This window comes from Vigna unguiculata, chromosome 3 (genome assembly GCF_004118075.2).
Source record: "Vigna unguiculata cultivar IT97K-499-35 chromosome 3, ASM411807v1, whole genome shotgun sequence".
Lineage (NCBI taxonomy): Eukaryota > Viridiplantae > Streptophyta > Magnoliopsida > Fabales > Fabaceae > Vigna > Vigna unguiculata.
In genome coordinates this window covers 39335893-39407981 of record NC_040281.1, presented here as the reverse complement: position 1 = coordinate 39407981, position 72089 = coordinate 39335893, and the positions used below count along the sequence as shown (strand labels likewise).

Below are 72089 nucleotides of genomic sequence, written 5' to 3'. Positions count from 1 at the left end.
ACTTCAAGATTTTAGAAAATTAGAGAAGCAACTTAAAATTTTTAAACAAAAAAATGATACAATCAAAATTTTGGCACCCCAACATTTTGACTGAAGATCCGCCACCGAATATGTACTTCATCTTTTAAAAGATATCTCAAAAGATAAAAGAAAGAAGAAATATTTAAATTATCTTAAACTGATTATTAAATGTGGTAAAAATGATAGTCATTCATGAAAAGTTTTGGTGAGCAGGACATGATGATGGAAAGGGTGTGGGTTTGTTGAGCTAAGTTGAAAGTCATATAATGGAGCCCCATGGAACATGATAATGAAGAAGATGCATGGTATGTACTTTGTTTGGGTGGTGGACCTCACATTTTGATTGATGAGCTGGTTTTAGTGGTTGAAAACTTGAATTCCACTACGAACAAGTTTATCAATTATCAATTATGGCTTCTCGACAACATCAACAAACTCTATCCTTCATTAAAACCAACTCATTCATCACATTCCATAATGTACATACTTTACTCTTATACAATGGATATTTTTTTGGTTCATTTGTAGAATGATTTAGATTCTCTAAGTAACTAGATATGATCATGTACTAGGGGTGGGCATGGATTGGATATTTAATGATCCAATCCACATTTATTTTAGATCCAAATAATTGGATTAGATTTTTGACCCAAATCCATTTTTTTAGCAAAAGTAGTTTGGATTTTTTTTAAATCCAGATCCAAATATTTGGATCAAGTTTAAAATCCAAAATCCATTTTTAATAAAAGAAATTTAAATTGAATTTCTTAAAACTTGTGTCATTAAGGCCCGAATGACTCGGATGGGATCGACGACCCGGACGGACCCGACGACCCAGACGGCCCAACGCCCGAACGACCCAGACGGGCCCGATGACCCGAACGGCTCGACAACTTGAACGGGCCCGAAAACACAAACAGGCTCGACGACGCGAACGGGCCCAACGACCCGAATGGGCCCAACGACCCGGACGGGCCAGACGACCTGGACAGACCAGTCCAAATAGTCAGACCCAATCGGGTAGTCGAGCGCGTTCGAATCATGGGGCCAGTCTGGGTCGTCAGGTACGTCAAGGTCATCAGGCCCGTCTGAGTCGTCGGGCCCATCCGGGTCGTAGGGCCCGTCTGGGACGTCGAGCCCATCTAGGTCGTAGGGCTTGTCCAGGTCGTAGGGCTCGTTCGTGTCATCGTGCCATCCGGGTCGTAAGGCCCGTGTAGGTCGTCAGGCTCGTCCGGGTCGCCAGGCCCGTCAGGGTCGTCCAAGTCGTCCGGCCCATTCGGGTCGTCCGGCCCGTTCGTGTCATCGTGCCCATCCGGGTCGTAAGGCCCATGTAGGTCGTCAAACCCGTCCGGGTCGTCGGGCACGTCCGGGTCGCTGGGCCCGTCCGGGTCGTCGAGCCCTGTCCGGGTCGTCGGGCCCGTTCGGGTCTTCGGGCCCGTTTGGCCCGTTTGGGTCTTCAGGCCCACCCGGCTCATCAAGTCATTGGGCCTGATCGACTCGTTCGATTTGTCGGGCCCGCCTATCTCATTCATATCTTTAGGCCCGCCCAACCTCTTATGGTTGTCGGGCTTGTCCGATCTGTATAGGTCGTCGAGCAAGGCCCATCCAAGTTTGAATTTAGCATAGTTCATCTCAACCTTTAGTCTAACCCAACTAAAAATTTAAATTGAAAATTTGGATTGGATTTTTTGGATTATCCATATTTAAAAATCTTTATTTATAAAATGGATATCCAATCCATAAGATATATAAAATGTAAATTAGATTGGAATCCATATCCATTAAATGAATTTTAAATGGATTAGATTTTTAATAAAATGGATTATAAATGGAGTGGATTGGAGCAAAAGTGGATTGGATAAAAAAATTAAATTTTTTGTCCACCCCTATCATGTACTATGAAATGTAACATTTATTCTCTAAAACTCTTCTTTCTTTTGATCGTTGCTCACTAAGTTTTGTCTGATCTGTGTCATTGGCCTATAACTCTTACGTTTTCCAGCAAACCTCTATAAGTTTACAAAGTTTTTCTTCACCGATTCTTATTTGCTCTACCTTTTCTTTTAACTTACAAACTCGTATCTTCTCTTATTTATACTTGTTAAAAATTAATTGTGAAGTTAAGTTTCAAGTTGCATATTGAAATAAAAAAAGGTGAATATTATATTTTAAAATATATATAAATTTATTATCTTAAAATTTTGAATTAAAGATATTATTAAATTTATATAAATTAAGTTTATGTTTATTAATATTATTATTTTTTTATATTTTTTTCAAAATATCCATAAATATATGAATATTTTTATTATTTTTCTACGCTTATGATTTTTTTAAATAACAAATATACATAAATCAACATAAATGATTTTTTTCTCCAACTTCGTATGAAAAAACATAAAATATATACAAAAATAATAAATTTCGAGACAAATTAGAAGAGAATGTAATCTTCAACTTTACTAAAAACAAATAAAATACAATCGTCCTTTCCAAAATATCTTGGAGTAGAATATAATGTGCATGTTTCATGTTTTCCCAAACCCTAGGTCTACTAGTTTTCCCTAAATTGATTCATTATATATTTTGAATGTTACTAATAAAAGATGCACTAAGGTGTGAGTCAATCATTACCAAAATAAAATATAAAATGAAAGGACGTACGGGTCAATAAATCAAACATATAACGAACTTGATTAAATTCTTGAATTATTTCAGAATTAAAAATTAATTAAAGTCTATATATTTCTTATCAAAAGTACTATATCTCTGTCTATCTGTTTCTTTCTATTGTCTTTTAAACCAATAATTATCTTTTTAACAGTAAAAGAGAACATTAATTGCAATAAAATAAGTTCATCTTAAAAAAAAGTTAAATATAACATCAATTATTACTTTATAAATAATGAAAGAGATTGTTGCTAATGTGGAAAACAGATACAATAAATCGATAATATAAAAAGATATATATATATATATATATATATATATATATATATATATATATATATATATATATATATATATATATATATATATATATATATATATATATATATATATATAATACATTTCAACACTATAAACTGTCTACGTTCAGTTCAACTTTCTCCTTCTAATTAATGAATAATGCCATTCGTTGTTTGGAAACGAAATTTTGAGTTGTTTGATTTTGCAAATGGGTTTGTCATAAGATTTCACTGCTAGAATTTTCCATATTTAATGGGATTTTTTTTACAAATTTATTATAAAATTTTATAAAAAATGACTTTTTTTTTTATTTTTCTTACGAATTTTATTTGACAGATAATTTCTTCATGAGTAATTATTCTCTATAAAATTATAAAATTCGTAAGTATCTCTTATAAAATTTTTTGAAAAAAAAAATTGTGCAAAATATTTTGAAAAAGAAAATGGTAGCAAATTGTTGCAAATATTTATCCATAACAAAATTTGCAAGTGTTTCCTAAAAAAATTAGAAGAAAATATGTGTTTTTTTAGTAGTTAAAAATCATAATTAGTCGTTAAATTTGTTACTAATTGTTTAAAGACTAATTTAGAAATAAATTACTTTGGTACCAAAAATCAATGTAATTAATGTTTAATGACTAATTTTCTTTGATAGCTAAATCCTTAATAGCTAAATTTTAGAAATTAATTTAGAGACTAATTATAATTTTCCATTCATAATAATGACTATTTTAGTAACCAATAATTTCTTATTTTGTAAATTGATAGTTAAATCAATCACTATAATGACTAATAACTTTTGATCACTAAAATTGATTTTTAATGAAGTATTTTCTGATTGCTTAAGATATTTCCATCATTTAATTTAAAGTTCTAAATGTTGGAAAAAATGAATATATATATATATATATATATATATATATATATATATATATATATATATATATATATATATATATATATATATATATTAGTAAATTGTATTATCAGAGTACATAGAACTCGACATAATATATACTATAATTTATCTCCACGCCGCCATGGTTAACCACCAATTATGTAAGTGTCTAAGTCTTACCTTAATGGTTTGAAGCATGAAAGAATGTTATAGATATATCTTTTACGTTTGTTTTCTACTACTCTTTCACTATAGTCTAAATCCGAAATTGTTATTTTTTTAACAGACCCGTCTCTAAATTAGAAAAAGAAATAAATATAATTCATAATAAAAAGAGTGTTAGAAAGAAAAGTGATTCCAAAAAATGGCAAAGAATTATTTTTTCTGATATTAATGGGTGCTGAAAAAAAGGCCATTCCATGTACTGTGGAGATATGTGAAAATGTGGGAACACTATTAAAAAAACTCATATTTCCTGTCAATTTTGTTTTAAAATTTTTTTTCGTAGGAAATAACTACAAATTTTTGTTGTGAAAAAGAATTTGCAAGTAATTGCTACCAATTTTCTTGCAAAATATTTTGTATAAAACACTTTTCGCAACAAATTTTGTAGGAAATACTTGCAAATTTTATAATTTTGTAGGAAATGATTACCCACGAAGAAATTACCTACCAATTAAAATTCTTAGAAAAAAGGGTAGAAAACAGTTTTTTCTTGCAAATTTTTTTAACAAATTTACAAGAAAAATCCAATATAATATGAAAATTTCTAGTAGTAGAATCAGCAATGCCAAACTGCATATTGAGGCCACATAAAGTTGATAATATCATAACCAAGTCCACAGTGCACACAAAACATAAATTTCAAGTAGTGCACTTGAGAATAATAATTTGGTTTTCTCTTTTCAGTGGAACCATCAGGGGCCAATAGGTCTGCATTATTATGTACGGCATTACATAAAATATGCAAATTCATATAAAATCATAAAAAATATTTGAAAATAAGAGAAAGATAGAAAAACTTTGAGCAATTTGCATGAACTGAATCTAACTTGATCCGTTCACAAAGTAGGGTAACTTGGTATGCTCTTACTTTTGGTTAATCAACCCTTTTCTCTATTCTGAAAAAGGAAAGTTGTCCTTCCACAAGATATAATAAATCACTTTTCATGTTTATATTGTAAGAAAGTAATAAATCACAGCTCCTATTTCTGAATTGAATGTAACTAAAGCAGAAATTATCTGTTGTAGTAAAGCAAAAGCAAAGAGTGTGATAAAAGAGAGAAAAGGAAGGCACGTAAAGTTTCAATAACTCAACCTTTTTATCACTCTGTTCATGTAAAAATGCTTTCACACTCAAGTTTGTGTGAATTTTTCTTTGGTTTGATGACAAAATTTATACAACTACATTCTTAATTACACACGTAGAAATTACATTCTATCGTGTAATGTAACCAAGAGAGTCCTAGGTCAAAAACTTCATAACTACACGACATTGAAGTCTTTATTTTACTTTAACATGAAACTCATAAAACTGTGGTCCTATTCATGAAGAGTTGAAGTTCACAGCTGTTTCATTAATTCCATTTTCATTGATGTTATGACAGTGTACTTCGTCCTTTTAGAGCCTCCATTCACCTGTTTGTGGTTTATTGATATTGTTATATATTTTGGTAGTGGAATTCATGTTTTCAACCAAAACCAGCTCAATGACAATGAAAATGCGAGGTCCACACCACGAGGAATAACATACGATAACACATGGCTCCTTTCATAATGGCTTTATGTGTTTTTAGCAAGTGTATAGTTGTCGGTCTCCATTATAACAGGCTTCCCACTTCCTTTAGCCGTAGGTTATGGAATTCAATAAATACCCTTTCAACTTCTGTTCAATTCCAAACCAATCATGTGCCCTCTCCTATGTAAGTTTGATGTTCAATTTGAAGGTGATTGAGATTTCAAAGTAATATTTTCTTTTTTTTACTCAATGTTAAGTATTAAAAAGTAGGTTAAAATGTGTTCTTAGTCTTCATTCTTTGAAAATCTTAAGATGGCTCATATTTTGATAGGTATCAATTGGGTATCTAATTGTTAGAATGTGATACAATTTAGTCGTTTTCGTTAATATGTTTTAACGACGTTAATTTTTGTGTTACATGTTAATTCATGTCTTTTTTTTTCTGTAATTTGTAATTTTTTCTATTTTTTTTTAAATTGTAATTTGTTAAATAAGGATTCCGCCACATGACAGAAACAATGTGACGTGGTGATGATATTGTCACGTGTCAATATTGTGACAAATGTCATGTGAAAAATATCTATTTAGTGTATGTATTTATTATTTTGATTCAATTTAGTCTTTTTTTTTCTTTTTAAATTGAGTAATCTTGTCCCTTTCTAGATTGAGATTGAATTTAACTTTAATATAAATGTTAGGCTTAATTATGTTTTGACTCCCAGATCAATTTGAAAATTTTCTTAATAGATTTTTGTTGTCTATTTAGTGCTTAAAATTTTAAAACTTATCAATTGAGTCTCTACACTTAAAATTGTTGTTGTTAAGTTTGTGATGTGAGAGTTATCTTGCACGGTCATCCAGTGACGGATCTTGACTAAAAATGTTGAAGGGACCAAAATAATATAATTTTGAGATCATTATATTTCATCATTAGTATAATGCTTTAAAAAATTGTTTCTCTACTAAACAATTTGATTATAATGTTTCAAAATATGTGAAGAAGTATAATCTATCCTGTTTTCATCAATAGTTTCCTTTTTTTTATCACTTTTTAATAATGAATTTATTCTTTTATTCTTTATCAATATATATTTTTTGTACATAATATTAAAAAAAAATTATCATAATTTAATAAAAAATTGAGACACATAATTATTAAAAGAAAAATATATTATAGTTAAGTTACAATTAAAAATCAATTATGAAAAAATACATGATACATTTTTTTTCTATATTCATAACAAATGAATAAACAAAAAGCTAATGAGATAAAAAATAATGTTTTCATTATCAAGTGAGACAAGAGACAAGAAAAGAAGAGGATAAATAAGAAATGAAAGCAAAAATAATTTTGTGTCTAACTTTTTTCTTTCTTAAAATACAAAAAGAAAATATATGAGATGAGAAATTATTTCAATTTGTGAAAAAACTAAAAAGAAAATAAGAAGGAAAATAAAAATTATATTAATAAATATTTGGTTTAAGTACTCTTTTGATTTATATTTCCGTTTAAAAATGTTAAGTTGGCCCTCCAATCTTTTTAATCTCAATTTGGTCCTAAATTTTTGAAAAACTAATGCAATTTATTCTTTTACTTAAATTTCTTGAAACAGATAGATGATTCTTTCATTAAAATTGAAACTCTTAATATGAATGATTTGCTTTGTTGATGTGATTAATATAATCCTAGTGTCAATTTTTTGACAAAAATAAAAATCAAACAAGAAATTAAGCCTAAATATTTTTATTTTTTATTATCTATTAACATTAAATACACCATTTAATTTTCATCAATTCTTAAAATATATTACCTATGATTTAAAAAATTTAATACAATTTTAATATTATATATATATATATATATATATATATATATATATATATATATATATATAATTAAAAAAAGAAAATCAAAATTTGGAGGGGGGGCCATGGCCCCTCCCTGCCCCAATAAACATCCGCTTTTGCGGTCATCCTCCTTGAATGTTATCACATAATATTTTGTTACAAAAGAACCTAATGACGAGATATTTCTCAAATATTTAATGTATTTTATGAAAATTATTTTTAAATTTAATTAAAATTATAAAATTAAAATATATATATAATAAAAAAAATTTATAAAAATATAAAATATGTAATTATAGGATTATCAAATAAAAATTAAAAAACTACAAAATATAAAATATAAAACTACAAAAGTTGACAAATTGAAAATTATAAAAATATATAATTTCATAACTACAAAATTATAAAAATATATATTTCATAATTAAGAAATTATAAAATATATAATTATATAATTATAAACCTATAAAATTATGAAATTAGGAAAATAAAAAATTATCAAATTGTAATTTTTTTAATTTGAATTTGTTGTAATTTTATAAATCAGAATTTTATACTTATATATTTAATATTTTTATGATTTATATTTTTTATTTTAAAATTTATAATTTTAATTAAAGTTAAAAACATATTTTGTTAAATACAATCAATATTTGGAAAAGATCTCGTCATCAAGGTATCTTGTAACAAAAATTATGTGACGACATGTCACGACAAAGAAGGAGGGTGATAGTGCAAGATAACTACTACATCACAAAACTAAAGATTAACGGAAACATCTAATTGCAAGGACTCAATTGAAAATTTTAAAATATCGAGGATTCAACATATATCACAAAAATTTATCAAAGACTCAATCGAAAATTCCTAAATTTATCAATGACTCACAACATAATTAAGCCTAAATGTTATAATGATATTTTTATTAAAATGAATATTTTTCTTAATATTTTTAACAACATTAAGTTTATTTAAATTTATATATAATTCTTTAAAATATAAATTTAAACAAAAAACACTATTAAAGTTTTATGTAATAAAATATCAACACAGATACATCTAAAATTAAAAAAAAACATTTAAATAAAATTACATTTTTTTATCAACAATTATTAGTTGTTAATTTTTGGTAGCAATGGATTTAAACACACGACCTTCCTCTCCTTTCTCTTCCTTCTAACTACTAGGTCACGTTATCACCTCTTAAATAAAATTACATGTAAAATTTAAATTTAAATAAACTTAATCTTGTTAAAAGTATTTAAAAAACATATCATTATAACATTATATAAAAATTAAATTTAATCTCAATTTGGAAATGAATGAAATTGCTCCATTTAAAAAAATGTAACTAAATTGAATCAAAATAATAAATATAAAGACTAAATTAAAGTTTTTCACATCACACTTGGTGCAACAATGGCAGGTGGCTCTATCACTGCCACATCTCATTACCTTTGTCATGTGGTAGGACCCATATTTGACATGTGAATTTTTTCTAAATTAAAAAAAAAAACACGAATTGACACATGAAATATGAGTTAACGACATTAGGAACTACTTAAAATTTTCGAACAAATATGAGGATAACGAAATATTTTAATCTAAAAAATAATATAAACTCTTTATGTTTTGTCATATCATTTCCTAATGAAGGACTACTACAATGTTTGATAAGTTAAAACGTGAGAAAATATGTCTTTAAAATTTCCAATTATTTCTAAATTTTGTAATCAATGGAAAGGTGAACAAACAATATTTGAGAGAAAAAAAACAATAAAAGTTATTGTAGATAGTTCAATCTTCATGATTAAAATGTTTGTTGGTAATTTTACTAGCAGATAAAAAATTTGTTGGTAATTACCAATAGTCACAAATTCATCGGTAAGTATCCGTTGATAGTTATTCATCAATAATTATTGACAAATTTTGGATCTTCTATATCATTCTCTTCTTCATGTTTTTTTTCCTCTTCTTCTTCTTCTTCTTCTTCCTCTTCTTCTACCACCTCTCCTCTTCCTATTTTCCTCCTCCTCCTTATCGATTGTTGTTGACATGGTCGCCTCTATGATCATTGACTCCTCATCCTCCTCATCTTCCTCCTTTGTCATCTTTTCTTCCTTCTTTTTCTTCTTCTCCTCCTTCTCTTTCTCATCCTCCTCACCTTAGCCTCCACCTCCACCAATGTTGTCATGACCTCCATTGTTGCACCACTATTTTGCTATCTCCACATAGTTGCCACCCCTCCACCACCACAATCGCCATTGCCTTTGGCTTCTCCTCTTCTCTTTTTTATTCTTCTTCTTCTTTTTATTTCACCCATCTCCAGTTAATTTATAAAAAAAATTGTCAAATTTGACACCCACTTTACCAATGCATCTATAAAAAGAAAAATTCATTCGTAATAAAATTTCTAGATTATAAATAAATTTATCGACGAATTTGTCACGATACCACATATAACACTATGTTAAACATTTTGTGATTGTTATTTAAAAATGAATTATTTAACTATGTATTCTATTATTAATGGTTATATTTTTATATAAATGCGTTAATTGTCATATTGAATTGAAATTATATTTTAAATTGTTCTAAAATAAACTAAATATTAAATAAATACTATATTTCATTATGTTATTATTAAAATAACTAAAATATATGTTAATTAATAAAATAATTAATATATATATATATATATATATATATATATAAATATATCATTTTTCCGTATAAATATATTGAAGTTTAATGTCAAGAAATAATAAAATAAATATATGTCAAAAGTAATAAAATAAATATAAATAATATAATAGTCAAAACAAAACATACTTAGTTTGAGACATGACATGCTCACATTTGGATTTCTAACTTACCTGATAAATTTTATGCATAATATTAGATTGAGGCACCAGTTCAAATAGATAAATTTGCATTTGGAAATTTGTATCCTTTACCATTTAATTCCAATAAACTAATTTGGTAGTGTTCCTTTGTAGATTGCATTGAGCTGTACTAATTTCTACTGACTTATTACACATATTCCACACATGTCCTACCCCTAACGTTACAACCTAATGAAGAGCTTTCTCAAACATAACCAAATTTGAGTAACATATAATTGGAAAATTTTAAGTTTTAGATTCCTTGTGTATGTATATTGTTAACACAATATATTATACTGCAAGTGCTTTAAGATTTAACATACTACTATGAAGTCTTTCCAGCATCATCAAAATTACGCAAAAACACCTAAAGTTCGACATTTCATAACGGAGGTTATTACCACCATCAAAATTATTTTAATACTTCCTATTCAAAACATTAAAATAAGGTTTCCTGTTTTTTTTTTTTTATATATCTTGTTCAAATTTTTTATCTTTTATAAAATTTTAATTCACATTTAAATTTATAATCCGTGTTTATACGTTTAGGAAGAATGTTGCCCTGGGATAAGATTACATACAACTTTGCCAATAGATTTTATGATTCCATCAAGGCGTCAAGTTGAAATAAAACAAAAAAAAAAAACAAAAGTCAAAGACAAAGTTTGGAAGATTGTTGGGCCAACACTGCCACATGGTGCATTTAGTAAAATGTGAATGAATTTTGTTTTAGAAAAACCTGAGAGGATAAATAAACCCGTCGTATTGTCCGTCCGAATCCGTCCTATTTTGATGGGAAATACTCTCTTTGATTGGGTATGGGTATGTGATGGGGAATTCCTGACTTTTTGTCTCCGTCCCCATACCCGCCATATTTAAATTATTAAAATATTCATAATCAATTAAGTATTTTTTATTTCTTCTAATTGTTTGGTTTGTCATAAAATTCATTTGCATCTCCAATATATTTTTTATCTAATCATAACCTTTATGCAATTATGTTCAAGTGATGTATGTCAATTAAATATTTTTTATGTCTCACATTTGAATATTTTTATTTTTTTAATATTTTTATTTATTGTATATATTTTTTTCACATGAGAATGTTTAACGGTCTCAATTTAAATGTTTAATAACATAAATCTTTTATTTACCAGGTAATATAACAAATTTATCTTCTTTGCTCCATTATTATTAATTTTTGTTTTATTTGAATAACTCTTTTGTTTCACTAAAACAATTTTCGTTATTTCTTAACCATTGACTATGTTCATATTTTAAAAAGTTTTATTAGATCTCTAAGGTATTTTTCATATATCATACCATTAGTTATATATTTGTTTTCCTTTGTGCGATTTCATTCAATAGTCTCTCAAATGGTTTATAAGACACACATTTGATAATTTTTTAACATTTTTATTTCTTGTTTATTTTTATAATATAGAATGTTATTTTTATATATTTTATATAATTAGTTTTATTTTCTAACTCATTGTCATATTGTAATTTTGTTACTATAATTATATAAATAAATTTTATTTACTATAATATAAAAATTTAATGTAATTGCCATGATTTTTTTTTATCACCATCCAACATATATTGAAACTCAAAAGATACATGATCTATGCTAAGATATTTGTTCTTTGCATGATTTTAATCAAGTGATATATTATAACTTTTATCAGTGTATTAAAAATAAATTTCTTTAAAGTTTTAAAATTGAAGAAAACAAACATTCAAAATATATTTTAATTTGAATATTTGTTTTTGTTTTATATATATTTTTAAATATTTTTAAATTTTTGACATTTTTAAATTTTATTTGGTATTTTTTCAAATATATATAATTATATTTCTTTCTAAATGTATTTGGTTTCTTTTACTGTAATTTTTTATTATTTTATAATAATTAATTAATTAAGATTGAAACAGTAAGTAAACAGGTACAAGTATGGGTACGAGAATATACTCGTTATTCGGTAGGAATGAGAATGAGATAAAAGTTTGATATCGGTTAAATTTAAATATGGGAATGAGGATGATTTTTTTTTTTTGGAGATAAATATGTGATAGCGAAACACGTTTCCATTCCCGTCCCCGCCCCATTGCCATTCCTGTACAAAGAATCTTTTAGAAACTTATATTTTAGGTATGATTGTAGTTATTGGAATTTAAGAAGAAATTTAAACTTAATTAAATATACAAAAGTAACTTTGTAAGGTGAATATGAAACTAAATATTAATAATGGTCCGATGGCGGACGACACAATAAGTTTAATAAATAACAAATCTTACTAAAAATGGTTGTGAGGATTTTTGTTTTATTTGGAGAACTTTAATCTAATTTAATTTTACAAGGACAATACAATAAGTTTAATAAATAACAAATCTTATTAAAAATGGTTGCGAGGATTTTTGTTTTATTTCGAGAACTTTAATCTAATTTAATTTTACAAAATCAGCTTATGAAATTAGATTTATTTATATATTATAAATTTGTTTTGTTTACACATTTTTTTAATAGTATTACAATGTTGTTTATATAAATAACATAATGCTATGAATTGGGTGAAGAGACCGAAACTGATTACAGATTAATGGTTGCCTAAAATAACTGGTATTTTTCTGAGAAAAAGGAAATCAGAGTTCTAAGATGTCTTCATACCTTGTAGATTTAACCATGAGTGGCTTCGGTGTACGGAAAAAACCATCACAAATTGGTAGAATGCAGAATGCAGAAGGCAAAGGTAGACCCACCCATATGCAAAACCACCATCTAATGTCTTTGTTTCAGATACATATTCAAGATCCATAATCATGAGCTAGGGCATGGCTTTTATAACAAGTATACTATGAATTAAACATAACAAAAATCCTTTTCTTTTCCTTTTTTATTAGATGCTCACTCATCAATCATGTTTATCGTGCAGGACTTAGTGCGGCCAAGATCATGATGCACCAACTTCACCTGTGGTGGATGAAAATTTCTTTTCTTTTCATCATTATCCTTATAAAATGTTGGACTGCATAAACAACAATGCCAGACACCAGTCAAGTTTCAAATTCTGTCAATTAACTTTAACCTTTCTTTTTCTAAAAGCCCAAAATCATTCCAAGATTTTTAATGAAGCTCTAATATATAGTTTTATTAGTTTAATTTTCTTATATTCTCATTATATATTTTTACCTTAATTAGAAATCACTTAAAATATACTCATAACCCTACCCTACACACTAAGAATTATTCAAGAAAGCTAATAAAGTAATTATGTTGGCTTCTACTGTGATTATTCCAAAAAAATTTCAAAACTTTAACAAGTCTCTTCATTTTTAAATTTGGTCTTATAGCTGTAAACCTACAAAATCGAGATAAAAAAAGAGCCTTTTTTTGTCCATGCTTATCTAAACTCAGTTTACGGGCAATTTCAACTTCATTTTGAATATTCGTTGTAAAATAAATGGAATAATCAATTTGAAGAATAAAAGCATTGAAATACTTAATTAATTGTCACCAGAAGTGATTATTAATTTTCCTAAATACGCACTTTAAAAAAACAAAATCTTCAACCTGATTTTACTATATTTGTTTCCCACGAAACAAACGAAAAACAGTTAAAAACAAATAGAATATATGTCAATAAAATTTTCATATTATATAGCAAACACTACAAAAAAAAATATGTTTTAGTGACCATCCATTTTGGTTGCTAAATGATCAAAAAATCGGTCGCAAATCGTTTAACGACCGAAATAATAAACAGAATTAGTGGCGAAAACCCTAGTCACAAACCACTTAGCGACCGAATTGAAATTTGGTCGCTACATAGTCATCGAAATTATAGTCGTTAATCGGTCGCTAAAAGGATTAGTCGTGTTTAACTCTTAGAGACCTTTAGTCACCAAACAGTTCGTAGCTAATTCGGTGGCTAGTATTAAAAATTTAGCGACCCTTTTTTTTTGTCGCTAACAACAAAAAAAGAACATACGATTTTAAAATAGTTTGGTCACTAATTCAATCACAAATATGATAAAATAGCGACCATTTTTTGTTCGTCACTAATAATGAACGGTGTTTTTTCTAATTAAATTTCTTGTTGGTCGCTAAATCGGTGACAAAAACTAGAAATATATAGCTACACATATATTGCTGTAGCTAAATCAATGACAAAAAAACTCATCAACAATATCTTTTATGGCTACATTTGAATACATAATTTTACCTGCTTATATACAATATAACATTTAATTATGCTAAATAACAATCAAGTCGGATATCTAATGTATTAAAGACTAATATAAAAATTAAAAGTATATCTATTACATGATCCAACATATTCTAGTCACAAGAATCATTTCCAAAAAGAAAAATGGATATAGTTGTAAGCAAATTTGAAGTCATAATATATTTTACAAAATAATATTTCTTTCGGTTGCTAAATCGGTGACTAAAACACTACATATTAAATATTATTTTAGCGACCAAAAATATTTGGTGGCTAATTAGCATATTAAATATATTTTATAAAAATAAAATGTATTTTGGTTGCTAAATCAATGGCTAAAATATTAGATATTAAATAATATTTTAGCGAGCAAAAATATTCGGTGACTAATTATCATATTAAATATATTTTACAAAATAAAATTTATTTCGGTCGTTAGATCGGTGACTAAAACATTACATATTAAATAATGTTTAGCGATCGAAATATTCGATGACTAATTACCATATTAAATATATTTTGCAAAATAATATTTATTTTGGTCACTAAATTGGTGACCAAAATATAATATTTAGATACTAAAAGTTTTCGGTGGTTATTTCAGTCGCTATAGTAATGAATATTAATGTATATGTATTCAATCGCTAGATCGATGACTATTTACGACTACTATGAATCGGTAGCTATTTCAGTCACAATTTGTGATTAAATTATTTCGGTGACTAAATTAAATTTTTCTAATAGTGAAAAAATCATAAAGAAAATATGCATAACTAATTGTATTGAAAAAATAATCCATAAGTAAATAATACTACAATATTTATATACATTAATTAACATGATAATCATGTTTTTCAGAATATATATATATATATATATATATATAGAAATATTATTTAATTACTTACGTCTAATATTGAGAGTAATGATATTATTAATATACTAATATATTACGCACTAATATTATTAAATGTTTTTATATTAAATTACTTTTAAAAAATTATTTTACAAAATACTTTTAAATGTATAAAAAAAAATTCTATTAAATCAATCAAATTGTCTATAAATTTTTCACTTATTTTTCTTCAAAACAAAACATTAAAAATAGAAATGTTTAGTTTTATTTAGTATCTTCTTGGTAGCCTGAGCTGCAATTTCCATTTATGGAGAATTCACTTTCCCGACATAACTTACGTTATTATTTCTATAATCAGGGAATAACGATGGTAAACTATGAAAATTTATACCTCAACATAATAATTTCAGCAGAGTGTAAAGTGATACGCCTAAAATAAAACAGAAATCATAATATCCTAGGGATGATAAATATTGTAGATCCCATGTGGATAAAAAATTTAAAATAAATTTATTGTATTTAAGTGCATGCAAATTTTATTATATATATTATTTTGAGGGATTCAACTAAATTTAAAATTCACTTGTTATACTAAAAATAATTGGATTTGTCAAACATTGATAAACACAAAAAAATTATTGGTAAAACAAAGTTATCAATAGCTTATGTACAATACAAAATTTGTTAGTAAAATGTTCGAAGAATTCAAACAAAAAATTCATTATCAATTAATTTTACTCCAACATAATTAAAGTTGAAGCAGAAATTTTGACGTTTATTTTACCCACATTCATATTTTTGTTATTACTAAAAATTCTACATTGTCAACTGATTTCCTTAACTAAAATATTCATCGATAATTTAAAATTATAAAATTCGTCAAATAATGTAAAATTTTATTAACAAATTTTTTTTCATGTTGACAAATCTTATTTACTGAATTTTTATTCATCGCTTAAATTTGGTCAATAATATAGTATTTTCTCATAGTATTAAGATTAAAAAAATTGTTCCTTTAGAAATTAAGGTTGGGAGGAGTTATAAAGTGGCTCAAGTTGGAAGGAAGGACGTTATTAATTCAATTTTTCCCACAAATTCTTAAGAATTATAAGGTTGGTTTGATAAATTTGAAAAAAAAAAGAAAAAGATGCGTAAGTTCAACTTTCCCATTATCAAAAAAATGTTAACAATTCAAATTTGAAAACAAAAAATGTAATTAAGATTGGGAGGTCAGGGTGTATTTGTTGCAAAGAGTTCTCATATTTAAAGGATCATTTGAATCGAAGAGATTTTAACTATATGTTGTAATAGAAGTGTCTCTAATAAGGGTGTCTGTGATTTTGAAATCACATTGGGTTTAAGTTGTACTAGGTGCTAAATGTTTGGTTTAATGGGGGCTTCCTCCTTCACCCCAATCATTTCTTCGGGCTTTTTCTCACAATGGTGTAATTTAGTTTTGCATTTACCAAACTGGTACAAATTTTTTTAAAATTCTAGCGAAGGGTAAGTCGTGTCAAAATGGCACGATTTCACAACGAAGAAGTCATATCAAGATAATCCGATTTTAATTAAAATGAGCTGAAGTCGTGCCAACATGGAGAGACTTTTTTGTTGTTGAGAAGTTGTGCCAAGTCGAAACGACTTTAATTAAGTTCTAAGCAAAGTCGTGCCAAGATGAGAAGACTTCAGTATTAAATTGTAATGAAGAAGTCGTACCATATTGGGACGACTTCAATTAATTTTCTAAGCAAAGTCGTGCCAATATGGAAACACTTCAACATTAAATTGTTAATGAATAAGTCATAACATATTAGAGAGACTTCAATGTTATATTGATAATGAAGAAGTCGTATCATATTCGGACGACTTTAGTTTGGCTAAATAAAAATTAAATATTTTTGTAGTGATATTAATTAGTTAAATAATAATGCATATAAGTAGTTAAAAATTTCATGATGATTTTGGTTTCTTATAATAGGGCGTGAAAGTTATCTATGAGAGCCTATGCCACAAGGAAGTCTTTTTCGTTGTCGTCTAAGTCTTATTTGATGGCTTTGAACTGGATCGTCATATCTTTATGTTGTTGTCTTTGGTTTATATCTTCCATCATTGTCTTCTTTTTGCAGAAGTATTAGTCATAGTAGAAGCAACTGCCCAAATAAATAGTAAAATTTTATTTTATGTAACTCTCGTAACTTCGGTTTACCGACTTTGTTGTTCACTTTTATTTTAATATATATCAACCAAAAAATTATTGGATCTCATATATTTGTTATTAAAAAACTCTTTTCTTTTTCTGTACCTTTGTATATCTTGTATAATTTATATATATACAATAAAAATTTTAACTTCTTTATATTTAATATTATCACAACCAAATATTTTTTTCTTTTTCTTTTTAACTTTTCTTTTTTTTCTTTATTCGCTTTTATTTTACGTATGTGTTTTCAATATTAACAATGAAGACGTACCATTATGGCAAAACTTTCTTACTAATATGGTACGACTTATTCATTAATAATTTAATACCGAAGTCTTCCTAGACACGACTTTGCTTAGAAACTTAATTGAAGTCGTCTCAATATAGTACGACTTCTTCATTACAATTTAATACTGAAGTCTTTCCATATTCGCACGACTTTGCTTAGAAACTTAATTAAAGTGGTCTCAACTTGGCACGACTTCTCAACAACAAAGAAGTCTCTTCATGTTAGTACGACTTCCGTTCATTTTAATTAAAATCGACTTATCTTGACACGACTTTTTTATTATGAAATTATACCATTTTAGCATGACTTACCCTTCCTGGAATTTTAAAAATATTTGCACTACTTTGGTAAATGCAAAAGTAAATTACACCTTTGTGGGAAAAGAACCCATTTCTTCAACCCTACCAAACTTTTTAAAACTTCTCAATGACCTTTTGACTTTTATACCCTCTCAATTTAACACCTCACCAACCTGCACACATCAAACGGAATTAAAAAAAACACTTTTTTGAAGCTACCAAGTTTTGAAATTTGGTTGAAATTATCGGAATTAGAAATCCAAAAATGACCAGATTTTGAAATTCAAATAAAAAAATTACTGAATTTTTAAATCCGATATAAATAGTTACCCGGATTTCGATATATATATATATATATATATATATATATATATATATATATATATATATATTATTTTGAAATCCGATACTTATATATTATTATTTTTTTATTTTTTATATAATGCATTAAAAAATAAAGAAAATTGAAAAAATAACTTTTAAATAAAATTAAAATTAATATATATATATATATATATATAATTTTATTTTCTCATATTTATTTTACACATAATACATTAAGAAAAATAAATAAAACTAAAAAATAAATAAATTAAAATTAACATTGTTTTTAATTTTTTAATTTATTTCTCTTAATAAATTATTTGAAAATAAAATTATATATATATATATATATATATATATATATATATATATATATATATATTGAAATTTGTTAATTATATTAATTGGATTTCGAAATCTGATAATTTTCTTAATTGAATTTGGAAATTTAATAATTTTCTTAATTAAATTTGGAAATCTAATCATTTTCTTAATTGAATTTGGAAATTCGATACTAATTAACCGAACTGGATTTCAATATCCAGTATTTATGTGTGAGGGGATGCTAGTCAAAAAGTTAAGGATCATTTAAGGTATTTTGAAAAAGTTTTAAGGTGCACAAGAAAAGTTAGAAGTTACAAGAAAAAACCCCTGATAAAAGTTGGTTTAGGAATTCCTGGGCCAACCAAAGTAAGTACATTGCAATGTATGGATGCTACTTTACTTTTATGTGAAGCTTTGATACAAAATATTGTGCTACTACTAGAAAGTATCTTAAGGTGCTTTGGATTAGTCTGCGAATTGAAGGTTAACGTTTTTCAAGAATAAAATAGGTAAAAGTGTGATGAAAGGACTTCTAGTGATCTAGAATTGTAAGAAAATGAAGTTAATCTTTTGAATGCTTGGGGTTGTCACTAAAGGAGAAATCTAAGGAAATCTCAATCCTAAGAACTGGTCGTGATGAAAATCAAAAAGAGGATATCAAAATCGAAGACATTTATCCTCTACAAGCTAGGTTCTTTTTTTTTTCGTTTGGACCAACTGAATTTGTTTCCGCTTCAAACTTCAATCACTGTCATTCATTTCATTGTCTAAATTCAATTTTCAAGTTCCGTTACTTCTAAATTCTTCTTCTTGTTTTGCATGGCAACAAGTGTCTTACCATGTTCCCTAGCACATCAATTATTTTTTAACACCGAAAAGCTATTTCACACTTCACTGCACAAATCTCTTCATCTTCTCCTTCGCATTCGTCTTTCTCTCCTCTTCCACGTTCTCCTTTTTCTCTTCTTCTTCGTTCTTTCCTTCTTCTTTTTCACGTTCTTCTTCACATGTTGCACCCACACTACAAATGATGGTTGAAGCATACACTACTCTGTCACGAGAAAATTAATATCACCTGCAATAATCTTTTCTTCAACAATTATCTTACTAGGAATCTCACCCTTAGAGTGTGACTTGGCTCACTCGGATTCGGCCAAGAAACTATTGTATAACTCACAACAGGTAGGTGGTGGCATAACCCACGTGAAAGGATACCAAATTTCCCTTTTTTCTTAAAAAAAATTGAAACAACACCAATTAGATATTGTACCATCCAGGGAATGGCCTGTTGGGAATAGTCCAAGTGTGAGTCAAAGTCCCACATTGGATATAATAGACAAAGTTAAACACTATATAAGAATAAAGACCCATAACAACATTGCCTTAAGGTTTTGGTGTAAAAGTGGTGTCTAAGATCTTATATGTGTAAGACTAATGTCATATAACCATTTGGAACCACAATCTCTCAATGACCATATCTTATATGTGTAAGACTAATGTCATATAATAACCATATGGAACCACAATCTCTCAATGACCATAACTATAATCATAACCATATATGAAAAAATATATAACCTATCATGGCCGACCTCAATATGCTCATTTTAGGAAAGATAATTTGTTCTTGATTTTCATTTTCTTGAATTTCGAGACCGGAACATACATGTATACTTTAAAATGGTATTTTTGGAAAGATAACAAGTATAAAAACAAATTAATCGATATAAGTATTGACGCACACACCGAGTTCTTTGAACTCTCCGGTTTCTTGGGACTTGTTCTGTTTTAAAGTTTGATATGTTAGAATTTATATTTTCTTAGTTTGATTATTATTTATTTTGTGACTATATGAGTTTTCACTTAATCTTCTTATGTTTTAATCTTTTCTATTTTTGTTATTTAACTAGCTTTCGAATTAAACAGCCAAAGATGAAATTTAAAAAAAAAAATTAATGAATTATTGTGTTGCATGATGTACTTATACTTAATATCTAACATTTATATTCTCATGAGAATATATAGTAGAGTTGAAATGTGTAAAATATTCATGGTCATGTCTGGTGGGCGACTAATTGTGACTCCATACTTCATTCATCATAAAAAGTAAAGTTGATGACAGGGAATTGAAAATAAAACAAATCAAAAGATAACGCTATCAATCTAGGAAACTGAGGCTCTCTATCTCTAGCTAATAATAATTGTTCGTGTTTAAAAAATGAGACATATCATGCACCACAATAATTCATTAAAATTTGCTAGAAACGTCATAGACATGACAGTCAAATAAACTAAAAACGCTTGAAGGAAAGTTGTTTTTTAAATGTTATTTCACAGGAAAAAAAAAATAGAGGATTCTACTACACTTGATCTTAGACAAAGAAAAACAAGTGAGTTTCTATGAGATGGATGGATTCTTCTCCTTGTTCCCATTATTCATTAATGCTAACTGGATGGGCATCAGGGGCTGCGATAAAAAAAATATTCATGGATATGGAAGCATTGACGAAAATTATTGGGGTGTGAATGTGATAGCATTAATCTCCACATCATTCTTCCTTCCTCATTCAATTGTTGCCTGTAAATTGCAGCAACGATTCTGAAGAAGAAGCAGAGGGAAGAAATGAGTACCCTCATTCTCTTCATCCTCCTTTCAACGCTCACTGTAAGAATATATACTTCTCCTTCACTCTCACTGCTTCATCGTCATCACCATCTTTAACATCTAACATCGCAAATGCAGGTTGCTTACGGTGGGGGGAACTCAGCAGATCAAAACCCCTTCACGCCAAAGGCTTACGTCTCACGTTATTGGGACAGACACGTTCGCAACACCCTCTCAAAACCATCCTTCCTTCTCTCCAAAGCCTCTCCACTCACCGCCGCCGACACTGCCTCCTTCACCAACCTCGCCGCCACCAACACCCTCTCCACTCGCTTGCCGGACTTCTGCTCCGCCGCGCACCTTCTCTGCTTCCCGGATGTCCGTCCAAGCCTCGAAAAACACACCAAAGACGTGAATTTTCAATTCTACCAAGACGCCCAGAACTTCACCAACTATGGCACCAGTCGACCCAGCGGAACCGACTCCTTCAAAAACTACGCCACCACCTTCTTCAGTCGACCCATGAACGATTTCCGGCGGTACAGCCGCCGCTCCGCCGGCCACGTTGACCGCTTCCACAACTACGGTAACGACACCAACGACATCTACGAAAACTTCAACACCTACGGAACTTCCGCTGCCGGCGGCAGTGGCGAGTTCAAACACTACGCTACTCGAGCAAACTTCCCCGAACTGCAATTCACTGCCTACTCCGACAGAAGCGGAGGGAGGACGCAGTCGTTCTCCAGCTACAGCGAGGACGGCAACTCTGGTGGCCAGAATTTCACCAGCTACGGCAAGGACTCCGCCGGCGCCGGTAACGAGTTTTTAAGCTATGGGACAAAGGCCAACGTTGCCGCGTCTAGTTTCGCGAACTACGGGTCGAAAGGCACCGGTTCCAACGATACGTTCACGAACTATGGCGTGCTGATGAACGTTCCTGAAGAGACTTTCCAAAGCTACGCAGACGGAACTGTTGGTGGGTCGGAGAGTTTTTCAAACTATAGGGTACAGGCTAACGTGGGTGACGACTCCTTCCAATCCTATGCTAAGAACACCAAAGAAGGGACCCAAGTTAACTTCAATAACTACGCCATTTCTGCCAACCCAAGTTCCGACACTTTCAAAGGCTACGCTGAAGGAGCCGAAGGGGATTATAAAGTTGGCTTCACCGGCTACGGCGTTAACACCAACGCTACCTTTAAGGATTACGCCAAAGAGGGTGTTTCTTTCGCTTCTTACAACACCTCTTCCTCTTCTTCAAGTATTGGTGGCAGTTTGGTGAAAAGGTGGGTTGAACCGGGTAAGTTCTTTCGCGAGAGCATGCTGAAGGAAGGAAGCGTGATGGCCATGCCAGACATAAGAGATAAAATGCCCCAAAGATCATTTCTACCTCGCTCTATTCTGCTGAAATTGCCCTTCTCTTCTTCAAAGATTGAGGAGCTGAAGAGCGTGTTCAAGGTGTCTGATAACTCCTCCATGGAGAAGATGATGATGGATTCTTTGGGTGAGTGCGAGAGAGCACCCAGCGTCGGAGAGATCAAACGTTGTGTGGGCTCTGTCGAGGATATGATTGATTTTGCAACCTCTGTTTTGGGCCATAATGTCGGGGTTTGGACCACTCAGAACGTAAACGGGTTCAGTAAGAATGTAATGGTGGGTCGGGTCAAAGGAATGAACGGTGGCAAGGTAACCAAATCCGTCTCCTGTCACCAGAGCTTGTTCCCTTATCTACTTTACTACTGTCACTCCGTTCCTAAGGTTCGGGTCTACGAAGCGGATCTATTGGATCCAGAATCCAAGGCGAAGATTAACCAGGGTGTTGCTATATGTCACTTGGACACCACTGCATGGAGCCCCACCCACGGTGCATTTGTGGCTCTTGGATCGGGTCCGGGTAAAATTGAAGTATGTCACTGGATCTTTGAGAATGATATGACTTGGACCATTGCTGACTGATTGAGGAAAGTAGTATTGGTTCGCAACGGTGGCTAATTTTAAAGTGAAAGCAAGAATTTGTTTTTATCGGATTTGAAATTAGAGAAAATCCGTCTTTAATAAAAACAGTGATTTATATGACGAATGGTTAGACAGAAAAGAATTTTGGTTCTTATCAACCAAAGATATAGAGATAATTGATGTAATTTACCATGAGTAATGTTACATGTAAACTACAATTTTTGTTCTGCGTCTACTTAACGCCACTCAAATTATATTATTAATTTTAAATATAAAATAGCTTAAAGGAATTAAATAGAAAAGTAAATATAATAGGTTCTTTTAAGGGTTGAATAGGTGTAGAAAAATTAAAAGGTGTTCATCTATCATTTTCCGTTTACCATTTTGTAATATATTAAGTATTATATTTAGAAATAGAATGATAATTGTTTTTCCTCTTGCTTTCTTTTCTTTTTACGTAACTATAAACAAAACATATCAATGTTTTGCATGGATGGCATTGAGTAGAGAAGATATCTATGAAGGGAGAATTTGCTTTTGTGGCTAATACCAAAGGAAAACCTGAAGGTAATAGTAGTTATTAAAAAAGTCTTTTGATGGAAAGAGAAGAAAAGAAGAAAGGCAAGGATAAAAATTAAGACAAAGGAAAAAAAGAAGGAAGAAGATAAAAACAAAATAGGAGGTAGGAAAGAAAAGTTTCCATCTTGAAATCATTAGAAAAATACAAGTCTTATAGAAAATTACTATTGTGTTAAGCTAAAGTCTAGTTTAGGATTTGCAACCAACTCGGTAACAGAGAAAAATTTTTAATAAACAAGACAAAGAAACAAGGATAACAAACCCAAATCGTTAACCATTAAGAACAAATTGAGAAACATTCAATTCAAAATACTAAAAAAAATCTGGGCTTTTTTATTCTTGTTTTATTTTTCTATAACTTTTTTAAAATTAAAAATGGAAGTTAAATTTATTATGGAGAATGTTTCGGGATAGGGGCCAAGAACCTACTAAAAGAATTCCTTCACTTCACGATCTCTTCCTCTTCTCGAATGACTTCCGCAAAATCCACTCTTCAGCTCGATCGGGGTACCTGTCTAAAATACTCCGATGCTTAAGTTAGAAGGGACCGATCGGTGTGTCGGATTATCCGTCGTAATAAATGCGCAATTAAGATCCTTACCAACCTACCTTTGGGCCCTATTTATAGCTTTTGACATGGGCCCGTGATTAGGGTTCCTTAATCACGGCCCAATGATCCCTTAATGACGATTATTGACTCGTTTAACCGATAATCATTGGCTTAAGTTATATGAACGTGCGACCGATGGTCGTTTGACTGGGTTGATGACGATACGTTTCCCGCAAGTTAGTAATGTATCTTACCGATCGACCGGTAGGTGTTCTTGCAAGGTCCATTGCTGCTGTTATACCGATGGGCCGATGGGCCCTAGAGGTAAGGATTTCCACTGCTGTTGCCTTACCGATGGACCGATGGGCGCTCGAGATTAAACAGATCCATCGCTGTTGCCTTACCGATGGACCGATGGGGATGGTATAATTAAATCCTTACGTTTAACCGTTTTACCGGTGGTCCGATATTTCATGCAATTCGTTCGACCGATGATCCTTAAATGATGTGACATGGTTGTTCATTTACCCGTCAGACCGATGATCCACTAAGGGTTAGTAACGACTGACCGACTGGGCATACTGTACAGAGAAGGATCGTTTATAATTTTTATTTTTATTTTTTGAAAAAGGGAATCTGCATAAAGTGTGGAAGAAGAATAGAGAGGCAGGAATACATGCACGATGATGCATGATGATGGATGTACAGTATGCCCAGTCGGTCAGTCGTTACTAACCCTTAGTGGATCATCGGTCTGACGGGTAAATGAACAACCATGTCACATCATTTAAGGATCATCGGTCGAACGAATTGCATGAAATATCGGACCACCGGTAAAACGGTTAAACGTAAGGATTTAATTATACCATCCCCATCGGTCCATCGGTAAGGCAACAGCGATGGATCTGTTTAATCTCGAGCGCCCATCGGTCCATCGGTAAGGCAACAGCAGTGGAAATCCTTACCTCTAGGGCCCATCGGCCCATCGGTATAACAGCAGCAATGGACCTTGCAAGAACACCTACCGGTCGATCGGTAAGATACATTACTAACTTGCGGGAAACGTATCGTCATCAACCCAGTCAAACGACCATCGGTCGCACGTTCATATAACTTAAGCCAATGATTATCGGTTAAACGAGTCAATAATCGTCATTAAGGGATCATTGGGCCGTGATTAAGGAACCCTAATCACGGGCCCATGTCAAAAGCTATAAATAGGGCCCAAAGGTAGGTTGGTAAGGATCTTAATTGCGCATTTATTACGACGGATAATCCGACACACCGATCGGTCCCTTCTAACTTAAGCATCGGAGTATTTTAGACAGGTACCCCGATCGAGCTGAAGAGTGGATTTTGCGGAAGTCATTGGAGAAGAGGAAGAGATCGTGAAGTGAAGGAATTCTTTTAGTAGGTTCTTGGCCCCTATCCCGAAACATTTTGGCGCCCACCGTGGGGCCGAGCAGTCTCCTTTGAGAATATACCCATATGGTGACCACGAGGAACCGAAACAGTAATATGGACGGGGGGAGGTTAGCAGATGATCAAGCGGACACTAGGGAGATGATACGGTTGATGCAGCAAAGAATGGACGAGATGCAGAGAAACTACGAAGCGCAAGTGCAGATTTTACGTGAGGAGAATGCCATCCTGCGGCAGAAGGGGGACGGATTCCCTTCGACGCCAACCGTACCCGACCCGATCAGGTTAAGTCGAGTACAACATCACCGAGATGCCGAGAGGGTGGAGAGCCGCCTTCCACCTACAGGGCACGAACAATCACAACCAGCTCGGGTTGAGAGGACGCAGGGCTCAAGAGGAAATCCATCACACACGGTAGCAGAGAGTTCGGGAGCGAACAACGGGGACCGCCCGTCACGGATGCCGATCCCCGCGTCGGGATCCTCCCCATTTACCTTGTATATCTTGGAAACACCGCTACCAGAAAAATGGAAAATGCCAACTTTTGACAAGTACGACGGGACGACCGACCCAGACAACCACATGCGGGTCTTCATGCATCAGATGATGTTTCATGCGGTCAGCGACCCCATTTGGTGCCGAGTCTTCTCAACCTCACTGACCGGGGAAGCGCTGGAATGGTTCTCTGAGCTACCAACCGGCTGTATCGATTCGTTTGCTACCCTGAAAGCGAGGTTCAGCACGCAGTTCGCACCCCTGAAACCGGCCATTCTGACGGTCGACAATCTGGTCAACATCCGGCAGGAGGATGGGGAACCACTGAGGAGCTACCTTGATCGGTATAACCGCATGTCGGTCAAGATAAAAGGTCTCAGTGACGAAATCGCGCGGCATCATTTCTCTTACGGACTCCAGCCAGGAGTTTTTGCGGACAAAATAAGTCGTAAGAAGCCGCAGACGATGGAGGAGATGAGGGAACGCGCCGCCAAGTTTATACAGATGGAAGATATGCAGGAGTTTAGGGTGAAGAAGAGGGAGAAGGAGGATGCTGCGCTCCCCAAGCCGGTTGTTCCTAGACCGAGCAAACCTGCAGCTCGACCCACCGAACGGAAACCGCCAAAGTTCACGACCTACACCCCTCTGGCTGTTCCCCGAGCCAGAATCCTGCAAGAGGCTTTCAGCGCTGATTCGCTCCCCGCGATCAGGAAGAAGCCTCCGCCGTCCGGCGCTGACGGGAGCAAGCACTGCGAGTACCATCGGACTATCGGGCACACTACCGAAGAGTGCCATACGCTCCGCGATAAGATAGAAGAGCTCATTCGACAGGGGCACCTGAAGAAATACATTCGGCAAGATCGCCCTCAGCAGAGTCCGATGAAGAACCAGAGCCAGAGAAGGAGAGTCCCCTCAGACCGGTCCGAGACGAGAAGGGAGCCCGAGCGTGAGAAGCGTAGGAGAGGACCGTCTCGGTCACGTCGGAGCCCGAGAAGGAGTCGCAGTCGTAGCCAGGAAAGACCCCTGAGGGGTTACATCAACACCATCTCCGGTGGGTTCGCCGGAGGAGGCTCAAGCTCCGCTGCCCGGAAGAGGCACGTTAGGGCGTTGAAATCGGTCCATCTGGTCGAGAAGAAGATCCGATCGATGCCTCCCATCACGTTCACAAACGATGACTTCAAGGCGCCCGATCCCGATCATGACGACCCGATGGTTATCTCCATAGAAGTGGCCGAATATGGGATCGGGAAGGTGTTGGTTGATCAGGGAAGTTCCGTCAACATCCTGTACTGGAAGACTTTCCTAAAGATGAACCTCTCTGAAGACCTGATCGTCCCCTACAACGAGCAGATAGTAGGATTCTCGGGCGAGCGGGTGGACACGAGGGGATACGTGGACCTCCGAACGAGGATCGGTTCGAGGAAGGATGGCCGAGAGGTAAGAGTTAGATTCCTTCTTGTTGAAGCTAACACCTCGTATAATGTGTTGCTAGGCAGACCCTGTCTGAACGCCTTCGGAGCGATTGTGTCTACCTTGCACCTGGCTATGAAGTTCCCATCAGACAAAGGGACGATATGCACGGTACATGCGGATCAGCAGGTCGCAAGGCAGTGCTATGCCGCAGGATTGAGAATTAGGCCTCACAGCCGACCGCGTAAACAACATCAATCGGAGGTGGCGATGACGGACCTGGATCCCCGAACGAACACAGATGATCGGCTACAACCGGAAGGAGAGACCAAGGATATCTCCATCGGAAGCCAGCCTGGCCAACTCACGAAGATTGGGGGAGCCCTGAGCGTGGAAGAAGAAGAGCTCGTCGGTGCCGTAATCCTGGAAAACAAGGATCTATTTGCGTGGTCGAGCGCCGACATGCCGGGCGTCCACCCGGACGTGATGTCCCACAAGCTAGCCACCTTCCGAGAAGCCCGGCCGGTCGCTCAAAAGAAAAGGAAGATGGGAGAGGAAAGGCGGAAGGCGGTTGATGAAGAGGTGAGAAAGCTAGAAGGAGCTGGCTTTATCAGTGAAATTAAGTACACGACATGGCTGGCTAACGTGGTCATGGTGAAAAAGACGAGCGGGAAATGGAGGATGTGCACCGACTTCACTGATCTGAACAAAGCTTGCCCAAAGGATGCATATCCCCTGCCCAGCATCGACCGGCTGGTGGACGGAGCCTCGGGGCACAACTTCCTAAGCTTTCTGGACGCATACTCAGGGTATAACCAAATCCCTATGTATGGTCCGGACCGATCTAAAACGGCGTTTATCACAGATCGAGCAAATTTCTGCTACGAGGTTATGCCGTTCGGCTTGAAGAACGCGGGGGCTACCTATCAGAGGTTGATGGACCGGGTCTTCCGAAGGCAGATCGGTCGGTCCATGGAAGTCTATGTGGACGACATGGTCGTGAAGTCGCAGACTGCCGAGGACCATGCACGCGATCTCGGCGAGGTCTTCCGCCAGGTACGCAAGTATAACATGCGTCTCAACCCAGAGAAATGTGTCTTTGGGGTACCGGCGGGGAAATTTCTGGGTTTCATGCTGACCGCCCGAGGCATAGAGGCGAATCCGGACAAGTGCGCTGCTATCGTGGAGATGAGGAGCCCTAAGAACCTGAAGGAGGTCCAGCGTTTGATGGGGCGGCTGACTTCTCTGGCGCGTTTTCTGCCCAAGTTGACAGAGAAGGTCAAGCCGATCCTGAAGATCATGAAGAAGCAGACCACTGCGAAGTGGGATGACCAATGCGAGGCGGCTTTTCAGCAAATAAAGGAGATGATCACCACTCCCCCAATCATGAGCCGACCGATGGAAGGGCTGCCCCTGCAGTTATACCTATCGGTCTCAGACGACGCGATCAGTGCAGCCCTAGTACAAGAAGCCCCGGAGCAGCGACCCGTTTATTTCATCAGCCGAGTTCTACAGGGCGCAGAGATGAGGTATCAGTTGATAGAGAAGGTAGCTTTGGCTTTGTTAACGGCCTCTCGACGGTTACGCCAGTACTTCCAGAGTCACCAGGTGGTCGTCCGAACCGATCACCCAATAGCCAAGATACTCCGAAAGCCCGACTTGGCTGGTAGGATGATCGCTTGGTCGGTTGAGCTGTCTGAGTTCGGTCTCAAGTATGAACCTAGAGGATCGGTCAAAGGGCAGCATCTGGCCGACTTCACAGCCGAACTCCACGGATCGATCCCTCTGTCCGACCAAACGTGGGTTCTCTTCGTTGACGGGTCGTCGGACAAACGAAGTGCGGGAGCGGGAATTGTCATTGAAGGACCGAACGGTTTCACAGTGGAGCACTCCTTGCAGTTCCAGTTTAAAGCCTCGAATAACCAGGCAGAGTATGAAGCGCTGATCGCCGGATTAAGACTAGCAAAAGACTTAGGCGCAATGAGGCTGAGGTGTAACACCGACTCTAAGCTGGTGGTCGGACAAGTGAAGGGAGAATATCAGGTTAAAGATGATTTACTGCTCCAGTACTATCACAAGACTATCGAAATCATGAAGGAGTTCGAGGAGGTGACCATCCACCACATCCCCCGAGCGGAGAACGCCCGAGCCGACAGGCTATCGAAGCTGGCAGACGGAAAAGAGAAGGGTCAACTGAAGACAATTATCAGGCAGACCCTGGTGAGACCTTCGGCGGGAGAATGCGCTGCGACAGAGCGATCGGCTGATTGGACTACCGAGATGCGAGAGCTCTTAAAGAGGTGCGATGCCGGGGAAGAAATCAGACCGGCAGAGAGAAGGCGAGCGCTCCGGTTCGTGATCATCGGAGATGATCTATACAAGAGAGGATTCACAGCGCCACTCTTGAAGTGCCTCGCAGCAGACGAAGCAGAATACGTCATGAACGAGGTCCATAACGGTATCTGCGGGATGCACACCGGTCGGAGAACGATGAGAGCCAGGATACTCCGAGCGGGTTACTTTTGGCCGACCATGGAGCAAGATTGCGAAGCCATGATACGCAAGTGCGCAGGATGTCAAGCCCACGGAAATGATATGAAAAAGGCTCCGACCGAGCTACACAGTTTGACAGCTCCATGGCCGTTCGCTCAGTGGGGCATGGACATCGTCGGACCTTTTCCGATCGGCCGAGCACAGAAGAAATTCATACTCGTAGCAGTCGACTACTTTACTAAGTGGGTCGAGGCAGAAGCCCTGGCTAATATCACTGCTCGGCAGGTCCATTCCTTCGTCTGGCGCAATATCATATGCCGCTTCGGTCTTCCGCACACGATCATCACGGACAACGGTCGTCAGTTCATTGATAAAAAGCTGAAGGACTTCTACAAACAGGTAGGAATAAGGCATGTTACTAGCTCGGTCGAGCATCCCCAAACCAACGGTCAGGCTGAGGCCATGAATAAGGTGATAGTGGCCGAGCTAAAGAAGAGGTTGGGAGAAGCCAAAGGAGCGTGGGTCGACGAGCTGCCACAAGTCCTTTGGGCCTATCGGTGCACGCCTCATGGGACGACGGGGGAATCTCCTTTCAACCTGACCTACGGTACAGACGCCATGCTGCCGGTCGAAGTAGGGGAACCGACCCTTCGACGGGAAATGCAAGACCTGGAAGTGAATTGTGGGCGAATGCGCGAGGAGTTAGACTGGACGACCGAGCGAAGAGAACGAGCAGCCGTGCGAGCTGAAGCATGCAAGAGAATGGTGGCGAGAAGGTATAACGCGAAAGTCAAACCAAGAAGTTTCGTCAAGGGAGATTTAGTCTGGAGAAAAACCAATGATGCCCGAAAGAAGTCAACACAGGGAAAGCTGGCACCAAACTGGGAAGGCCCGTTCCGCGTGACCGAGAGCTTGCAAAATGGAGCCTATCGGCTGGAACACTTGAGCGGCAAAGGAATACCCAACACATGGAACGCATCACACCTCAAGATGTATTACAGTTAATCATGAATAAAATGAGCGTTTCATACAACTCCATCTAACAGTCTAACCGACGGGGATCCCTACGGGACCCTAACAAAAGCCTGACCGATCAAGACCGGGACTTCCAAGAGGAACTCCCGCTCTGTCAGCACTGATCCTAGCGATCTAAATACCCCACGGGTAAAACAAGTGACACGAGCTGTCTCGATCGATCGGGGTATAACACCAGCGATCTCAAACAAATTGAACAACGAACATAATGATTCCACACCGATCGTCCGGTAGACTCAATATTAATCGCAATCAAGCAAAACCAACTAATTAAATAAACATACGGCCGACCGCCAATACCAAGAAACAGCGGGAATAGGGCCGATCGCCAAAACAAAGTAATGAGCGAGCAAATAAACGAAAGCGGTAACAGGTGAGATAAATGGGAAGCTATCAATTTACACAAGTGTTTGTCAAAATATAACCTATTAACCGAGCGAACGCGATCAATCCAGCGGTCGATCGGGTTCGATCGGTTATATCAAAATATACAAGTTAAAATAAAAGAAAAATAAAAAATCTCATGCGGGTGGATCGTTGACCTCGTCCAGCCGGTCAAACACTCGCTCCACCTTCCCATCAACTACTCCCATATGCACGTCGAACCGGTCGGGAGAGCAGTTGTAATAAAAGACCGCCAGGTCGACGGCCCTCTGGAAGCCGAGTTCATATTGAGCAAACACTTGCTCATCGGCCACTTCCAGCTCGGCCTCCAGGTCCTTGGCCTTCTTCTGCCAATCTGAAGCTGATCCAGAGGCGGCCAGGTGCTCCAGACTTAAATCATCAAAGCGACGTTGGAGCTTACGCAGTTCTTCACCGGCTTTGACTTGCTCCGCCTTGGCCCGATCGTCAGCAGCCTTCAGCAGCCCAGCACACTTGGCATGCTCTGCCTTGATGCCGTTAAGCCGATCAAATTGGGCCTTCAGATCGGTTGCAGACGCTTTCACCTCTGTGAGTTCGGTCTTTGCCGCTGCTAGTTCCTTCTCCAAGTCCTCAATCCTGCTCCGCTCGGGACGAGGAAACTTGGTGTATAGAGCAGCCAACCTCAGGGTGAGTTCCCCAGCGGTCCGAAGGGCATCCTCCTCGGTTACGTCCTTCAAAGCTTCAGTCGCTCGAGGTCCCAATTGGAGGATGACCTCTTTGTCCAGGTAAGCACCGCCACCGAGGAAAGTGTCGGCCAATGACAACGATTCCCCGTGCTTTTGTTTCTTGAACGGGGGGACGACCGGGAGGTCCTCTCTTCTGGACTTCTTGCCTTTGTCCCCGGCAGCAGCGGCAGCAGCACCAGAACTTGGTCGCTTCATGACCAAGCGAGGCCGTGAGACCGCACCAGAAGTGCCGGCGGGAGCGACGGCTGGAGCACCCTCACCGGTCGGAGGGGCAGCTGGAACGGTTGAGAGTGGAACCACCTCCTCGGCGGTATCTCTCCCCCGTCGTCGAGCCTTAGCACGAGCAGCGAACTCAGCGTTGGGAGCAGTCGTTCGAGCCATAATATCTGCAAAACGACAAGACGATTAAGTTAAACTGCGACCAAATTTGACGATCGGCAAATATCAGAACAACTAACCATAAACCGCCCCCGACAGGTCGGGGGAGCGGATGCATTGGATCAGCGGCCGCGGGTGGATCTTGTCGGGCAGGGTCTTAAGGACGGCCAGGTCGGCCCGCTCGGTCGGGGTCATCAGATCTTCATCCCAGGCATCGGTGGGAGGAGGGAACGCCGTCCAGTAGAGAGGAAATTTAGGACGATCCTGCTCGTCGAAGAAGTACTTCTTTCCCTTGCTAGGAATCGCCACCTTAAAAAAACCAGTCTTAAAACCTTTGTACGACGCAAGGTAGAGAGTGAGTAGGCTCTTGTTCGCCCCCAAGAACGAGACCCAACCCTTGGACGCCGTCGGCCGTGTCTTATAGAAATGGAGAAAGAGAGGCATGGTGGGTGTAAGACCGGCCGCCCGGCAAAGAACGTCGAACGCCTGCATGGACGCCCAGGCGTTCGGATGAATTTGCGTCGGTGCACATTGAATCTGGCGAAGCACAGCCATCTGCCAGTCGGCAAATGGAACGCTCAAACGTAGATCTTGGAAGAGACAGGCGTACACGTAGAAGAAGTCCAGCTTTGCCTCCCCCTTCCCGTGGCACACTCTCTCATTGCCGGCGCAGATCTTGACACGAAGTTGCCGATCCTCCACCTCCTCACTAAATATCCTGGTCCGTTCGACCAGATCCCCTAGGTCGTTTCCCCAACGAAACCTTGTCACAAGCGTGCGCGGCTCATAAGGGGCCCAATCGTACCCCGATACCTCCGGTAGATTGACGTCGTCCCCCTGGTCGTCTACGTCGATCCCGATGATGTCCCCACTTTCATCAGAACCAGCGGCCTGCTCCGCCATCTCCTCGATCGGTTGCTCGGCCTCAGAGCTGCCACTTAGAAGTATTGGCGACTCCGTGCCGCTCGACAGGTCCACTCCTTCGAGCGAAGTTCCCGACCCAGATGACTCAAACAAAGCGGAAATCGACCCGCCGTCCCCAGACCACCTGACCGCTCCACCCGACGGACCATCTGAACCCGATGCGCTTGAAGACATTTTTTACCTGCAGAGAGAAAAACGATCGGAGGCTCGGCTAGAAAGAGAAAGGAAAGCGTGAAAATAACGGCAGCCACACAAACCTATTTATAGGGGGGACCAAGTGACACGTGGCAGCCCCAGGACCCTACGATCACATTCGGATCGACGGTCCCAGTTTCGCGACGCTTCAAATCATAACTGCCAGGCACGATCCACGAGACGATGTAACCGTTGAGGAGCGCCAGCGGTCAGTCGGTACCACGGTCTGGGCAAAACCTCTTCGCTTCCTTCGCATCGCTCGTGGCTGGGGGGGCTTGTGTACAGTATGCCCAGTCGGTCAGTCGTTACTAACCCTTAGTGGATCATCGGTCTGACGGGTAAATGAACAACCATGTCACATCATTTAAGGATCATCGGTCGAACGAATTGCATGAAATATCGGACCACCGGTAAAACGGTTAAACGTAAGGATTTAATTATACCATCCCCATCGGTCCATCGGTAAGGCAACAGCGATGGATCTGTTTAATCTCGAGCGCCCATCGGTCCATCGGTAAGGCAACAGCAGTGGAAATCCTTACCTCTAGGGCCCATCGGCCCATCGGTATAACAGCAGCAATGGACCTTGCAAGAACACCTACCGGTCGATCGGTAAGATACATTACTAACTTGCGGGAAACGTATCGTCATCAACCCAGTCAAACGACCATCGGTCGCACGTTCATATAACTTAAGCCAATGATTATCGGTTAAACGAGTCAATAATCGTCATTAAGGGATCATTGGGCCGTGATTAAGGAACCCTAATCACGGGCCCATGTCAAAAGCTATAAATAGGGCCCAAAGGTAGGTTGGTAAGGATCTTAATTGCGCATTTATTACGACGGATAATCCGACACACCGATCGGTCCCTTCTAACTTAAGCATCGGAGTATTTTAGACAGGTACCCCGATCGAGCTGAAGAGTGGATTTTGCGGAAGTCATTGGAGAAGAGGAAGAGATCGTGAAGTGAAGGAATTCTTTTAGTAGGTTCTTGGCCCCTATCCCGAAACAATGGAAGAAAGAGAAGGAGAATGGTAAAGAAGAGCTTCTTGAACTGGAATGGTAATGGAAGAAGAAGAATGGGAATGTTAATAGAAGAAGGAGAATGATGAGGAAGAAGGAAAAGGAGAATGGTGATAAAGAGGTTCTTGAACGGTGAGGAGCTAATGGGGGAGGTCCGGCATTGCGCTCATGGAGGAGGAATGGTGGAGATTAGGTAATTAGGGTTTTTAATATAATTTAAAATTGAATTGAATGGTAGAATAGGGATATAAAATTTTATGGTAGTGCAGGAAAAGAAACAGGGAGGTGCCGGAAGAACCGCCCTTGTTGTATCGGGTATTTATCAAGTCTTTGTTTCTATTTTTCTTAGGGGCTTTGTTCTTGTAGGGGGCTTCTCCCTACACCTCCAAGAATCTCGTCTGTACCCCCAAAACCAATTTTATTCCCATAATTGCCCATGGTTAAATATAAATTTACTGTGTGTTTTTTACCCCATACCCCTGCACCCCCAAACCCTGACGCTGCACCCCCTAATAAAACCCCAAGAACGCATACCCATGCACCACTGCACCCCAAAACAAACCCCAAGACAGAATCTGATTCCCTGCACCCATCATCAGGAATCTTTGACCTAGCCACTTCTCCCTCATTGTCCTCTTCTCCCACACAGCCTCCACACACTCTTCCTCAGTCTTCTCCGTTTGGTTTTCTCCCATTTGCTCTTCTCCCACTTTGGTCGCACACATCCTCCACCTCCACCACACAGTTCTTCTCTCGAGCGTGCACAACACAGTCTTCATCTCTGCTCCCTCCCTTTTCTGGTCTTCTCTTGCGCAACACCACAGACGCACCCGCATCTTCTCCAAGTAATGTTTTGAAATTTATAATTAATTTCAGGAATGTTGTCGGTTTATTTTAATTGATTTTTGCATCTTGGTTTCGTTTTAGGAGTGCACTTCCAGAATGGTGAAACGGAACACACTTGCTTTGTTTTTTTTTTTTCCAATTGTTTGTGAAACGGCTTTTGTAAGCCGTGTGGGAAGTGAGAAACGGAATACACATTCCGTTTGGGCATTTTTTTTTTAAAATTGTTTGTGAAACGGCTTTTGTAAGCCGTGTGGGAAGGGAGAAACGGAATACACATTCCGTTTGGCATTTTTTTTTTAAATTTAACTGAAACGGCTTTTGTAAGCCGTGTGGGGAGTGTATGAAACGGAATACACATTCCGTTTCATATTTTTTTTTTCAATTTTATTGAAACGGCTTTTGAATGCCGTGTCGGATGCGTATGAAACGGAATACGCATTCCGTTTTTTTTTTTTTTTTTTAATTTTGGTGAAACGGATTTTAGTATCCGTTTTGTGTTTTTTTTGGTGTTTTTTTCGTGAAATCCAGTTACTTGTTGAATGTAATTAAAGGCTGAGTCTTTGGAGATTATGTGTGTGTGAAATGGAAAAAGAAAGAATGGTTAGAGAGGTATAAAGAAGAGAACACACGGTAGCTGGCATTAAAATGAGGTGATTCATGGTTGGTACTAATAACTATATGATTAACTTTAAACTGGTCCGTCACCAATTTAAGCATTAAATTCAACAAACATTTCTTCCAAGTCTAGCATGTAAAATTTACAAACCAGTAGAGGAAATTGCCTTCATCAGCATCAATAATTTACCTTTCCTATTATTAGACAGAAATTGCATTTGGTAACGGAATTTAAAATCATGTTGTTTATTTCATTTAGTTATTTTTCCAGGAAATTTATATTGGATTCTAATGTTTCAAACTTTGAATTACAGATATGGTTAGAACACGAGGAAATTTAGCTAGACGCGGTTCAAATGATGCACCAGAGAGTTCTAGACAGGGTGGTACACGGAAGAGACCCACAGCTTCGGCTCGTAGAAGGGGTCAGCATGAGGCTAATGTGGTTGAGGATGATATTGTTCAGAATGAGGTTTCTGACGTTCCTCGGGAGGACGAGCACGGCATTGATAACGATGGTGGAGGATTTCCTGGGGGTCCATATGATACATCTTTATTGACCCGGTACCAGGATCATGTTGCACGCATGATATGGGATGGTCAGGTCAGTAAGAAGTTTTTATATAGGTTTAATTTTGTTGTTGTTAAGTATTTTTAGTCTTTTTTGTTTCTTTTGTTAGGATCGAGTTGTGAAAGTGGTCTCTCATATTAAAAAGGTGAAGAAATTAGGACGTCCTCATCCTTCTGTTGCACCTTTTGTGTTAGCTTCTGGATTATCGCCTCTGTGCGATATTTTATATGAATATATCGATCTTGGGTTAGTATTGGGTTTCGTGGAGAGATGGCATCCCGAGACTAATACTTTTCATCTACCCATTGGGGAGATGACCATCACTTTGGATGACGTATGGTCACTTCTCCATCTTTCCATCAGTGGAAACTTTTGCTCCACTGAAAATCTTAAATATGAAGAGTCTGTTGAGATTTTGACGACACTTCTTGGTGTTGACCGGGCCATGGCTTGTGCGGAGCTTAATCAAAGTCGGGGTGCACAGGTCCGACTTAGCTGGTTGAGAGAGTTGTATGACAACTGTTGTGAAAACGAGCTATGGGAGTTTGCTGCACGTGCATATCTTTTGCACCTTGTAGGGTGCACGATATTTGCTAACAAAAGCGCGACCTATGTTCGTACACATTATCTCGAGCTATTTAGAGATCTCTCCAGATGTCGTACATATGGTTGGGGAGTTGCTGCTCTTGTCCACTTATATGAGCAGCTAGGAGATGCCAGCTTTGCAAATACAAAACAATTAGCTGGATATCTACCTCTTCTGCAGGTACCCATTTATATAACATTTTATTCTTTATTTCACTTGTTTTTAGTTTTATATGACAATGGTTAAATGAAATGTTATTTGATACAGGCTTGAATATATGAGCACTTCCCTACATTGGGAAGGAAGCAAGTACGGGATACATATGTGGAGACCGAACCCCGTGCTCTACGTTATGTCACTGGACGCGCCATTTTCGCTATAGCTGATGTTAGAGTCCAGTTGGATGGCTTGACATATGATGGGATGATTTGGAACCCATATGTAGCACATAGAGCTGCTCGACAACTTGTAACACATGGCATGTTTTCTGGCTTCCTGAGGGTTGGTACCCTCGTACACCGTCATATGCCGGAGTGTGTGTTGCGACAATTTGGCTTCATGCAGCCTATTCCACCGCCACCCAGTTCGCTTCCCATGGTGGACTTTGAGGCTATTGATGATCGGTGGAAGAAGCACGAGCAGTTTGTTGTACATCAAGTGGTCCAAGCACCAGCTCCTTTTTCATGTGCAGATGGATATTTGCAGTGGTTTAGGAGAGTCTCCCATCCATACATTTTACGTGGAGCTGAGGCGGACCGACCTAGCCTTGTCATTGTGCCCCGACTTCGTCAGAATTTGCCAGATGACATACCAGTTCAGAGGATGTCACCGTCATCATCTTCCAGTGGTTTATTGGTATGTTATAAATTTAGTTGTTCGTTTTATTAATAACTTTTAATATTTGACATTAACTTGTTATTATCACAGGGTCTCGTAAAACGCATTGTAGGCGGTCTTCAGCGGATGATAGACTGTAGAGACGTTACTGAGGGCACAGTTGCTTGGGATCGCACTCGTGAGTTATTGTAGATGGCTCAAGAAGGCGTTGAAGAGGAAGAGAGTAGAGGAGGACGTAGAGTTCGAGGCCGACGACCATCTACGTCTGGATAGTCCATTTACTATTTATTTGTATTTGATGTTAGAATTTTTATATTAAGATATTTCATCTATATATTGTTTTTTATATTAAGTTATTTAATGTTAGCAATGAGGCCAAAATATATTCGTCCCTTGGCCAAAGGAGTTAGAATTTAATATATTGGTAAAATAAATACAAACAACAATAGTCAAATACTTAATACAATCAACAAATATCAGTCTTCCATGAGATCTACATAACTACGATCCACTACGTGTAAATCTAGGAATGTTTGCATCCTATCTCTATAAAATGATGCCCAACCTTTTGCCTTTGGGTAACAGTTGCTAGATGATATGATATCCACTGTTGGTAATGGACAACCTTCTTGTAGACGAACCTGTAAATACGTAATTAGTGAATAGAGATATAAAGTTCTTTATCAAAATAATATATATATATATATAAACATATATACCTGCACAAAATGAGAACTGTAAACATGTCCAATACAAATTAGTCGATGTTGACTTTGCGAAATAGGTAGGGATGTACGAAGTGGAAATATCGTCAAATTCTGAACTGACGACAAGCAGACGAGGATTACATTATACCGATTAGCAATCGCATACCCCATGTATGGTATAGTCATCCACTTGTCTCGATTAGCCTGCATATAATTTAATTAGATTATACTAAAACAATATGATAAAAAACTTTTAATACATAAATTTCAACATTGGTGTGTAGAAGTCATACCCCTGATGGTGAGTGAACTAGCAAAGACTTTCTCAGTTCTTCCAGACGATCATAGCCTTCAACTAATGTTGCGTATTCATCTCGCCATTGACTAAGTTCTTTGTATAGGTCATGTCTGATTAGAGGCCACGACTCCTCACCCATACCCAACAATGCAGCAATGCATCTATATCCACAATGACCGTCCGCAACAACATCGACAACATCGAGTATATAAGGATGGAAAACAGGATTGAACTGTTCTAGCATGGGTATTACTTTCTCTTCAATTACACATTTGCTCTTCAGCTTGTTTTCTGTTTTTGCAACACATGTGTCTTGTCTTGAGGACTCAATGAAGGCGTCCACATGCTCAAAATAGGAGGGATCACGTTTGGTTGACTTCTTTGATCTATGACTTTTAGCTGCACCTTTCGTCTTAACTTTACTTGGTGGTGGTAACATCGATGTCATGGAAGGGCAAACTATGTCGAGTAATTTATGTTTTATGCTCACTTTTCCTGCAATATCAACTTCTTTGAAAAGATTAAGCAGTAGATCAACTTCCCTTTGAATAGATAATTGCCCTTCAGATTGTGAAGACGAGACATTGGAGAAGCTCAACCTAGTCCACATCACATGAATTTCTTGGAGAGGAATAATCCCAGGATCATATCGTGCTAATTCACACGCACATGGTAGACCATAAGTTTGTCTGAGAATGCAGCCACAAAGACTACTATCGAATCCAATCTTTTTTACTCTTTCCAACTCTGGAGCAAGGAGTTCTAAGGCACATCTAGAAATATTTCCCACTAATCTTCTATAACTTAATGCCTTGTAAGAGTCACTGATCAGATTTAAACTTCTTTCAAAAGACGCCTTATGAAACGGATTTTGTATTCCGTTTCCTATAAATTATGAATTCCAAACAATCCCTTCAAACAAATTCCATTTACAAACTTATGGGTATGAAGGCTAACCTGGATTGACGGAAATACCACTTGGAGGAGCTAACGCAGTTACTCAGAACAACTTCCTTCAAAGAATCAACCTTCAATCACAATAATAATCACAATAATCCATACTTAGTGTCACACAATAAACAAAACAATAATCAAATGCATAGACAGAATAAATCAAAGTCATACAATACAAACCTCTTCGAGGGACCACCACAGATAGAATGAACGAACGAAGACAGAGGGACCACTGCAAAGAATGAAGGACTGAAGAAGCACGAATGAGAGGGACCACTGCAGAGAAGGACTGAAGAAGCACGAATGAATGGATGATGGAGAACAAACAGAGTACAAGGAACGTATAGTAACGTTTTGGGGGTGCAGGGACGTTGACGCAGTAAATGAAATTTACTGCGTCCGTACCCACTTTCACCCATTCTCACATGATATTAAATAAGGGCAGACACGTAAATTTTGGGGGTACAAGAGATTTCTTGGAGGTGCAGGGAGAAGGCGTCGTTCTTGTATCTTCTAGTATTTCTTCTGCACCTCCAAAAGTTTTAAGAATTTCAAAAATATTCTTTGACCATTCAAGAGAAGCTACATAAATCATACTTCTAAAATTGTTTTCGAATATCAATTTCTGAAAGTCAAAATACATAACTGGAAATCAATTTTCGAAAGTTAAAATATATTACCGGAAATTGACTTCTGGAAGTCAAAATATATAACCGGAAGTCAAAATATATTACCAAAAGTATAAAATATAAAATAAAAAATAAAATAAAAAATAAAATAAAAAAATAATAATGTGTATATATATATATATACAAATGGGTTTTTAAAATTTATTTTATTTAAAAATGTTATATTTTTATTTTAAATAAAAATTAATATATATATATATATATGTAAATTAATTATTTATTTCTAAGTTATATATTAAACAAATTAATAAAACATAAAATTATAAACTAAAAAAATAATTAAAATTTTAAAGAAATTAAACAGTAAATAAAATTAATAAGGGTTAAATATGTTTTTGGTCCCTCAAGTTTCAGTGAATTTTGGAATTAGTCCCTCATCACAACTTTATACCAATTTAGTCATTCATCTTTCAAAATACGTAAATTTAGTCCTTTTAACCAAATTTTGTTAGATTGATTTGACGTTTCAAGCACATTTCATGATAGTATTTAAGTTAACATTGAAGCAAAAATGTGTCAAACAGTGTAAATAATTTAAATATTATCATGAAATGCGCTTGAAACGTTAGATAAACTTAACAAAATTTGGTTAAAAGGACTAGATTCATGCATTTTGAAAGATGAAGGACTAAATTGGTCAAAAGTTTTGATGAGGGACTAATTCCAAATTTCGCTAAAACTTGAGGGACCAAAAACATATTTAACCCAATTAATAAAAACAGAATATATTTTTCATTTTTCGTTTTTTTTATTTAAAGTTTAATAATATTTTTGTTTTATTTATTTTTCAGTACATTAAAGAAAAATAAAATTATATACATAGATATTAATATTTTATTTTATTTTTCAAATATATATTAAGAAATATGAAAACATAAAAAATAAATAAAATAAAAAATAATGAAATAAAAAAACATTTAAAATTTAGAAAACATAAACTTTAAATAAAATTAAAAATAGTTAAAACAGAATTAATATTTTTTTAATATAAAGTTTAAGTATTTTTAATTTATTTTATTTCTTAAGTATTTTTAATATATATTTAAAAAATTATATATATATATATATATATATATGACTTTTTTATATAATGAATTAAAAATAATTAAACTAGAAAATAATATTTAAAAATAATATTTTGACTTGCAGTAATATATTTTGTATTCTAGAAGTCAACTTCTGATAATATATTTTAATTTTCAGAAGTCGACTTCTGGTAATATATTTTAACTTTCGAAAGTTGACTTTCGGTTATATATTTTGATTTCTAGAAGTCAATTTTTAATTATATATTTTGATTTTTGGTTATATATTTTGACTCAGAAATTGACATCCAGAAGTAATTTTGGAGATGTGATATTCGTAACTTTATTTTAATGGTCAAAGGATATTTTTGAGATTTAAATTTTTTTTGGAGGTGTAGAAGAAATTTTAGAAGTGCATGAATAAAGACTTTTTCGTATAGTTCGACACTTAGATTCTTTGAGTTTGAATTGCTCATTTAGAATTTGAATCATTTTCTTAAATGAGAATTCTCTCTGATCTATTAGAACTTTTTATCATTATATATATACTAACACGTTTATGTAGAACCAATCACAAAGTTAAATAATTCTCAGTGTTTACCAAAATGTCAACCACAAAAAAACAAAATGAAGATACATAAATTGATATTAGACGTGGAGCTTTCTAGAGTTTGCTAGCACGGCGTCAGTATTGTTTAGTCACTAATTGTATCTACCCGTTTTCCTATACACATTCGAGCTTTATGTACCCACACTTTCAATCGTTATTATTTTAGTTTTGAAAAAAGGATTTTTTTTGTTTTTAGAACATTTCGAACTGTTATATTTTTAAAGAAAATTGAAGAGTAATAAGAGATACCATGGATGTAAAAAAATTTCTGATGTTAAAATGGCACTCTCCTTTAACTTTTAATCAAAGTTTTTAACGAAAGAAATAAGGTGAAATGGAATTTTGTGCTGTGATTGTGTGAAACAACAAATGAGTGGTGTGGAGCTGATGTACTAAACAAAGCACTAACCATATAACCGAACCAAAGGTTGGTTGGTTGGTTGAAGCAGAGATAAGTGTGAAGTGATATCCAAAACATGTCTCTCTGTGCTTCACTCTCCACCACAACTTCGCGCCTCGTTTCCCTTCCATCTTCACTCCCTTCAAGTTCTCCACTTTCTCTCAGATTTTCCTTCACTTTCCGGGGAAACAGAATCCCAGTTAAATCTCAGAAGGAGCCGTTTTCAGCAAGGTATGCAAGAGTGTTGGTAAAGGCTCAGGCTACAGCACCTGCTTCTTCCGAGGCTGTGAAACTCACACCTGTCCCTTCTGAGATGAAGGCATGGGTGTATGGGGAATATGGGGGTGTGGAGGTTCTGAACCTTGACTCCAATGTTGCCGTGCCTGATGTGAAAGAGGATCAGGTCCTTGTCAAAGTTGCTGCTGCTGCTCTTAACCCCGTTGATGCCAAGAGAAGGCAGGGAAAGTTTAAGGCCACTGATTCTCCTCTTCCGGTCATTCACTTTCTTTCAACTCAATTCATTTTCTCTTCTCTCTCTCTCTATATATATTAAGTAATGAAATCAAATTTGGGTTTCTTTGTTCATAGACTGTTCCGGGGTATGATGTTGCGGGTGTGGTGGTGAAGGTGGGTAGTGAAGTGAAGGACTTTAAAGTGGGTGATGAAGTGTATGGAAATGTAAGTGAGAAAGCTTTAGACGGGCCAAAGCAATTCGGGTCTTTGGCTGAGTACACAGCGGTTGAGGAGAAACTGTTGGCAGCAAAACCTAAGAACTTGGACTTTTCTCAGGCTGCTTCTCTTCCTCTAGCAATTGAGACTGCTTATGAGGGTTTGGAGAGGACTGGTTTTTCTCCTGGTAAATCTATTCTTGTTCTCAATGGTTCTGGAGGAGTTGGAAGCCTAGCCATTCAGGTATTTATTCTCCAAATAACTTTTAGATATCAATGAATGATCAGTGACTAAATGATTTTACTGTTATCTTCAACGATGTACAGCTAGCTAAGCAAGTCTTTGGAGCTTCAAGAGTAGCTGCCACTTCTAGCACTAGAAATTTGGAGCTATTGAAAAGCTTGGGAGCTGATTTGGCTATTGACTACACCAAAGAAAACTTCGAAGATTTGTCAGAAAAGTTTGATGTAGTCTTTGATGCCATAGGTAAAACTCTATCCAACTCTATTAGCAAACAATGTTACTTGTTAGCATTTGTCATGTGATTCTTAATTTTGTGTTGAAAATGGAGAAAATTGTTTGTACTTTCCCCACACTAATGTGTGGAAGTGATTGTTAAAAGTTTTTGATTGGTGGAGGATGATTTGCAGGGCAATGTGAGAGGGCAGTGAAGGCTGTGAAAGAAGATGGTGGTGTGGTGGCATTGACGGGTGCTGTTACCCCACCTGGTTTCAGATTTGTGGTTACTTCGAATGGAAGTGTTCTTAGGAAACTGAACCCTTACTTAGAAAGTGGAAAGGTGAAGGCCATTGTAGACCCCAAAGGTCCATTCTCCTTTGCTCAGCTTGCTGAAGCTTTCTCTTATCTTGAAACCAATCGAGCCACTGGAAAGGTTGTTATACACCCCATCCCCTGAATCAGACAAAAGGGATAGACAATTTTGCTATGTCTAGTAAACATCATGTTCTATATTAATCACACTTTTTCTACGTTCATCTATTGCCACCAATTCTAAACCAATTACAAGAACAAAATTAGGAAACAACAAATATCAGTGGAATTGGGTAGGAAATCCACACAAATATTCTGTAATCCTAGATTGTTACATGAATTAAGTAAACTTCCAGAAAAAATATTTATTTCACAGGACAATAATAAAATAATAAAAGGGAAATTTTAACTTTTAAAGTCAACACTATCAAGTTTATATTTTGAACTTATGAACTAACCCAAAGTAAAATTCATTGTTGACTTAATAGTTTCAAACTATTTATAAGCATATTATAGTTTGCAATGTCTCTCTTTTAAGTTTTTTACTTTTGCTCTTATTGTTCCCACTTTCATCCATAACCGCTTTCTTTTTTTAACAATAAATCCAAATAACAGACAATTTTCTCCACTAGATTCAATGATCACATATTTAGATGCAGATGTTGACATACAAAATTCCTTTTTCCCTTAACCAGGAGATGTATTGTCTTTTTTTAATTTTTTTAATTAAATTTAATTACCTAGTAAATTTATATATTTTTAAAATAATTCCTATTCTTAAAAAAAATGTTTGATTTTATTTATTTAAGTATCTTATCTTTTTCGTCAACAAGATAACATCTCATATCTTTTGTATTCTATTTATTGATTCACTTGCTCTTTTCCATTTTTTTCATTGATAGAGATTCAAGTGAGATTAAGTCTTGACATTGAATATAGATGAAAAAGTTGAGTATTATATAAGAAAGAAGACTCATAAATTTATTATCTTAAGATTTTGGGTTGGGGGTGGTCTCAGTCCCTTATGTGGGTTGGATTCATGTCTTATTGGTATTGTGTCTCCTCGATATTCTCCTTGAAAGATTCATTAGTGGTATCAAAGTTAATGGTTAGTCTTGGTAACAAACTTATATGAATTCTTGTATTAAAAGTCTTTTTGACAGAGGGTTAAACAATCATGTGTTAGAATTGATGCACCAATTTTAGCACTTTTGAAATTGTTTTGATAAACCCTTTGCTTGTTGAATCAATTGAAATCGTGTGGTTTGATGCTAAATGTTTGGAGCATTCATACTATGACAAAATATGGAGAGGAAGAGATAAAGCACACAGAGTTTTTATATTGGTTCGATCCCTAAGAATCTACATCCAGTTTCATCTAGCAAACCACAGCTAGAGATTTCACTATATCACAAGAATTTCAAGATTTACAAATACACTTGATAAATCTAAATTCTAAGATAAAGGAACACACATGCAAGGCTTCCACACACTTGCTCAACCACACAACAGCAAGGCTATCACACACACTTGCTTTAGACAGAAAACAACAAAAACAAACAGTTTCAAACTGTATCAAAACACAAGAACAAAGCCTACAAAATGGATTGAGTACACCTTTTCCAAGACTGAAATTTCTTCTTCTTGCCAAGTCAAAATTGAATGTGTCTTGATAGAATTCTTCAAGAGGACCTTCCAAGATAGCTCCAAGAACCTGCTCCACACTTCTCTTTTTTTTTTTTTGGTTGAACAGATTCAGCTTCAGAAAGTGCAGAAACTGTTTTTATATAACAGCTGTTATCAGGCACGAACCTAGTCGACTACATTAGTTGGCTAGTCGACTATCGGGGCAGCATATTAACATTTTCATATTATCACACACATGTCATGTTAACCATTGTCATGCTATTATGAACATCATCAAAAACATTTCAGATACACTTAATCAGCAATAATCTCCCCCTTTTTTGATGATGGACAAACTTGCATAGAACAACAAACATTTCTCCCCCTTTGGACATGATAAAAAATAGGGATAAAAAAAAACAATGCAGAAAATAGCCAATCTCAATGAAGTATATAGCTAAAAGCATTCAAAACCATGGGCTTCCTTTGCTCCCCCTAACTTGAAACCCCCTATATGATGAATAGGCCAATGAAATCATAGAATGTCATAATTATGGAATGCATGTCATTATATAATATGGTATCAGAGTAAAATGCAGCAGATGAGGATAGGAGAAATTGGAATACCAAAGTACAAGCAACATTGTCAAATCAAGTAACAAGAAAAGAGCAACATGGACTTAATGGACAAACCAAATACAACAAATTTTATCATTTTAGCTCAAAGTACAATCAATCACAAAAGAACAATCTTGATCCCAAAATCTAGATGCATGGTTACTCCCCCTAGGAACAAACACCCAAACAACACACACACATTTCTCCCCCTTTTTGAACATTTAGAAAAATAAGGGACTGACAGTAAAAAAATATGCAAAGGATAAGACATATTCAGTATCACTACCACAAATATTTGTTCAGACAAGATGCAGCATAGCAAGGACAAACATGATACAAAATATGTATGCAACATTCAGCTCATACAACATATAGGCAAAAGAGATATCCTATTTACGCTACTGAAACTAGATCAAGCAGTGTACATGTTAACACCAATTTAAGCCAAAATAAAAACAAAAGGAGAAAGATAGAAAGATCACAATCTCATTAATCGAACATTTCAACTTGTGGAGATCCTTCCTCATCATCAACAATGGTAGCGACAAATTTCTTTTCTTCTTCCTCAAACGCATATGAAGGTTGCGGGAAGGAAGAACAACAACAACACAATTCAAATAGCACAATGAAAATGGAATATAGGTAACTTACTACAACTTCTCAAGATTAGGGTTTTAAAGAGATTGGGAGTTTTGAAAACAATTAGAGAATGGGGATTTAGGGTTCTGATCTTATTTAGGGATTTGGTAGTGTTGTTTATGACTTTTGGAATTAATTTGAAAGTTATCTCAAAAACTTTACCAAACCAAGTTTGTTGTAGACATAGTTAACTAGGTTATTAATCTAGTCGAATATGTGCGAATCTGGACACACGAACACAGAAAAGTACGTGGCTAGTTAACTAGCAAGTTGACTATTTTATGCAGAATGAGAAAACCTGATGCAATATGAAAAAATAGTTAACTAATGAGTCGACTATGTAATGCAGAAACAAAAAAATTGGTGTAGTGGTGACAAATCTGGTGCAGTATGAAAACGATAGTTAACTAGATAGTCACCTTTATTTGCTGCAGAATGGTAAAATCTAATGCAGATTTTTATGCTGTAAATGTGAAATCAAGTATGCCTAATTCATTAAAATGTTGAAGAATAACAACATAGATGCAACAACACAATTTGTATTTGTAGGAAACACTTTTGATGCAAAAAGATTAATTTTTATGTCCTAAGAAACATCATTAAAAAGTGTTAAAAGTTGTTTTACTCACGCATGGAATGATTGAAACTTTTCTTTACTTGTGCAGCCCAAAAAATAATACCACATTGATTATTAGGCTTTTCATAAACCCTGCAAAACAGTTTAAAGAGATGATGTAGGTACCCAATTGAATTGGGGCCCTTTCATGTTAGACAAAACATTTGAACTCTTGGCTATCCATTTATATTTACCTTCAGGAACACCATGATTCTTAAAGTAGCATTTACTTGATGTATGACCAGGTTTGCAACAGTAAAAGCATACAATAGAAGATGGTTTACTCATGTTAATGAATTTCCTTGACTGTAGTCGACTATTAAGTTGATTTTCGTGTTCTGCATATCCTATGCCTTCTCTGTTCAGTACACTTCTTTGGGAACCTAGCATAGCATCTAGATAATTTCTTCCTAGAGTGAATCTAGTTAATGTACTCATTAGATATTTGATTCTCTCTAATTGTTTGGAACAATTTTCACAATTAAGCACACTCTTTTTGCAATTATCACTTTTATGCTTTTTAATATTTTCAAGCTCAGTTTTCAACTCTTCATTTTTTGTTTCAAGCTGTTTTAATCTATTTTCAAGCCACCTATTTTCACCTTTATGTTTGTTATTAGAGTATTGCAACTTTCTAGCCTCTTCATGCAACTCATTATATACATCAAGAAGTTGATAGAACCTATTTTCATAGCTTTTATCAGTAGATTCAAGATTACTTACACTGCTGGCAAAGGATTTTGTATCAGCCATCAAACACAAATTTGTTTCTTCTTCATGGCTTTCACTTAAATCACTAGAGGTGCTGGAGTCATTGTCCTCCCAAGCAATATATGCTTTCTTCACTCTCTTGGACTTGCTTGTGGCCTCACTCTTTTCCTCCAATTTCTTTTTGATCTTTAGAATTGGACAATCAGGTTTGATATGACAAGATTTGCCACACTCATAACATGTTGGAGTGCTAGGTGATGACTCTTGCCTCTTGGAAGGGAATCTTCTATTTCCTGCAGTTGCAAATTTTGCATTAGATTTATTTTTGTACTTCAAAAATCTTGAGAAACGTTTTACAATCAGTTTTAGTGTCTCAGAATTAGAATTTTCATCCTCCTGATCTGCTGTTTGTTTATCTTTGCTGGCTTTGCTTCTGCTTTCAGTTTTTGCAGCAGCTTTTAATGCAATGCTTTGCCTTTTCTCTCCTTCCTCTTCCTCTTTTAGACGTCCAAGTTCCAATTCATGTTCTCTTAGTTTTCCAAAGAGGGTTGCCATACTCATTGTGGTGAGATCTCTTGATTCAGAAATTGCAGTGACCTTAGGCTGCCATGCTCTATTCAGACTTTTCAGTATTTTGATATTCAGTTCTTCCTTTTCAAAGACCTTTCCTAAGGCTATGAGATGATTCACAATATGAGTGAACCTTTTTTGCACATCATAGATTGTCTCTTTAGTCTTCATCCTAAACATTTCATACTTCTGGATTAATGTGTTCTTTCTAGTTCTCTTGACTTCATCCGTGCCTTCATGAGTTACCTCTAACACATCCCACATTTCTTTGGCGGATTGACAAATTGATACCCTGTAGAATTCATCCAATGTTAGTGCAGATGAGATTATATTCTTGGCTCTCACATCATAATGAGCACGTTTATTTTCATCAGGAGTCCAAGATAAGAAATCTTTAGGTATAGTTTTTCCTTCCTCAATTTTTGTAGGTATAAATGGACCATTAACAATAGCATCCCACACACCTTTATCAACTGATTCTAAAAAGATCTTCATTCTGGTTTTCCAGAAGGGATAGTTATCTCCAGAAAATAAGGGTTGTCTATTTATTGAAGCCCTTTCAGAAAAAGTCGGTAAAATATTCGCCATCTGTCAGGATCTAGTCGACTATGGATTTGACTAACCAGCTCTGGTGCCACTTGTTAGAATTGATGCACCAATTTTAGCACTTTTGAAATTGTTTTGATAAACCCTTTGCTTGTTGAATCAATTGAAATAGTGTGGTTTGATGCTTAATGTTTGGAGCATTTATACTATGACAAAATATGGAGAGGAAGAGATAAAGCACACAAAGTTTTTATACTTGTTCGATTCCTAAGAATCTACATCCAGTTTCATCTAGCAAACCATAGCTAGAGATTTCACTATATCACAAGAATTTCAAGATTTACAAATACACTTGATAAATCTAAATTCTAAGATAAAGGAACACACACACGCAAGGCTTCCATACACTTGCTCAACCACACAACAGCAAGGCTATCACACACACTTGCTTTAGACAGAAAACAACAAAAACAAACAGTTTCAAATTGTATCAAAACATAAGAAAAAAACCTACAAAATGGATTGAGTACACATTTTCCAAGACTGAAATTTCTTCTTCTTGCCAAGTCAAAATTGAATGTGTCTTGATAGAATTCTTCAAGAGGACCTTCCAAGATATCTCCAAGAAACTGTTTCACACTTCTCTTTCTTTCCTTTTTTTGGTTGAACAGATTCAGGTTCAGAAAGTGCAGAAACTGTTTTTATATAACAGCTGCTATTAGGCACGAACCTAGTCGACTACATTAGTTGGCTAGTCGACTATCGGGACAACATATTAACATTTTTAGATTATCACACAAATGTCATGTTAACCATTGTCATGCTATTATGAACATCATCAAAAACATTTTAGATACACTTAATCAGCAACATCATGTCCTATTGAGCTTCACAGCCAAGGCACTTCCTTCCTTCCTGATCACAAGTATGACAAAACTTATTGTGATGATTGTATTTTTGTGAAGAAATTTTGTAGTGAAAATGTATTACTCTTTTACTCTACATCTTTTACATATTGATTATTGGTCATGACACTACTAACATTCAAAGTCTTAAAAGGGAGTTGAGGAAGTCCATTACAATAAAGGATTTGGGTTCTGTAAAACAAATCCTTGACATGAGAATTGTTCGTGATAGGAAGAATGGAAAATTGTGGATATTTCATCAAAAATATATTAAAAAGGTGTAGAGAGATTTAATATGGACAATTTTAACTGTGTTAGTACTCTACTTGTAGGTCACTTCAAGTTAAGTACAAAGTAGTCTTATAAGAGAGAAAGAAAAAACAAAAAACTATAGAATATTTCATATTCATCTATAGTTGATAGTTTGATGTATGTTATGGTGTGTACAAGGCAGGACATTGCTCATGTTGTTAATTTTGTTAGTTGTTTCCTTGCTAATCCTAGAAAAGAGTATTGCCATGTTGTAAAGTAGATACTTAGGTATCTCAAAGGTACTTCTAGAGTTTGTTTATGCTTTGGAACTAGTATTTGAATGGTTACACATATGCATACAAGGCTAGTGATGGTGATTCTAGAAAGTGTCATGTCAAATGTAGTGTCATAACAATTGTAGGGGGAATAGTGTCATGACAATTCAAACTAAAAAATGTGTTGGTGTATCTTCTACAAATGCATAATATATTGCTATTACGGAAGCTCTTGAAGAGCTTTTGTGGATGTACAAACTCTTACAAGAATTAGGATTATCACATGAAAAATATGTTTTGTATTATGATAATCAAAGTGCATTCTATCTCAACAAGAACGTTGCCTTTCATTCAAAGTAAAACATATTGAAATTTGATATCATTAGATATGCATTAGAGATGAAACAATTATCATTAGAAAAAATTCACATTAACGAGAATGGTTAAGATATAATGACAAATATATTATATGTAGGAAAAAGGTGTTATATATAAGGAGAAAGTTAATTTGGTTGACTATGACCCTAACACTACAAAAAATCGTATTAAATATGGCATTTATTTGTTGTATATGACGGTGCTTACGACCGCCACTTTTTACGTGTGTGGCAGATCCGCATACCGCCATAGATCCTGCCACCACAATATATAATATGGCAGTCTTATGCGAACTGCCGCAACACCCGCCATTTAATGCATTGTGCAAATAATGGCAGTAAAAACTGTCATAATTTATTTATTTAAAATAGTTCCAATGCAAAGAGTGACACCTACAAACGTCATTATTTGCTTTGTACTGAAATGTAATACAACGTTTCGAATTGCCGTAATTTGAATGTAAAATTATTTTAACCATTTTATATCCTCATAATTTATTTAACCTATTTTTCGTAAAATCATAAAAAGGAAAAAAAGAAATATATATATATATATATATATATCACAATAGATAAATTTTTTATCACAAATATTTCATTCATAATTAATATTTTCCAACATCATCCAAAGGTTTACATGTTGAAAACCAAACAAAAATAAGATCTTATTATAACACATTTTCCTAAATTTCTATATCTATGTTCCTAACTAGTCTTGTCTCCTTGCTTTATCTTACGTCATTTGGCTATGGAGCTTCACTGTCTTTATGAAATGCTTGCTCCAACCCATGCTTACTTGGCTGTCTTAAGTCGTCACTCGCATAAGTTCTTATTCCCTTCAAAAGTAAGTGCTTAATTTCCTTTATAACAGTTCAAAGGCAAGTATAATAGTGTTGAATTGAAAATCAAAACTATCAAAATAACAAAGCAATAGCTAATACCCATATATCTTTTTCATTCATTCATATATCCATAAAAAGACAAAAATGCATAAATCACAGCAAAAGAATAATAAAATACCTAAATAAAAACACTTGGACAAGATTTGAAGGCCAACAAGTACAGGGAATCAACGAGGAATTTTGTTAAAACCTGGATACAACAACAACTCCAACAAAAAATTATATAAAAAGACCCTTCCCACCAATTATAAGAAGAACAAAAAAGACTTACCTTCACAGTTGTAGATGTCATACGATTGGAGTGTCATGGTCACCACTATTAGCAATATTTAATCCCATTGGTTGAAAAGTAACTCTCTAAACAATATAAGAAATGACCTTATTCTTTGGTTGTTCCTACAAAGGCCTCTTAGATAGTTGTCTATTGTACATGGCAAGGCATTCTTCAGGTTTGTACTCTGGAGTTGTGTGGCCTCCACCCTAAAAATATATCGGTACAAACAATGGAATCAAGAATTACCAAATATGCTACGTGTACTTTATTCTCATTACACTTTTTAAAGAAATAATTCCACCATCCAATTTAGATTTCAGAGTTCATGAATTCTATAATCAAACATAAACTTATTATTATATCTCTACCAATAATAAGTGAACTCAACCATTACCCAATCTAGAATATACTTATTAAATGCCATTTATATTTGACCCATAAGAGCTACTAGGAAAACAAAAAAGACTTGCCTTCACAATTGCAAATGTCATGAATGGCAAGCCAATTCAAAACAAAATTCTGGAATAAGAAAAAGAAAGAGGTTGAGAATTGTAAATCTGAAGGGCAACCCAATTCTTGATGGCTCCAAAATAGTTTCCAAGGAAAATTGAGCTTGTGGGATAAACCCTCAACATTACTCCTTTCCTGTTAAAAAAATTAAGCATCAATAAATGACACAAACTTCTACTTCACGCCATTTTTTTTTAAATTCCAATGATCATTCTTACTTTGCTGAGGTTGGAGTTGGAGTCTTTGTTGAGGTAGCAGTGAGAGTAGTACAACAACATATGAACAGAGCGTTGAAGCACGGGACCCGGTAGTTCCAACTTCCAATTAAAACCCCAAATTAACTAAAAACACATTCATTAAATCAAACACTCACGCAATATTACAACAGAACAGTGAAATTAGACTCCCAATGCATTGATATCTTCAATCTCAATCAAAAGCAACAGAGCACACTTAATATTACATTCATCCACAATTAACTCAATAATCAAAGCAAAGAATATGAATCGCAGATTATTCAATAGTTAAAGTGTAAACCAATAAAAAAGGAAATCGTAACAGAGGGAAAGAGGTGGAAGGACCTTGTTTGTGCCAATAATGGCTTTGCTGAAAATGAAGGGATGCAGAGCGAATGCTCGTGGCAACTACTGGTGTGCTTGGTTCGTTGAGGGTTTGGGTAGGGGAGGAATGCGAAGTGCGGTGAATACGCAAGAGAAATGGCTCGCGACTAAAGCGAAAGCGAAAACCCTATTCGACATTGTGTCGGAGTTGTCAGAGTCATCGAAGTTGTTCGACAAAGCATGCGTTGTTGGTCCCCAATTTGTGGCGAAGGAAGTCGTGAGGAAGTCCACTTGTACCAACGAATTCTGCAACCTTTGGCGAGGAAGTCGACAGCCACAACGGTGCGGTGGTCTTGGTTGATGGTGAGGTCTTGTGGAAAGGTGGAGATTTGGAAATGTGGAGACGTTGTTGGGTCACAATCGGAGTGCGAAGGAAGTCACGACAAAATCATGTGGAAACGTTGAGATCTCTGGCGGCGACACATTGTAGAAAAGGTGAGGTATCGTGGAAACGACTAGGTGTTAGCTTCAATGGAAACGTTGAGGTGTTGGCATCCAGAGCGTGGGCGAGGTTGAGTGAGAGGATTTTGTAGGATTTTGTTTGGTCTCTTCTAGACAGTATATTAAAATTCAATTTTTATCATTTAATAAAAAAAATAATTAGATGAAAGGAGAATAAAAAACAATATTCTAGAGGGAAAGATAGCGCCACGGAAAAAGATGGTCGCGAAGAGAAATGTATAATAGAATACAATGGCATGTGTAAGTGCCATATTTTGCATTCAAAATACAAAAGTTATAAAACTGTTGTATTATGAAACAAATTATGACAGTTTTTTATAAATGCCATATTTATTTCATCTTTTTGTAGTGCAAGTATTTAATGAGAGAGAGATTTGTCAAGTGAGTCACCAATTTATTAAACTCACATTGACTTCATTAAGAAAAAGAAAAAGAGGTGTTTTTTTTATAAACTACCATAATGCTAAAAGAATACAACTCTTTGCATCACGACTCCAGAGATAGATAAAAACACAAAAATTTGTTAAGTCTTCTTACAAACAAAATTATAACTAAATCATATTTTACTTATTTCAACAAACAAAGATTTATTTTTAAAATATACATTTATATTATAGTAAACACTGTATATACTAAACAATTCTTCATTTTTCTTTATAAGTTAAATATTCAAAATTAAAATAATTTCTAAATTCTACTAAAATAGCTCTTATCTTATTTATCTTTTTCTAAATCATTACTAATAACTTTTATTGAAATGTTTTTTACTTTCCTCATTATTATTACCTCAATTTTCTAAAAGGAAATTGTTCAAATCTTTATATTATACATTCATCTTTTTAAATTAATTTTATTTTTGTAACTAATCAAGGCAACTAATTAACTAAATTAAAATACATTTAAAAAAAACTTAAATATAATCCCAAATGTAACCATTATTTCATTTATATATATATATATATATATATATATTATTTTATAAAATCATAAAACATAAAAAAATTAAAAAACCCAACTAAAGATTTGGATTTCCAGAAACCAAATACCAAATTCTAACCGATTTTCAAAACAAAAATGGAGGTCAAAATTCCGGAGATCGAATTCTAACATAAAAAGTTGTTATATGCTGGTAAATAGAGAGATAATTGTGCTATCTAGTAAAAGAAAGGCTTAATTAGTCATACGTACCTATTCTCATTTGGATATTTTAGTTTGGTCCTCGCTTTTAAAAATAGTGTCAATTGCATCTCAACATTTGAAAAAGTACTTCAATTAGGTCTTTTTCAGAAAAAAAAAATTATTAACACAGTTAACAACGTGTCACGTGTCAGCCTTTACTTTTTTTAATTTTTTAAAGTTTTTTGATTTTTTTTCGCTACGTGTCAAGTTCCTGGTATGACACATGGCAATATCAGTGTCACATGACAAGATAGTGGCAAGATAGTGACATGTGTTAGTGCCACTACCAAATATCATTGTCTTGATTTCAATTTAGTTCTCATATATGTCTATTTGTTTCAATTTAGTCTCCACATATGTCTATTTGATTCGATTTAGTCCCAATTTATTTTTTCAAAATAGAGAAATATCATCTCTCTTATGAGTATAACATTTATATAAGTAATAAGTTTGGTCTCAAATTTAAGAAAGAGACAATATTACACTATTTTGAAGAAAAAAAATATGGGTATGACATTTATATAAATAATAAGTTTGGTCTCAAATTTTAAATTTAAAAAGAGACAACATTGCTCTATTTTGAAAATGACATTATAACATATTATATTTTTCTTAATTGTTAACCCATGTTTTATTATCATGACTTCTACAAGTGAATTTTAATATAAATATCAATACTTAATTTTGTAAGTCATTTTTAATAATAAATATCAATATAACATTTATATAAATAATAAATTTCATATTAAGAGAGAGACAATATTTCTCTATTTTGAAAAAAAAAATGAGACTAAATTAAATCAAAAGGATATATGTAAGGACTAAATTGAAACAAATAGACATGTATGAAGACTAAATTGAAACAAATAAACATATTTAGACACTAAATTGAAATCAAGACAATAATCTTTGGTAGTGACAATGATACATGACGGTACCTTAGCATGTGACACTAACAATGTCACATGACATCCCAGGAACCTGACACATGTGACAATTTTTTTTTAACAAAACTAAAAAAAAAAACAGAGACTAACATGTGATATGTCGTTAACAGTATTGGCATTCGTTAAGGGCATTGGCATTGGCATGTCGTTGAAACATCCAAATTAAAATGAGTATCATCCAACTAATTAAGTCTAAAAAAACAAAGAATGCCATGTAAGAAAAGAAAATCACATTTTTCTTCTTTTACTTAACATTTTTTGACGTTTGATGTAGTTATTTTAAGTTTTTAATTTTTTTTTTCGGATTTTGGTCTTATATACATATCTCCCTTAACATTTGTAATGAAATCCTTAAACTTTTATATCAATCTATTAATCGAAAATTATTAATGGAGAGTTCATTCTCTACAAATTTTACACAGCATTTTTGTTACCCAGTGAAAAGCAAACTTTCAGGTTAAACATTAATTAATTGCAATATATTTCTTTACTAATCAAATTTTAATCACCTAAAAATTTTGACATTTTTTTAAAATATAATAATATCTTTCTTATCATGTATAATATAATAAATGGATTAAATTATGCCTTTGGTTCCTATTTTTGCAGTAAAATATTGATTTGGTTTCTCTATTTTTATTATTCTCAATTTGGTCTATATTTTGATAAATTTGATGCACTAAAATCATTTCTGTTAGCAGTGCAGTAACAACATTAAATAGGGTGTCACGTGTTAATTCCTGGATTTTTTTTTTTAATTTTTTAAATTAAAATTTTGTCACGTGTCCTTCCATCATGTCACGTGATAGTAAGAGTATCACGTGTTACTATTATATCAGGTGACATTTTCTCATTCTCAATTTGGTCCCTGTATTTTTTTTCAATTTAGTCCTAATTTTTGTAAAAATAGAACAATTTTGTCCCTTTCCAATTTGAAAACAAATTTAATTTTTATATAAATGGTGCACAAATATTTCTGTCAAAATTGAAATTTCTAATAAATATTTTTAAGAAGATTAAGTTTATTTAAATTTATATTTTACATTTAATTTTATTTTAAATTGTTTTAAAGTTGTTAATAGAAAATAATGCTAATAGAAAAAACCAATAAATTATATTGATATTTTATTACATTATACTTTAATATTATTTTTTTATTTGATTTTATATTTCAAATAATTGTATATTTTAAAATGGTTAAAGTTTAATACTTTCTATGCAAATGTTTCAATTGGTTTAAAAATAAAAATTATATAAATTCAAATGTAAAATTTTAAAATAAATTTAATCAGTCTATATTACAATTGAAAACAACTAATTTGAAATTTGAAAATAATTTTAAATAAAGTTGGATTGAAAAACACAAATTTAAATAAACTTAGTTTTGTCAAAAATATATAAAAAAAATATCAAATTTAATAAAAATATGTGTATAACATTTATATAAAAATTATTTTTTTGTTCTAATTTAGAGAGGGACGAAATTGTACAATTTTTACAAAAATTAGGACTAAATTGAGACAAAAATATAAATACAAAGATCAAATTGAGAATGAAGAAATGACACATGTCATAACAGTGACATGTGACATTGTCACTGTCACATCACTCAGTCATTATCATGTGACACGACGTCAGCTTGACATGTGACAAATATTTGATTTTTTAAAAAAATTAAAAACATGAATAAAAAAAAATCAAAAAATTAGGAACTGACACGGGGCACATATTTAGTGTTATTATTGCTCACCTACAGAAAGGACTTGATTGCATCAAATTTTCCAAAATAAAGATCAAATTAAGATAAATAAAAATAGAGGGATAAAATCGATATTTTACTACAAAATGGGGACCAAAGACATAATTTAACCTAATGAATACAATTCCTTTTATATTTATTTTAGGCTTAATTATGTTTGAGTCATCGATAATTTGAAAATTTTCAATCGACACCTTAATCAATTCTTGTGATATATTGAATCATCGATATTTTAAAACTTTTCAATGTTAATGTTAATTTTGTGATGTGACAATTATCTTACACTATCACCCTCCTTCGGTGTCACCACATAATATTTTCAAAATATATTGTATTTAACGAAAAATGTTTTTAACTTTAATTAAAATTATAAATTTCAAAATAAAATAAATATAAATTATAAAATATTAAATATATAAATATATAAATATAAAATTATGAATTATAAAATTAAAAAATTATGAATTATAAAATTAAAAAATTAAAAAATATCAAAATTAAAAAATTTACAGTTTGATAATTTCATAATTTTATATTTTCATATTTTTTCACAATTTTATAATTTGATAATTTTGTAATTGTATAGTTTTATAATTATATAATTTTATATTTATATATTTTATATTTCGTAATTATGAAATTATATATTTTTATAATTTTGTATTTTGTTAATTTTATATTTTTTTATATTCTTTTATAATTTCTTAGTTTAAAATTTTATAATTACATATTTTATTTTATTTTTAAATTTTCTAATTTTGAATGTTATAATTTTAATTAAATTTAATTTTTATATTTAATTTTAATTTTAATTAAATATCGTAAATATTTGAGTAAGATCTCGTTATGACATCTTTTAACAAAATATTATGTGACGACATTCAAGAATGAAAATTTGAAAGAACTGCAAAATTATAAGGACCAATAAACTATAAAAATTTATAAAACTTTACTTTAGACTCGATTAAAAGTTCCAATTTTATTAGGGCTAAAACATAATTAAGCTTTATTTTAAATTTAACATTGGCCATTCTAAATCTTTTTGAAGAACATTTATACTATATATACGACCACTTTTGTTCTTTATCGGTAGGTATTAAATACATATAAAATATTTACAAATAATTCATCATGTTATTTAATTAACTGAATTAGATTCTTTTACCATTAAACATTTTAATAAACACAACCCCAATTAAACATACAACATATATGACACTATCTTTAAATTATAAAAATGAGTCGATGAATTTTCACATTTAAATTCTCAACACATCAATTAAATGCAATCCATTGCTTGATTTTAATAGCTAGATCAGTTCTGAAGTTAAACGACTTATAGAAAAGCGAGTATGTAATTAAAACGACGCAAAAAAGAACTTATTGAACTGGTCTCAAGACTAAGAGACCATTATTTTAGCACAGTGTTGGCTTCTTTTTCTGGGGATTTGAGGGAAACAACCAGGGGAAAGGGGATTCTTATACATTTATCAAACACTTGCAAAGGGGAAGATCATGTACATCAACATGCATGCGTCTTAAACAGTGAGAGAGTTAGAGATTTTGAAGTCCAGATCCCACAGCTCAAAGCTACCCTTAACGAAATTGTAATGTGCACCTTTCAAAGCAAGCGTTTTATTCACAACACCTTCTCTCACAAATGGATAAGTCAAAAGGTTCCCAACTGATACATTCACAGCTTCCTGCATCACAAACAATACTTCAATGTCAATAAGTTTAAGCCAAAACATTATGCCCCCAAATTAAATTTTACTTGCCTTCTCGCAGTTGGTACACAGCTCCGAAAATTCCAATGTGCCTGCTTCAGTCTTAACCTTGGACTTTGCCGGAGTGCAAATTTGGACCCAATTCTCTATGAATTCACTGACCAAACAAATGATTTACAAGGTTATTAAGGAAGTTTAGAACTCTTAATTTACTCTTTTGGAGACTGTCATGTGACTAAGGACACCACTTAGCATTTTAAAGTGTCACCAAGTTAGTTGGAAGTTCTGTAAAGTTATTATCAGAATAGATTAAAATTTTCAAATGTACTTTTTCTGATGGACATGTATTCTAGTTTGTTGTTATACATATATAAGATAAACTCATAACACAAGTACTTTGAGTACTAATGATCCTTTTGGCAAATTATTTAATCCTTGTTTAATGAGATGAAGCAATAATAGGGTATACCTTGCAGTGGTCCCATCATCTGGGATGGACATTAGGCCCTTTATACCTCCACAGCAACTGTGTCCAATGACCACAATATTCTCCACCTGTATAACACAGTCCCTTTAGAACCACCAGTTGGAAAGAAACAACCCTATTCTAGTTTTAAAGAAACACTATCTGTTCATCCATTTGGGCTCCACTACCACTATTCTATATCCATTTTCTCACTTTCTCTTTTATTTTCTTAATCATTCTGAATGGAAGGTGTGGTGGCTGGTGGGTACTGCTGTTACTATTTCACCAGAACCACCTAATTTGGAAAGGCTACACACCACAAAATAATGTATAAGAGTATGCGACTTTCAGATTCCCTAATAGTCTTCTATTATTGGTTCAAGTTTATAAAATAATGACACCCATTAAAGAAAACCAGACTTGCAAATTTTATAATAAACCATGTTCCAATATTATACAAAGCATTCATTAAATAAAGAATGTTTTACATTACAATCTTTTTCTATATGTTCCAGAGAGAAAGGAAGTGATAATTATACAACTGTTGGTGGTTGATGAATACTTGTAAGTAATTAAGTATCGTATAAACTGTCATAAGAATATATTACAGGTTGATAATATGCAAGTCTCATCAACTAGACCATATATTAATTAACACTTGATTAAGCTTATCCAACAATGTTTTCTGGACCATTTTTTCCTAACATATAACAGTTCTTTGATGTGATAGAGGGAAAACAAGATGCATGTGGCTCCCATAAATAATGAAGCAAAAGGCCATTTTCCACCACCAAAGGTTCTACTTTTCACATGCATGACCCACTAACTTATTATAGAGAAAGTGAATGGCTATTTACCTTTAAATGCAGCACTGCATATTCAATGGCCGCTCCTGTTCCTGAATACTTGGTCTGAAACAAAAAAGCAAGTCAAACTTTAAGGGTTGAAATCATTAAGGTTTATGTTTATGACATTCCTTCACTGTACATTTGAATTCCTTTGTTGTTACGTGACATAAATCAAACACTTAATAGACAAAGCAAAACCTTGTCATAAGGAGGAACCATGTTGGCTATATTTCGGACCACAAACGCTTCACCCGGTTGGAAATCCAGAATATGGGAAGGGCAAACTCTCGAGTCTGAGCAAGCAAACACCAGAAACTGCAAGTGTGGGAAATGCAACATCACAATAATAAGTAATTTACAAAACTTAATTAATGAGGCATCCAATGAGAACTTATTAATAAACTTGACTTTAAAATTTAGTGCAAAAAATAGGCTTAAAAACAATTAGGTCAAACACTTTTTTTTAAAAGAACATCATTGTCATGCGTAATAGAAGATCAATGGAAACTTTATGTTACGAATATCGAAATTCATAACTACATATATAAAAAATAATTAGATAAATGTGATTGCATCATACTAGTTGTTCACGCATGCGTACTATTGACGGCAAATTACAGAAAATAAAAACAACGTACTTCATAATTAAACTTTCTTTTTTAAGTAATTAAGTTTTAAAATTGTCTTCTCAGTTTGCTTTTTTATTCTACAAGTTTTCTTCTTCTTTTTTATTCTACACAGTTTAGTATTACGACCTTAATAAACTAAACTAAAATAAAATCTATATTGAAAATAAAGCTTGTTTTTATTCTAAACAGTTTAGGGAAAGTGTATTGACCCTACGGTCGCCGAGTGGACAATTATGAAAACCAAGTTATGGCTGAGTCAAATAACGTGGCTGACCTTAGGACTCTGGCCTTTGGCAAGTTCACCATACAATTCTGGATTCTTCCTGAAAAAATAATATTTGATTATTTAGTCAATGCAATAATAATAATAATAATAATAACATTAATATTAATATTAATATCAACAATTTGAGGAAAACCAGCCGCCAAGTAAAAGTGTATTTTCCAACTAGCTAAAATTTCAACGCAAAAATGAAATGTCTAAATTGACTAATTTACCAGCAAGGGAATTTAAGGAAAAAGAACAAAATCAACTTTTTCTAATGGAACAGGACAGCACCCTTCAATTTTGCGCTACCTCTAAGTACGTACATTTTTAAGGATAAACTACAATAATTGATCCTTTACTAAAAAAAGAAAAACAAATGCTTGAGATTCACATGATACACATATATGATAAATTTAAAAATTATTGCAACCTCAATAATTGATTTTCCAATTAGTTGCTAAATGTAATTTATTTCTCTTTCACACAAGTCAATGACTCGCAATCATTGAAACATATTTTTTTTTATTTGATTAGTTGACCATTTACAGGACAGTGTTTTTGAGCAAAATTTGTTAAATAAAATGTATCATTTTCTTCTTAAAATGAATGTAACTTAAGATTTTTCACAAAAAATTTAAAAATAAATATAAAAATGCGGTTTTCTCAAAAACTACATCATTTTTGTTACGTAATTTAAGCTTACTAAACAGTTTTACCAATAGTTCCCAAAATTCAATTAATTAAATCATTATAATTAAAAAATTAAACTTAATTAATAACATTAGATGTGTCCTCAATTTAGAAGAGTGTTTATTTAACTATTACTAACATTGACTAAATATTTGCAAACACTTAAAATACCTCAGCAAAGAAACATGCATAAATTAGCGCATAAAAAAAAAATAAAGTAACACTTATAATTTAGTTAAGGAAGAGAGTAGTATTATTCTAACATTACTTACTATAATTGCCAGATTTAATTATATCAAAGACATGTCGAAAGAAAGATGAATAGATGCTCCTCCATCATCCATGTGATATGTCGGTCATTTTATAATAACTACGGGTCAACTTCTGTAGTCACTTATCTTATCACACTTGAATTAAGGAAAAAAGAAAACCATAAAGACGAGTCTCTCGGCATCCTGAGGTTGTAACCGAGGTGGGACCCACACTGAATGAATGGATCGAAACAGAAACTTGTGCTGATAAGATAAGTGCACAAAACTAACTTAATAACCTTTCACTTCTTCATCCATAGCATCAGTACGTTCGAAGTCCCCAGAAGGGGCACAGAGGGTATTTCACAAAATTTGAACTTTTTTTTGAATATTAATTAAATCGAAATAGGAGCATGGACAAGACAATAATATAACTCACTGGAATTTCTCGTTCTTGAAGTGGTCGAACCCGGTTCGGATCCTCTCGTCCGGGTTGAACGGCTTCGACGCATCGTTCTTCAGCTCTGTCGTCAACTGATTGATTTTTGCGACGGCGACGGCACCCAGGTCAGCTTTCTCGCTGCCAAAACAGAGAAAGAAAAATCACAACTAACGCGTCAGGGCTGGGCCCACTGTGACCACCTCATCGTCCAAACAAAAATCAAACGCGTTTTGTTAACGTTTTCGCTTTGGTAACGGCGGGGAAACCGACGCCAAACGGTAGAATGATGTTTGATGTTACTTTTTTTTTTGTCGTAATCAATTGATTAAAACATAACGGAAGAAGCGGTGGCGAGAAAGAAAGAGAACTGAAACGAACACAGTTACTTAATTCACCTTATAAGCTTGGTCAACGCTGCAACGGCTTCCTCGTATGTCTGTCCGGCCATTTGTTGCTCCTGCGGCAGATCCAATTAACTGAAATCGAAACATAGAAGCTTGAGAAAATTCTTCCATTGCATGCAGATGCGAGAAATTAAATTGGTGGAAAGAGTGATTGTGAAATTAAGTGTTAATTGAATTAGAGAAAACAGTGGACATATGAATGGTGGTGAATCTGGAACAAAGAAAAAGAAGAATGGAATCGAATCGAATCTGATTGAATCTGATCTGAGTACTGCTAGAAATTACCTTTTTGTATTTGTGAGGAGAAAAGAGTGTGAAAGGTGAATCAGGATTGTGAGTTTATATAGAGGAATGATGCATGCGGTTTTGTTTGACGCGGTTGAAGGAAGCTACGAAAGGGAGCAGAACTCACGAATTGTGTGCCACCGATGCCGGCGGTCCCCACTGTATTAATAATGCACACATCAGGATTATGTTTATGTTATGCTCACAAAACTCTTAATTTTCAAACTTTTATTTAATGTTATTACTTTAAAGAATTATTGTATTTATTTTTAAAAACATTTTCAATTTAAGAATAATTTTAAATGCTAATTATGAAATTAAATATTAAATGAATATATATATATATATATATATATATGTGTGTGTGAGAGAGAGAGTTTAAAAATAATATGTTCTAGAAAAAGAAAAACGATCTTAAAAAAGAGTATACATATAAAGAAATACTTTTACACTATGTTGAGGATTTATTGTTCATGTGAGATAAGAGAAGAGGATTAACCTAAGATTATCTTGTTTCTTTGGAAGTTATAGAAGAGTTTCTTCAGCAGGATTCATTAATGCAATCTTGAGTGAGATTAGACTCCAATTTATGAAATTACAATCCCATATCTCAGTTTTCTTGCACGTGATTTATTCATTTCATATTATTATAAAAATTAATAACATAAATAAAAATTTATTATGATTATAATAACAATTTATTACTTATGAAATTATTATTAAAAATAAAATAAATTTTTTATGTAAATAAATTGTTTCTCACCTTACGTGTCAAATTTATTTTCATATCAACTATATTGTCTTATTCATTTTTTTTTTATAAATAATTCTTTTTATAATTTCAATCATTCAATAAAATTTATACAAATAATTCTAAATTATTTATATATCATTTTATATTACTTTTAATAATAGAGACATTTTAATAATATAACTTTTTATCTATCACTTTTTTTTTAATATGTCACATTTCACAAGTTTTATTTTATAGTCATTTTCAAAATCACCTCCAAAACTTTTGAAATAAACAACACTAACTTCACCTTCTAATCCTTTTTCTCTCCTTCAAATCATTTATCTCAAAAGAATACAATCAACCTAAATCTAAGTAATTTATTTAATTTTAAAATGTTAAAAGTTCAAGGTGAGTGAAAAATCCACATTAGATAAAAATGATAAAGATGATTAGTATATAGATAGAAAAATACACATACATCTATTGTCTTAAGTTTTGAGTTGAAAAATATATTATAATCTACATAGTTGTTTGTATCGAATCTTCTAATGCCTTTGTTCATAAAAACCTCACATATAATTGTTTGTAATAGAAAAAAATATAATGCAACTTTACTCCTCCTATATTATTAAGATAAGATTATTTTTATTAATTATTTTCTCTGTATTTGATTTGAAAACATTATATTACAAAATTCTCACTAAGTACTAAAGTAAATTTAATTATTTATTAAATAATTAACAGCAACGACTTCTTATTTTTTTTATTGTCATTATTTTTTTTTCAACTGTTACACGTGTCGATGAAAAAGATTGATAATTAATGTATTTTTAATTCTTTTATGCTTTGTTGTCTTTTATTTTCATTTCTAGCATTATTATGTATATTTATTAATGGGGAAGGAGGGAGAAATAAAATACGTTACATTTCATTTATAAAACATATTTCCATAACATTAATTATTTCTATAATAGAGAAACATGATACATATTATCATTAATATTAATTTAAATAAAATTAAATTAAACTAAAAGTAATTTTCTATCCTTACTCTTGCAATGAATTCCTTATATAAAAATAATTCAAAACACAACAAATAGAAAATGGTCTAATTTGGAAGCTTTGTGGCTTTATATATATTTCTTCTTCGTTAAGGAGTGCACGCTTAGAAAATTTTAAAACACACACGCAAGTTGGCATGCGTTTTTCTTTTTTGTCGTGCCACAATGATAAGTTATATAACAGTTAAAAAAATGTTAAATTTAGGACAAATTGCAATAGCGTAAAAGACAGCATGAGTGTAAGAAGAATTTTGAACTTTCCAGTAATACTTTCTAAAATTTTAAAATAAAATATAATAATAATTTTTTAGGAATATATATATATATATATATATATATATATATTCTAATTGTAATAAGTTTAAGATTTCAAAACAACTATTAAAGAAAACATTTGCCTATGCATGTACTGTGCGAAAAATTTCTATCCTCTCAAAATGTCATCTTAATGATAATTTTAATTGATTAATTAATAAGATTAAGTTCACTACGCAAGAAAACGTGTGTTCAATCTTCATAGACAGTTTCATAGTTAGATAAACGGTTTTGGTTATAACTTAAATATCTTTCAGTGCAAAATTTTGAAAAGTAATAAATATTTTGGCGACGTTTTTCTTTATTATAATTAAATTTTATTTTACGTTAGTGATGTCAAACTGATCGTTATATTTATATTTTTCTTTTCTGAAGTATATCTCTTTTTAAAACATTGCAAAAGTAAAGCTCTCTTTCCTCTATTTACCAAATTAGACACTTTTCAAAAGAAGTTTTCACATTTAAAAATGATTTTTTTTCTGAAATACTATTATTTCTAAAATTATTATTTAATTAGAGTCACCTTCATTTTATTTTGTGAAGGTAGATTTGGTTAATATTCACGATCAAGATTAAGTTATTTTTTATATTATCATAAATTTATGATCTTACTCGATTCAATACAGATTGGTAACTTAACTTATTTAAAATTATTTTGTTTTCCTAATTTTTGTTCATATTTATTATAATACAATATACTATCAAAATTAGGAATAACAGTGGATCAGGTCAAATACAGATAGTGCGAAAAAAATTATTTGTTATCCACCCTTTTACTTGTCAGATTTCCGTTTAAAAAATATCTAATTTTTTTTTTAAATTAATGAGTATCCGTAAATACCCGCATACTCGAAAATATTTATAAAACATATATATTTTATAATTATTTAAATAAAATTTTAATAATTATAAAAAAAATTAATATATATTAAATTTTAATTAAATTTAACCTGATTAAATATAAATTTGATTCATAAATACCGATTTTTTTTTATCTCTAATAAAAATAGACTAACTTGATTCATATATTTATAACAGTTAAGGATTCATGTATTTTACCATATATTTTAATAATAATATTAGTTAAAAATTAAACTGTCATATTATATATTTAGACAAACTATTTAACTATTATCAAACTACATTTTAATATTTAAAAATCAAATTATCAACTTACATACTTATAATAATAAAAAAATTATGAAAAACTTATATAAAAAATAATAAAGGATTATTGATGGTGAATTATGAGTCAATTAACCATACTCGAATTCGATTTACCCATTAATTAAGATCTAAACCTATTATGTCATGTTAACTCATAAGGAGTTGAAACCATTTTAATACTTGTAATATTTTTACGTGCACATTCTTTCTATCTTAGAATTATAACAAATACAACTTTTACATCAAGGTGACCAATCTTGAGGAACATTGTAAAGTTGAGCTCGTAACATGAGATGACCTTTGATGAAACTGAAAGGTTAGAAGTTGAGTAGTGAGTAAGAAGAGTAGTTGAAAGGATGACTAATATTGACAAAAAGTGATGACTTTGGCATGGGAGAAGAATATTGAAGGATTTTATGCATAAGTGTAGCACTGTGTAGAGAGTGCCTCAGAAAAGTTGAGAGGTAGGTTACACACCAAAATCATACTATTCATTTGTTACAACAGTAAACGAATTTAATTAGGTAAATAAAGTAAAAATATTATTATTTTTGTAATTTAATAATAAAGATGTTTCGATCATTCATAGTTATTTTATTTTATTTTATTTTGTTTAACTCTTCACATCTCCCTTTACTCTCTCTACCTCTTGTCGTAGTTTCAAAATTTTACTTAACATTGTTTTTATATTCTTATCCCAAGCAAATGATTTAGAAAGCCACTAAGTTCAAATTTCAACCAAGACTTATAATTGAGTTGGGTAGGTTAGTATTTTTAGTCCTATGAGTCCAGCCTACTCTACTAAGTTGGTGATCAAAGATAAGATAACACTAGAATAACAATCCCTTTTTTTCATTAAAAATTAAAATAAAAAATAACCTAAAATGTTAATTTTTTCATATTAATTAATTAATCAATTAAAATTTTTAAATATATATATATATATATATATATATTAAAATAAAAGTTTATAAAAATTTAAAAAATAAATTAAAGTTCTCAACCCATCTTATCTCATTTTTAACACGAAAATGACGAGTTAAGCAAAAATAGGTTATATTAACCCATTTTACGAACCTTCTTACAAATGTAATAAAAATATTAAGTGATCTAAGCTCTTATTATGAGTAAGATTCATTACAATTGATAGGAAAAGAATCTCAAAATTTTACTGCAAAGAAATATTTAATTAATAATTAATTTTAGTGACAAAAAATTATTATTTAATATAATGATAAATTTAGATACTAATTTACAAAATAAAAAGTTATTGATTATTAAAATAGTTATTATTATGAATAAAAAATTATAATTGATCTCTAAATTAATTTATAAAATTTAGTTACAAAGATTTTAGTAATAGAAGAAAATTAATCACTAAATATTAACCACCAAGGTTGTTATTGAAAAAATTAGTTTTTAAATTAATCTCTAATTAATTAGTGACTAATTTAACCATCAATTATAATTTTTTATTCATAATAATAACTTTTAATAATCAATAATTTTTTATTTTATAAATTGATACTTAAGTTAGGTGATTAGCAATATTTAGACTGTGTTCACTTAAATAGATGAATTTGAGAGAGAGGGAGTGGATGAGTCTGAGTGGATTTGAAAGTAAATTATGTGTTGTTGTTTTTTTTAAGGTATTTAGAGGTGATAGTGAGTAGATTTGAAAGTAAAATTTATAAAATTTTGTGAATAATTTGACTAATGTGATAATTTAAAATGAATATTTTAATATAAATAATAGATAGACCATATTGTCCTTTATATAATAAGAAATACAAATTGGTATTTGTATAATTTATAATTATTTTGTTATTCTTTTTACTATTAAAATTGAAAAAATAAACTATAAAAATTAATAAAATAATATTTTTTAATAATATATTTTAATAATGTTTCAAAACAATGAGGATCGAATCTGCGTAAAAATGGGATCAAATCCCTCTCCAATTTACACATATGGATCGATTCCAACAAATATGGGATTGAATCCCTTTTAATGGTAACATACCCCATGGATTATTAGCTTTGCAATACACCAGAGTACTCTTCAAACATCCCTTTTGTATTTCGCAATTTTTGGTACTGTCAATACACAGTAAAGCGAGGAGTATAAAAAAAAGATAAAGGTTAATTTAGTAAATGCATGTTTCTCTTCAAATTTGTTCAATCAAAAGTATAAAAATTTAGATTCTTCTCCAAATTCATCGCAGCATATCAATAATAATATGCAAAAACAAACATGAGTGTCACTCCTCTCTCATCTGCGTCTATAGTAGATCTGTATAAGCGAAGAGAGCCTTAATCACTAAAATGTATTGTTAATAAGACTTGATTTTAGTGTTTAAATTTTAAAAATTCAAAATAAAATATGATGAACTCAAAAGTGACAAATTTTTTTGTCAGTTATTTTTGTACCAGTATTTCTTTTTCACTCGCTTCATTTACTTACAATAAATAGAAAAAATTAAGTTCCAGCATCAATAAATTTTCATTAATGATGCATGAATGTTTCCCCAGAGAGGTTACAGGAATTGGGATGTGAACCATCTGCACCAGCACGAGCCATATTTATGAAGGAAGAACAGGAACAGATTACGACGTTAAACTAATTTCTATTAAACTATTCGAAAGTTAAGAATCCAAGATTCAATCAGACGCACCAAGGTCCAAGTTTCTTTATCCTTCCTTACAATTTCTTTTAGAAAGTAAATTTAAAAGAATAAGAAATATAAATAAATTGGGTTGTCACAGTTTTAGGTCACTTTATAAAAGAAGATTTTAATTGAAAATATCTTTTAGCGATGCCATAAGTTAAAATTTCGGATCTTCAAAAATTATTCTATGGTTGTTTCTTATTGATTTGAAGGTTAAAAAATTGAGTGGTTTTATAATTTATATAATCTTTATATGATGAATTTTTTTCTCATTTGTTCTTTTATTATTTTATTGTTATACAATTGTATGAATGGTTAGAATAATTTTTTTAGGATTTGTAATTTTTTCATTGAATTTGATTGTTCAGTTTATCAAGTCTTTACATAGTCTTTTGTTTAAAATGGTTATAGTGGATGTAGTCCTACAATTACACTAATGCAAAAAATACTTTTTATAGCAACTTTTTATACCAATTAATCCACGAGGTATAAAAAGTTGCGTGGTGACATAAATATAGATAAAAGTTAGAGTTTTTATATCTATTGGAGATATAATAGGTATAGAAAGTTAGAACAGTGACAACTTGGTAATAAAACATAACACTTTTTATACCGATTAGACATATAACTAGTATAGAAAGATAGGTGACACTTTTTTTAATATTGGAGAAGACTTTTTATACTAGTTCTAGTTACAGAACGTAGTTTTTTTTTTTATATATATTTGTAAATAAAGAGACAAGGGGTGTTTAGAGTTTCTTCTTCCATGCTTCTTCTCAACACAACACCCATACCTCACCTCACCTTCACTTCCCATTTGTCTTCACTCAATCATACGCAATCACACATATTCATTCAGAGAACTAATCATCTCATCCTGCCAACCTTTTCGCCGTAACCTCGCCACTGCATCGTGGAGTTGCTCCCCACCACATTTGTTTGTCTTCACGAACAATGTAGTTGCAATTTTAGGCGACGCATGCAGTGAATGGAGTTTGGAGATCTAATGTGATGGAGCTAGGTTTTCGGTGTGGTTCACGATGGTGCAAAGGTGGATCTAGGCTCGTGTGGCCTCTTGTGAAGGTTGATGCCATGATTTGCTCTTTTTGGTGGTGGTTGACGGCGACACTACATTTGTATGGTGGCTCGCATTAGTGGTGGTGTGATATGTAGTGATATGGCACTCATGTGTAGCGGTGAGCGTTAGTGAGGTAGCATGCAACAATGTGGATTTTATTCATCTATTTATTTATTCTTTAATTATAAGTAGCATTGAGAAGAAATGTGAAACTGTGTGTGTTTATGTGTTGCATGTTGGAAATGTAGGATAAAGAATCATGGATATTTATGTTGATAAAGGTGAAAAGGGAGGGAGATGAATGAAAGGTGGTTCCTAATGGAGAAGAGCATGGGTGAAGGGTTAGAACTTGGAGTTTGGGAGGTATGAAGTTTGTTAAGAATGGAGTATGTGGTTTTGTGTGTTCTCCATGTGGAAAAATATGGAGATAAATAAATAGGTGGATGATATGAAAGTCGAAGAATAGTAAGTTTATGATGGAGAAGGTGATAGTCCATTGAAGGCAAAATGTGAAATGGAGCACTACAAAATAAAAAACAAAAGTTCACAAGATGCATAGAAGATGAGCCTTACAAACACTTTTTACACCAGTTATGGCTTTAACCAATATAAGAAAGGGAACTTTCTA

The 72089-nt window shown here is 33.5% G+C and overlaps 6 protein-coding genes across 6 annotated transcripts; 3 read left to right on the top strand and 3 right to left on the bottom strand.

Moving 5' to 3' along the window:
• The first annotated feature begins 21245 nt into the window (after window positions 1–21245).
• Window positions 21246–23666, top strand: LOC114179219 (polygalacturonase 1 beta-like protein 3). The gene is made up of 2 exons (XM_028065479.1): window positions 21246–21543; window positions 21622–23666. Exons 1-2 carry the CDS (start codon window positions 21502–21504, stop codon window positions 23440–23442), a joined length of 1863 nt encoding a protein of 620 aa, XP_027921280.1. The 5' UTR covers window positions 21246–21501; the 3' UTR covers window positions 23443–23666.
• A 13170-nt stretch (window positions 23667–36836) lies between these two features.
• Window positions 36837–38706, top strand: LOC114175439 (protein MAIN-LIKE 1-like). Its single transcript, XM_028060197.1, has 4 exons — window positions 36837–37124; window positions 37201–37857; window positions 37960–38532; window positions 38605–38706. The coding sequence occupies exons 1-4, from the start codon at window positions 36837–36839 to the stop codon at window positions 38704–38706; spliced, it is 1620 nt and encodes a 539-aa protein (XP_027915998.1).
• Window positions 38707–38990: 284 nt separating this feature from the next.
• Window positions 38991–40892, bottom strand: LOC114175438. The gene is made up of 6 exons (XM_028060196.1): window positions 40879–40892; window positions 40654–40762; window positions 40477–40547; window positions 39515–40343; window positions 39234–39425; window positions 38991–39155 (listed from the first exon to the last, which is right to left on the bottom strand). Exons 1-6 carry the CDS (start codon window positions 40890–40892, stop codon window positions 38991–38993), a joined length of 1380 nt encoding a protein of 459 aa, XP_027915997.1.
• Window positions 40893–43224: 2332 nt separating this feature from the next.
• LOC114176659 (NADPH-dependent alkenal/one oxidoreductase, chloroplastic) lies at window positions 43225–44863 on the top strand. The gene is made up of 4 exons (XM_028061768.1): window positions 43225–43690; window positions 43786–44109; window positions 44193–44352; window positions 44517–44863. The coding sequence occupies exons 1-4, from the start codon at window positions 43274–43276 to the stop codon at window positions 44780–44782; spliced, it is 1167 nt and encodes a 388-aa protein (XP_027917569.1). The 5' UTR covers window positions 43225–43273; the 3' UTR covers window positions 44783–44863.
• A 3378-nt stretch (window positions 44864–48241) lies between these two features.
• LOC114175437 lies at window positions 48242–50005 on the bottom strand. Its single transcript, XM_028060195.1, has one exon. The coding sequence runs from the start codon at window positions 50003–50005 to the stop codon at window positions 48242–48244; it is 1764 nt and encodes a 587-aa protein (XP_027915996.1).
• Window positions 50006–59761: 9756 nt separating this feature from the next.
• LOC114178846 (carbonic anhydrase 2-like) lies at window positions 59762–64604 on the bottom strand. Its single transcript, XM_028064967.1, has 9 exons — window positions 64436–64604; window positions 64142–64222; window positions 63744–63884; window positions 62370–62418; window positions 61665–61781; window positions 61476–61529; window positions 60622–60707; window positions 60204–60309; window positions 59762–60128 (listed from the first exon to the last, which is right to left on the bottom strand). The coding sequence occupies exons 2-9, from the start codon at window positions 64192–64194 to the stop codon at window positions 59964–59966; spliced, it is 771 nt and encodes a 256-aa protein (XP_027920768.1). The 5' UTR covers window positions 64195–64222; window positions 64436–64604; the 3' UTR covers window positions 59762–59963.
• Between the last annotated feature and the right edge of the window lie 7485 nt (window positions 64605–72089).

Excerpts from the sequence above, each read along its gene's own strand:
- LOC114175439 (XM_028060197.1), top strand. The coding sequence starts at position 36,837 with ATGGTTAGAACACGAGGAAATTTAGCTAGACGCGGTTCAAATGATGCA. Across the intron at positions 37,125-37,200 it reads GCATGATATGGGATGGTCAG|GATCGAGTTGTGAAAGTGGT; the intron begins GTCAGTAAGAAG and ends TTCTTTTGTTAG. Across the intron at positions 38,533-38,604 it reads CATCTTCCAGTGGTTTATTG|GGTCTCGTAAAACGCATTGT; the intron begins GTATGTTATAAA and ends TTATTATCACAG.
- LOC114176659 (XM_028061768.1), top strand. The coding sequence starts at position 43,274 with ATGTCTCTCTGTGCTTCACTCTCCACCACAACTTCGCGCCTCGTTTCC. Across the intron at positions 43,691-43,785 it reads CCACTGATTCTCCTCTTCCG|ACTGTTCCGGGGTATGATGT; the intron begins GTCATTCACTTT and ends CTTTGTTCATAG. Across the intron at positions 44,353-44,516 it reads TGTAGTCTTTGATGCCATAG|GGCAATGTGAGAGGGCAGTG; the intron begins GTAAAACTCTAT and ends GATGATTTGCAG.
- LOC114179219 (XM_028065479.1), top strand. The coding sequence starts at position 21,502 with ATGAGTACCCTCATTCTCTTCATCCTCCTTTCAACGCTCACT. Across the intron at positions 21,544-21,621 it reads TCCTCCTTTCAACGCTCACT|GTTGCTTACGGTGGGGGGAA; the intron begins GTAAGAATATAT and ends TCGCAAATGCAG.
- LOC114178846 (XM_028064967.1), bottom strand. The coding sequence starts at position 64,194 with ATGGCCGGACAGACATACGAGGAAGCCGTTGCAGCGTTGACCAAGCTT. Across the intron at positions 60,708-61,475 it reads ATGCAGTGCTGCATTTAAAG|GTGGAGAATATTGTGGTCAT; the intron begins GTAAATAGCCAT and ends TGTGTTATACAG. Across the intron at positions 60,310-60,621 it reads GATGATGGGACCACTGCAAG|TGAATTCATAGAGAATTGGG; the intron begins GTATACCCTATT and ends TTGTTTGGTCAG.
- LOC114175438 (XM_028060196.1), bottom strand. Across the intron at positions 40,344-40,476 it reads TGGTATTTCCGTCAATCCAG|TGACTCTTACAAGGCATTAA; the intron begins GTTAGCCTTCAT and ends AAATCTGATCAG. Across the intron at positions 39,156-39,233 it reads ACAGTTCTCATTTTGTGCAG|GTTCGTCTACAAGAAGGTTG; the intron begins GTATATATGTTT and ends ACGTATTTACAG.
- LOC114175437 (XM_028060195.1), bottom strand. The coding sequence starts at position 50,005 with ATGGCGAATATTTTACCGACTTTTTCTGAAAGGGCTTCAATAAATAGA.